Source organism: Lethenteron reissneri, chromosome 21 (assembly GCF_015708825.2).
Source record: "Lethenteron reissneri isolate LAM-NWPU_2019-01 chromosome 21, ASM1570882v1, whole genome shotgun sequence".
In the NCBI taxonomy this organism is placed as follows: Eukaryota; Metazoa; Chordata; class Hyperoartia; order Petromyzontiformes; family Petromyzontidae; genus Lethenteron; species Lethenteron reissneri.
Genome location: NC_083799.1, coordinates 5,802,485 through 5,869,653, shown reverse-complemented (window position 1 = coordinate 5,869,653; position 67,169 = coordinate 5,802,485). Strand labels below are relative to the sequence as shown.

Here is a 67,169-nt window from a genome sequence, read left to right as displayed (position 1 = left end):
ATTAACCTGAGTGAGCATACTGCCAGTCTTTAATGTAGACTTATTCTGGTTCTTTCAGTCATAAAATAAAATAAAAACAAAAACCACGACGGTTCGTGACGTCCTCCAAATGGAAACCCCCCTCCATTTGTAAAGACAGTACAGAGCAATAGTGGGACAGTATGGTTCCCCAGGACCACGGTTACTAATGGACGTGCTAATGATGATTTATGAGACGAACGTTGACAGGGTCACGTAAGGGGGAGCACGGGATCCAATTGCGGGGGAAGTGTAATTAGGGCGGTGAGTGACTGAGCAAGTGCGGCGAGGAGAATTCGAGAATAGGGGCATGGCCAGACCGGGCGAGGCTTAAGAGCCGGCACGAGCCGGAGCTGGTGGCTGTTGGTGTGGGGAATCACCGCCATCATCGTCGCCTTGGAATGGGTGGTCTCCATCGTCTGCGAGTTGTCTTGGGACTAGAAGCTATGTTGTCTCTGAATAGAGTTGTCTAACTACCCCAGTGTATAGAGTCACTCGTTATCAGTACTCGTTGAGTTGTCAGTGGACTTTATTCATAATAAATATACGGAAGACAAGACGGTGTCCCTGAGAGCTACATTACACATTCATAATAATTAGAAGCTGACGTAGCAAGATATAGTAATACGTTTTTACCCTTTTATCTGGCACCAAAACTGACACCTTTATAAAAGGGATTGTCTTGCCTCACGGCAGATATGGAGCGTACGTTCACAGGGAGTTCCTGTTTTTTTATGCTAATTTTGGTCATGTGACCAGGAAGTCACGATGTTAGATTTCAGTGAACCACGCGGGCATGGGCCATCTTACTCATAATTCAAGATGGCGGCATGCATCGCATCTCAGTGAGACCACAGCCGCACTTGTCCATTGTGGGAGCTTAAGTCTTTTTACCTTGTTACAATCAATAAATGACGATTGGAGTTGGACGTTCATCCTGGCTCCGAGGGTTTATTAAACGCAAGGTTATCTACTCGACTAGTGGTGCAACGCAGCGCACAGCGAGGCCGAGATAGTAAAAAGACATTCTGCTTGGAGCTCTCAAGCAGTCAGCCTGCAACAAGCAAGGAGCTCTCAAGCAGTCAGCCTGCAGCAAGCAAAGGCGCTCTCAAGCAGTCAGCCTGCAGCAAGCAACCAGCTCGGCAAAGAGTCTACATTAAAATCGTGCTGCAAGCATCGCAGCATGGAAAGCCACAGTTCAGCAGGGAGAGATGCTGAAGAAAGTGAACCAAGCAATCCAGGACCTCCCATCCTGCCTCAAGAGGACCAAGGGTGTTCAAGGCCCCAAAGAGAGGTCAGGTGGACACAACGGGCCTTGGAAAGCTATGATGCTGAGAAACAGGACCTTGATGCCAGGATACAACGGGCATGGGACCGGGTTGAAGCAGATTTATCTGAAGCTTAAAACGCCTCAGACACAGTGGCCTCAATTCAGCGGGCCATCCAGCGAGTGAAGGTGAGCAGCTCAAGCTACAAGCTCCTGGCAAATAAATACATCTCCCTCCTGATGAAGGTGAAAACAGATGAGGGCATTGAGGGAGTGCGTATGCAAGAGCACTTCCTTGAACTGCTGGATGATAATGTGCAGGCAGTGATACAAGAGGCAATGGACCGTGTGGAGGGCTTAAGAGAGACACGATCTCAGCACTCTGTCTCACTTAGGTCCACCTCAAGATCTAAAGGCTCAGCGCACTCAAAGACATCATCTACTAGTATGGCAGCTGCTCAGGCACGCGCAGCAACAGAAGCAGCAAACGCCCGTATTGCTTACATGGTTGAAGAGGAAGCCATGTTAATTGAAAAGGCGTGCATACAAGAAGAAGCAAGTACAAGGTGTGGCTACTGCCACACGGAAGAAAATTGAGCTGGATGCTAAGTTAAGCACCCTACAACTCAAAAAGGAAGCAGCTGCTGCAATGGCCCAGGCAGAGGTGCTCGAGGCAGCAGCCAACCTGGATAAGGAAGAGAATTGGAGTGAGTTTGGCACTCAGATACCTGTCAAGGACCGTGATCAACTCACCATAAAAAATATTTTGGACTGGTCTGAACAATGCATCAATGCTCCTCCACCAAACGATACTGAACAAAGGGTGGACGTTCAGGCATCGCCATCTCCACACCGAATGAACATGAATGCTGTCTACAGGAATGGTGGAAATGCATATCCTGCCCTGAGAGTTAGTCGCCGACTCAGCGTCGCGCACGTGGGGTCAGACGTGGATGCACCAAGTCAGACCCACATTCCAGATAGTCACATAAGGGGATCCAACCAACGTGATCGAAACCCTTTGGGCTCACAGTCCAACGCCATCGCGAATGACGGCATGCAAGGTAATACAGCCAATAATGCCACCTCACAAGCGCCAGTATGGACACACCCTGGATCAGCAGGACTAGGGGACTTTGCTAGGTACCTGGCTCACCACGAACTAATCAACACAGGACTAGTTAAGTTTGATGACCACTCTGAGAACTATCGAGCCTGGAGATCTACCTTCAGGAATGCAATCCGAAATGCAGATATCTCTGGAAGTGAAGAACTGGACTTGTTGGTGAAATGGTTAGGAAATGAATCTGCAGAGTACGCAAAGAGGATCCGGTCAGCAAACATTGACGACCCCACCCCAAGCCTGCATGCGGTGTGGGAGAGGCTCGATGAGTGCTATGGTAGTCCAGAAACCATTGAGAAGGCTCTCTTCAAGAAGTTGCAGAACTTTCCAAAAATCTCTGGTCGAGACAATAAAAGGTTACGGGAGCTTGGAGATCTTTTGATGGAGCTTGAATCAGCCCAGGCTGAGCCCTACTTACCAGGTCTCATTTTCTTGAATACCTACCATGGCGTGAACCCCATCGTAGAGAAATTGCCATTTGACGTGCAGGAAAAATGGAGAACAGCGGGTTCAAGATAAAAGTCAGAGCATCAGGTTGCATTCCCCCCATTCACTTTTTTTCTCAATGTTTATCCGCAACCTGGCTAAGACTAGAAATGACCCGAGTTTCATGTTTGGCACCACGGGGATTTCCAGTCCAGATCTCCCAAAAATGGAAAGAACGATGGCGAAACGAGGAACAGCGAGAGTGCCAATTTCCGTACACAAGACTGAGGTCTTTCCTGCGACATTCACAAACTCCGTCCAGGCAACCACCACAAAGAAAAAGAAAGAGGATCCAGAGAAGCAATGCCCATTGCATGATGAACCTCGCTCCCTCCAGAAATGCCGTGAGTTCACAAACACGCAACTGCTCTGCACACATTTTACTCGAAACCCAGTGGCACTAAGGCTTCCGATCCCGAAGCAGAGCACGGCGGGGAACAAGGCGAGACCGCCGCACTCACTTCGTCAATCACAACCAAATGCACAGAAGTCTGTGGAGATGGCTTCAAAGGAAGATCTTGCTCAAAGATATGCCTCGTCCGAGTCTATCCCAAAGGACATCCTGAAAGAGCAGTAAGGATGTACGCAATAATGGAAGACCAGAGCAACAGGTCTTTGGCAAGGTCAGAGTTCTTTGATCAGCTAAGTGTAAGTGGGAATTCCTTTCCATACACGCTCAGAACATGCTCAGGACTGATGGAGACAGCGGGAAGAAGAGCGAGTGGCCTCATGGTGGAAGCCATAGATAGCACCATGATGCTAGCCCTTCCTACGGTGACAGAGTGCAACGAGATACCGGATGACAGGAGTGAGATTCCCACGCCCGAAGTTGCACGTCACCACCCACAGCTGAAACCCATAGCAGAGTTCATCCCGCCATTGGATCACACGGCACAGATTTTACTTCTGCTCGGCAGGGACATGCTGAGAGTCCGCAAGGTTCGCGACCAACGCAATGGACCTCACGACGCTCCCTATGCCCAGAGACTCGACCTAGGATGGGTCATCGTAGGTGACGTTTGTCTCGATGGAACACACAAACCAGACCGCATTAGCACATTCAGAACAAGTGTGCTCACGAATGGACGCACGTCGCTCTTCAAACCGTGCCCCAACCACTTCACGCTGAAAGAGAAACTCGGCGAGAGAAGTCAAGGCTGTACCGTGCAGACTTACGAAGAAACCACCACAACTTTGCTTGTACATCCACCGTCTTTGCTGGAGTTTGTTCCTACACGTTTCTCCAAGCCAGTCCTGACTGATGGGAAGAAGACTAAGATGAAGCCGCTGCTCGTCGCTTTGCTGGTGGTCGTGGCGGTGGTCGCTGCGACCGTGGCCTCTCCGTTCCTCGACTCGGAGCTGTCGTCCGAGTGGGAATCCTGGAAGGAGTTCCACGGCAAGGCCCCACAATCAGAACATACCATCCCAAGGCTCGAGCTGTGTGGAACTGTTCTTGCTACAGAGGTGGTGGAACTGATCTTAGACGAATTTGACGTCAAACTGGACGCGGTCAAGTTCTACACGGACAGTAAGGTCGTACTAGGCTACATAAACAACCAAACCAGAAGGTTCTACACCTACATCAGCAACCGGGTGGAGCGCATCAGGAGATCGACGCAGCCGGAGCAATGGAATTACGTTCCAACTGACCAGAATCCAGCAGATCTCGCAACTAGGTCCGTCCCTGCATCTCTACTGAATCAAACCATCTGGCTGACGTGTCCAGCGTTCCTGTTACGACTGTGACGGTGGCCCATGTACTACCAAAGAGACCTTTGGACTCATAGAGCCCGAGTCCAACAAGGAGATTCGTCCTCAAGTGACAACTTTCGTAACAAATGTGCGACCAAGAAGTCCACTGAGTCGACACTATTTTGAACATTTCTCGAAATGGACGACGCTCGTGCGAGCGATAGCACATTTAACGCATATCACAGACTGCTTCCATCGCCCGATGAGAGGCACCACTGGTAGCTGCAATGGATGGCATCACTGCACAGTGCCACGCACTGAAGACGAGCTTTCCAGAGCAAGGAAATCAATCTTCCGCTGTGTGCAACAGGCAGCTTATGCAAGTGAGATCAAGGCCATCAACAAGGGAGAAGACCTTCCTAGGGTCAGCACCCTCAGGAAGCTAAACCCCAGGATGGACAAAGACGACTTGCTCAGGATCGGTGGTCGGCTAGGGAATGCAAAATTAGATGAGAATGAACGAAACCCCCTCATAATCCCAAGCCAGAGCCACATCGCAATCTTACTTGTGCGCCACTACCACGAGAAGGTCAAGCACCAAGGTCGGCACTTCACAGAAGGAGCAATCCGATCTGCAGGGCTGTGGATCGTTGGAGCAAAGAGGTGCATCGCCAGCACAATCCACTAGTGTATCCGGTGTCGTAAGCTACGTGGAAAACAGGAAGAACAGAAAATGGCAGACCTCCCAGCCGATCGACTCAGTGTGGAACCTCCCTTCATCTCTGTAGGGATCGACGTGTTCGGACCATGGACAGTCATCTCCCTCCGCACCAGAGGAGGGCTCGCGAACAGCAAACGTTGGGCAGTGCTGTTCACCTGTATGAGTACACGAGCAGTGCACATCGAAGTCATCGAGTCCATGGACTCTTCGAGCTTTTTAAATGCACTCCGGAGATTCTTCGCCATCAGAGGGCCAGCCAATCAACTCCGTTCTGATTGTGGAACCAATTTCACTGGAGCATGTAAAGAGCTTAAGATCAATACGGAGAATGTCGAAGATGATTCAATCCTCCCCACTCTTCGCATATGGGTGGAGCCTGGGAACGCATGATCGGTATTGCTCGACGCATTCTCGACTCCATGCTATGTGATGTCGGGTCCACACGGCTCTCTCACGAGGTATTGACCACTCTCATGGCCAAGGTCTCAGCCATAATTAACTCAAGACCCCTTATCCCCGTCTCAACCGACCCGGAGTCACCATTCATCTTGACTCCTGCTACACTTCTTACCCAGAAAACAGATGTGCTCACAGCACCTACCGAGGAGGCCAGCACTGCAGACCTCTACAGACGTCATTGGAGACAAGTGCAGAGCTTCGCAAACACGTTCTGGCGTCGCTGGAAAAACGAGTACCTTACGACACTTCAAGTGCGCAACAAGTGGCAGTCTAACAGACCAGACATCCAAGAAGGCGACCACGTCCTACTGAAGGACAACCAAGCCAAACGGAATGAGTGGCCAATGGGCCGCATCCTCAAGTCGATTCCAAGTGCCGATGGAAAAGTTCGAAAGGTCGAGGTTATGATTACGAAGCAAGGTGTCGCAAGAACCTTCATCAGGCCCATAGTCGAGATAGTACTACTTCTCTCTCGCAAAGATATGGACAAATAAGTCGACCCGTTGAAGTTGTTATACACTTGTTTATGAGATAGGAAATAAATGGTGGTATCTCCTAGATACCAGACAGGGAGTGTCTTGCCTCACGGCAGATGTGGAGCGTACGTTCACAGGAAGTTCCTGTTTTTTTATGCTAATTTTGGTCACGTGACCAGGAAGTCACGATGTTAGATTTCAGTGAACCACGCAGGCATGGGCCATCTTACTCATAATTCAAGATGGCGGCACGCATCGCATCTCAGTGAGACCACAGCCACACTTGTCCATTGTGGGAGCTTAAGAAGCATTGTCTTTTTACCTTGTTACAATCAATAAATGACGATTGGAGTTGGACGTTCATCCTGGCTCCGAGGGTTTATTGAACGCAAGGTTATCTACTCGACTAGCGGTGCAACGCAGCGCACAGCGAGGCCGAGATAGGGATTATGTTTGCAATAACCACAACACAAGCACTCAAAATGCAAACAAAAGGAGACAACTCTGATAATGTCAGATAAAAGGGTAAAAACCTATTACTATATCTTGCTACTGGCAAAGGAGGTCTCATAATGTAAATGCTTACCCCGAGCTCTCAATACTCTGATAGTGCGCTGCTTTTGAGTTGTACGCCTTTTGGCGTCATCTGGTCCAACACCAGTGGAGACTAGGTTCTAAGAAAAGCCATCTCGGGTGTGGACCAATCAATTTCAAGGACAGTGCATATCATTATCAGAGTTGTCTCTTTTTGTTTGCATTTTGACTGCTTGTGTTGTGGTTATTGCAAACATGATCCCTTGTATAAAAGTGGCAGTTTTGGTGCCAGATAAAAGGGTAAAAACCTATAACAATAGGTAACGTGTTGGGCAATGACCCTTTTTCATAGAGCATATGCCAATGAGGCTACGGCTGTGACTCATACTATACAGAAGAAGTGGCCACGCATGACCGGCAGCTATTCCGAGAGCTAAGAGTTCAATGATTATTATTTGAGACGTGAGCCAAGCTTATCATCCCGTTCAGTTGTTTTCGTTCCAACATACGAACACGCAATGCAATGTGGATTTATATAGCGGCGTCCAAATGCACCCGCATCTCAAGACGCTGCAAAGAAACAGTGTGCATATTGATTTTATTGAGCAAAGGCAGTGAGTCATTGGCAGAGGAAAAACAAGGGTATATTTGCCTGAACTTAACAGCGGCAATGAGTAGCACGCATGGCAGGTGGTGAAGAGCGTTTCAGACTATATGGCCAGTGGAGCAAAATACGTGACCTCGCACTGAGCGAGGGAAGGTTGACTGGTGATTTCGGAGGTGGGGTACAAAGCAAGCTCCGCCACGAAAGGGATCCCAAGGTCGAGTCGGTGTCCTTGTGGCACACAATGCTTGTAATAAAGCAGCAACACAAAGTTACAGAAACATTTATTTGTTGTGTGCTGATGCAGCCCACTCTTTAGGTTATACAAGACACCGAACGTTTTCTTGTACATGTGAGGAGTTGCTGTGGGGGTTTTTTTCTGGAGCATCCTTGAAAAGAGCTCCAGGTTTATAAATGTCCAAAAATTACAGCCTTATCGCGAGATCTTCTGACGTGGCCAGTGGCGTAACTGTTGACAGGGTGGTAGGGGGGTGGCAATTGTTTCCTTTGCACCAGGGCACATGCCCACACCACGGTTAAGACACTGGGAGGTAGCCTCAACCATAGCAGGCGTAGAGTGACGTTAACGCTGCATGTGCGTTCCGTCGGCGTGGGTGCAGTGAAGTGGTCTCTCTGGCGAATATGAATCTTTTAAACAAAGACTCATACCGGCGATTCTTTGTTTAAATCGAAAGCATGCGCGACACATCATTGTCACCTCCATGCGTGTTGAATAAAGCTTATTTGCACGGATTGATGAGTTGTAGAATTGCGACGCACTCTCATACATCTGTCGCTCGCGAAACACATACTTCGTGCACTTCAAATAACGTGTTCACGTGACGCACACTACTTGTTACGCCGTACGCGATCGGTGTTTAAACCCAATCTGTATCCATCCTCATATTGCGGTAAAAAATATATTATGCAGCGCTTACAGTGCGTTACAACATACATGTACTAACCGGGACATTCAAAATCGGCAAGCCTCGTCGACTAATGATTTGCAAATACACATACTTTGAAGTGTAAATTGTATACGTTTGGCACAGTGTAATAATGTAAGTGCTTTACACATGTCACCGTTATACCTTGACCATGGAGCGGTACACAAAATGACATTGCTGCAACAATCATCGATACACGAAGCGCTACGTGTCGTGGGCGCTATCGCGTCCGTGGGTGGTTGCGCAACAACGGTGGAGCGCCTGGCGGATCCAACTCGGAGCAAGGGTGGCAATAGTCGGGGTGGTGCATCTTGCCAGCCACCTCGGGCTGTTAACTCTCAAACACGTGGGGCTTTGCCCCGTGTCCTCGTGCCAGCGAGGCTTCGACTCTTGGCCTCAAATTGCCCCTCGCCTGTCACAAGCGCTGCGGTGACGCAACAGTCAACCAACAACCTATGTTTGAGCTGAGCTGGTGCACTGTCAGATCGGGCAAAAGCACAAATTATAATGAGCACCTAGAACATGGGAGCCAGAACAGCTGAGACTCCAGGGTTAGAATCCGGGTTTTAGCCACTGCCACATTGCAGCGTTAGTCATATGGAATATATAAAAAATGCGGATTATTGTTTTTGATATTTTAAGGACTGAGTAACGAGAAACGTTAGAGTAACCAATTTCAATTAAGATTTTTGGCTGAGCACTCACAATCCCGGCTGAGTGCACGTGTCGTGAGTCCGTAAATGCACAACGGTTACGGGTACTGTACATACTGCACATAAACCAGACAACGAAAACCCTAGTTACCCTACCCCCTCTACTTCGACTATCACAAATGTGGGCCATGATCGAGTCAATAATCGATTTTTTTTCTTTCAATATCGGTTGTAGCGTCTGCCTGAGAGATTACATCACGTTCGTTGCATTAATTATAATTTGAAAGTGAGTTGCACATATCAAGGCCGTATCTATGGAGTCAACATTGGGGGGGGACCAAATTTTTCAGGGGGTCTAGGGGTCCCCCCCCAGAAAAAAATCGAAATTTTAAAACTCATTTCCTGCCTAAAATATTAAAAAATTCACTAACACAAAGGATGGACTTTTTTTTTACAATAATGTCAAATAGTGTATTGTATTACATTGCTCGGTTTTTTCATTTTTACCTTTTCTTGTTTCATTGTATGTAATGGCAGAGAATATAGATTAATAAAGTACAACCTTAACCACAATCATATAAACAGAAATCTATTTTATAGCAACATATTGGGGGGGGGGGACATTTTGAGCATCTTTGAATATTGGGGGGGATATGTGCCCCCCAATATATATTATAATTACGGCCTTGGCACATATCTAAAATAATCGAATGTTAACACGCTCGAAATATATGCACGTACCGTGCGAGTATCAACCGATTTTCATCGACTAATCGTTACCTCCCTCTCATGTTCTGCGTAAAGCGACTCAAATAGATGATAGATCGATAAGTCGACGGAGACGCTGATCTGTCAAGAAAGCGGTTCTCAAAAGCCATTCCCCAGCCGCACACATACACAGACAAACCCGCCACAAGTCGTCTCAGACCCTCGTATGTTGCGCTCCGGGCGCATTCCCTTCTCATCCCTTCATCTTCCTCACCCTCTCCAACTCGGACGACAGCCAGCCCAGCGCTTGCCCTCTCTAAGAGCAGCCACAGCGCTCCACCACCATGTCCGGTATCTTGCCGAAGATGATCTGCTGCTGGTCGTTAAAGTAGAGCATGGAGATGGGCGACATCTTCGTGGGTGCGCAGCACGGCCCCGCAGAGCCGCTGGGGTTGGCCTGCTGCACGAGATGCGTGTGCGGGTACTTCTGCAGGAATATGTGCTCGCACTGGCCCGAGCAGTAGTTGGCCTTATAGCGCTTCGGCGCAATGATCCAGTCCCAGCCGAACGCCTCGAAGTCGACGACGAGGGAGTATCGACAGCAGCGCGACTCGCTGCCCGGGTCGTTGCAGTCGAGTCCGACGGCACGGCGCGAGCGCTTCTGCAGGTCCACCAGTTGCACCTCGAGAAAGGGCTTCTGTGGTGCGGACGCAGCGGTAGGAGCAGAGGGGAGGGGACAGACCCAACCAGACGATCAGATGGACAAGGCAAGGGAAGATCCCTCTGTTCTCCATTTTACGAGAGGTTAATTTCTCACGGGATATTTTCGGGAGCGCTGTTAGGCTGCACGGCACTGCCACTTGAGTGCAAGTTGCCTCCCGTCCATGATGATACTGTGTTCAGGAGATGAGCAACGAGGCGGTGCTCATCTCCTGTTCACAGCCCTGTACCAATGGTGGGAATTCGAATTCCCTATGAAAGGGGACGAGCCTATCCATGGGACGGTCAACGTGAACTTCCCCACAAAGTGGTATCTTCTCTACCCCCGGACAAATGATGGGCTGAATTAACCCCGAGCCATTATTTAAACTAGCAACGTTCCTATTTGCCCTGCTGCTGAACCTAATCCTCGACGGTACGATGCTGTGACTGTGAGGTGGCCAAGGAGATGGCAATAAAACAGTGGAGTTAATCCAACTGCCCGGATGACACCCTCGTTATGCGCAGTGGTTTTTCTCCACTTTCTCAGGTTTCTTGCTAAAATAGTCTTGCGACAAAGTATGAATTATCATTATATATTCATGAGTCTAGTTCCACGTTAAATATAATACGGTAACAAAACATAAAGTACTGCGTGGGCAGTGGTTCAAACATACAGTATACAAACTCAGCACTTCCATCATAATTACTGCACTATAACAGGAATTTTATATTACGCAATGACCCTTTTCAGAATCGCTCTCTAAATTGACTTTATGGCAGTAACCCGGGGTGCCATCGTGCCCCGGCTCTCGCACAATGTCCGTGATGCGGTCATGTTTAGTCTGTTGATGGTCGGCGACGCGGCAATTGACTCATCTCGACGAGCTGTACACGATGCACCGCTACGGTGCGGACGTGCGTTCAAGGTTTCAGCGCAATCGTCCTCGCGGCGTTAGAACATCGCGGAATAGCACTTATTTCGGATTGATTAATACCCCAGTCGCAGAGTTAAGTAACGCCCCTGGAAAAAATAGTGTCCCAGAAGTAAAGTATTTCATTGCCTCGGCCGTATTGTATTATTTGGTACCCCGGGGTACCGCCGTAAGGATCAAATGGCCCTTGAAAAGTAATTTTCAAGTTCCATTGGCCAATTTTAAATTTATAACACCGATAACTGAGGTCGTACATTTTTCAGTTTCGTGCATGCGAGGGAATACAACTCAAAGATCCGCACCGATGGGTTCGCGAATCCACTTGATGTACTTTCAATTCAGTTGGTTGCTACTCCGCCGAGCATGTTGCACGAGGGCTTAGCTCATCATTGATAAATATAAACTATGCACATGTACCGACATGTTTGCAATCCACTGCTGGATGAGGACCTCTCCACGCCGTGCAGGACGCGATGGTTATTGAATCATACTTTTCCACGATAGTGGGTGAAGTTGAGGGAACAGGCATTGGAACGGTAAGGACTTCAAGTTGTTTATTAATACATCTTCGATACAGCTTCGGATCTCCCTTTCCGCAGATGTCAACCCGCTCGGGTGGCTGCGCTGCCCCACGCCACGTGGCGCTCACCCGCTCCCCAACACGCCGCAGGCTGGCGGCGCGTTGGGGAGCGGCTGAGCGGCTGGAGGTCGAGCCGCCACGTGACAGGTGGAGGTGGCGAGGCAGCAGCAACGCGGAGCTCATCTTCAGTCTTCGAACACAGACCCCGCACCTTGCTGTGCCCCCGGCTGATATTCTCTCCCCGGCGGCTAAGCCCCGCCTCTGGCCACGCCCCTCATGAAACCTTCGGGAACGTTCCAGAGGCTTCCCTGGTGGATCCGCCCCATCACCTTTACCCCAGATGGGATGCCTACTGTAGAACACATTCCTGCGGAGGGAGCTGGTAGGAATGTTGGGTTGCTCGGTCAATTGCCAGGGTCAACAGCAGCGTGGTGTATTCCGCAAATATGCCCGACTGTGAGGGCGGGCACAAGCAGGCGTGAGTAGGTTAAACGTTGAGTTTTATAAGGGCATCATGGGGTGACCAGCCCCTCCCCACCCAGCCCCACCCCTCCCACCTCCCACCCAGCCCCACCCTCCCCACCCAGCCCCTCCCCACCCTCCCCACCCAGCCCCTCCCCAGCCTCCCCTCCCCACCCAGCCCCTCCCTCCCCACCCAGCCCCTCCCTCCCCACCCAACTCCTCCCTGCACGACGGACAAAATAATCCCCTGTGGGCTGGTGTAATCAGTAGGTTCCTACCAGTATAAACCTTAGACTGTACAAGGTAATGTACCACCCACAATAATACAGGAGATGGCGCTCTTATTACAATAGGACAGTTTAACAATGTGGTTTGCTGCACTTCCCTCTGCTGACACCAGAAACGCCGATGACACCGGTGTTTTATGGTTGTTCACCCATCCAAACAATGTCCAGGCTCAACTCTGCTTAGCTTTCAAGATTTGAGGATATCTGGCTCTATGACTTCATAGCGAATTTTCAAGAGCGTGAAGGGACGGAAACTTGACACGGAGAATGTTCACGTAAACTTACGAGTACAAAAGTCAAGGAGATCGTGGTTGAACGTTCCACATGTCTATGATGGGAACCAGTCTTTCCACAGAATTAACAAATGTTGACTTCAGCAAAGTGCTTCTCATTTTATCGACCACGGAAGATGGATGGACTGATGAGTTCATCTTCAACTATGATTTTAACTTAAACTCACAGCCTTCCCGTAATGAGTCAAGTGCGGTAACCATATTGCCATTCAGCTCGATACGCCTCTATTCCAGGTATCCTATTCAATCTATAAATGATATCTTCATGCTATCATTAGTAACAGCGTGTTGAATCTGCACTGACCAGCGAGCTGAAACATCGTTAAATAGACTCCCACGATCTGCACGGGGTATAAGGGAGTCTTTCATCCAGCAGTGGATTAACATAATGACCTTTTGCATGCACTGTACATAAATACGAGGTTTAAAAAAGCTACGTTGTGTAAATCCACCGCTGGATGAAGCTTTCCGAATGCCGTGTGGGTCGCGGGGATTTTATTTTGACAATGTTTTTGGTCCATTGAGTTGCTGAAGGCAGGGAGCAAAGACACGCGAGCACAGATATAGAGCACAACACTCGATTTTGCTGCACCGCCGTCTGATGCCCCACCTCCGATGAGCACGGTTGGATTCGTAGGGTGCGAAAGAAGTTCTAAATAGTACATGCCCACAATTGACGCAGCCTGGCGTCTACAGGATCGGAATGTTACGATTATTTTACTGGTAGGAACCTCCTGGTTACACCAGCCCCCAGGGGAGTATTGTGTCCGTCCGTCTGTCGTGCAGAGAGGGGCTGGGTGGGGAGGGAGGGAGGGGCTTGGTGGGGAGGGTGGGGCTGGGTGGGGAGGGGAGGGTGGGGAGGGTGGGGAGGGGCTGGGTGGGGAGGGTGGGGCTGGGTGGGGGGTGGGAGGAGTGGGGCTGGGTGGGAAGGGGCTGGTCACCCCGTGGTGCCTTTATAAAACTCAACATTTAACCTGCTCACGCCGGCTTGTGCCCGCCCTCACAGTCGAGCATATTTGCGGAATACACCACGCCGCCGTTGACCCTGGCCATTTACCGAGCAACCCAACGTTCCTACCAGCTCCCTCCGCAGGAATGCGTTTAATGCGACTGCTGTCCACGATAACTCTTTTTAGAGGCCACGGGCACAATTCACGCGCCGGTGAATAATTTAATTTGAGAAAGCGTGTAGTGTAGTGTGTATCGTAGTGTATCTTAGCTATCACCACCAGCAGTAGTGCCGAGGCGGTGCACTGCCCAGTCGAACACTCCACGCAATGATTCGAGAGATTTGCTCGGGACAGAAAGGCGCGTCCACGCTGGAAGCGAGCAAAGAGTAATTCTACAACGCACATTCTTTTAGGCACCACTAGAGCAATATAGATTGTCTGATATATATTGTCCTGTTGTATATTACCCTACTGCTGGCTAGAATAATAATAATAGGCCTATAATTTTTAATCTAAGCGCTGTATAAATAATTACTGTGTGCACTACACCGCGAAGTATGCCATGGTTATTGAATGAACATGCAATGCATGAAGTGAGGACCGAACTTATGGTTACAGAAGCGCTTTTTGACGTCTACAACCCCCATTTTGCGTATACAGTTTATTCTGTTTTAGGGCAGTGGTATTGGTCGCAAAGTTGCTTGTTGTAACTGTTATGTTTGTGCTTGTGCACCACTGCCCGAAGCAGCGGTAACGCCTTTAGTTGTTTGCTTTAAAATGAATGTCGTGCGCATCGTAACCCCGTGTCAATGCCTCCTTAATCACCACGCGCGGCAGTAGCAGCAGCAAGCGACATTGACGCCACGGCATCGCGCACGAGAGATAAAAACGATCGAACGCGAGCCCACGTACCAGACCATCATCCTGCGGGCCGGGCTCAGTGACGGCCAATTCGTTTCCCTCTGCGTCCACGGCGTGAATCTCCAGTCCCCAATTCCTCTCGGGGTACTTGAAGCTGTTCTGCAGCAACTTCTTGGAGTCGATGCGCTGCCAGTGTCCTTTGGGCGACGTGAGCCGCGTCTTCCAGCTCCTGATGTGGATGCGACCCACGGTGCCGCTGGCCGCCGGTTGCAGGCGGATCAGCTGCACGGTCACGTCCGTGTCCTTTTGCACGGGGCGCAAGTAGAGCCACAGGTTGGCCCTGTGGACCGTGTGCATCGTGGTGCTGGGGTTGAACTTGAAGAAGCAGCACTTTGGCCTGCCGCTCACTTGCACTTTGGGGTCGACTGTAGCGGGAGATATGGGGTGGGGGCATATGGGATGGTGGGAACGCGGAGCGGGGGGGGATGAGCAGTGGGGGGTTGGCACACGTGTGTCACATCGTGGAAAGTTAACGAAGAACGCGAGCGAGTGAGCTCAAAGTCTGGGGGTTTTTACGCGGAGCATTTTCCGTAATCGCTGAATGGTGTGGAATTTTGTTCTGCCTGTACCGGGTTTTTCTCCTTGACTAAACAAGTTGTTAATGAGCTAATAAGTATAACCCGTAAAAACAAAGCTTTTCACTATAAATCCTTTATATGCGTGGCGGCTAGAGTCCTCTCGTCCTCTGGCTTGAGATGGCTGCCACCTATGGGTCAGATGATTGTGTGCCAGTATTAAGCAATTGGTAATTAAATATTTAATTTGTTTTCCCTAAACAGTGTAAAATTTTGGGAAAAAAATTTCACGAACATTAATTGTCTCGCACAACGAGTCTGTGTGCAAAATGTCAGCTCGATTGGATCACGGGAAGTGGGTTAAAAAACGACCGAAAGATTTGCACGGTCGTAAGCAAGCAAGCACGCAAGCATGCGAACTTAATATAAAGGATTTAAAAAGAAACAGAACTTGACCAAAACTCTAAATGCAAGACCCCTCTGGAATAATGACTCGGTGAAGCTGATCTAATACTGCGTGACGCATGCCGTTAACCTGTACGCCTTGTCGTGTGACTCGAATGGTTTTTACGCTCGCAGTTCGCAGTCGCAAGTTTGCGAGATCAAATCCCCACTCGGAAGTCTAACTCTTCATTTAATATCTCATGTGGTCGATCAAATGCTTACCAAGTCGTGGCAAAGTCAACCAGTGGTTTGTCCTATGGATACCTTCACCCCCGCCATGAGAACTTGGATCCGTCTCAGAGCCGCTCAATCGAGCGGGGGGGGGGGGGCATTTGAATGTGTTGGTTAATGTGTATGGAAGCACGTACGCTCTTTGGCCATGACGATGACCGTCTCCGTGGTGGCATGTTCCTCCTCGTCCCTCTGCATCATCGTCGACGTGAAGACGGGTGCGTCGGCCGCGCCGCCGGGGAATCCGGACTGCTCCTCGAATCCGTAGCGCTGCAGCAGAAACTGCAGCGGCGGAGCGTGCACAGGCAGCAGGCGGTGCACCGTCTCGCGGCTGATGTTGGGCGCCTGCTGCAGGCGGAGCTCGCTGAGCACGTGCGCGCGGATCGACTCGAGACGCCACATTCTGTTCTGCTCGCGCCGGGCGCACGCCCAGCACAGCCCGGCCTCTTCGGCGGGCATCGCCTCCCCCAGCGGCACCGGCGGGACCGGCTGTGTGCGGTTGGGCAACAGCAGCGGCTCGCGGGCGAGCAGCGGAGGGCAGAGAGCCACTGCGCACAGCAGAACGTATGCGCAGCCGCGCGCAACGCCCGCACGCTCCATGAGGTCGGTAGCGATTTTGGATGTTCGGTCAAAGCGAAGGGAACGAAGAAGAGACGAGGAAGTAAGGGAGGGGGGGGGTCAGGGGATTATGGAGGGTCAGTCGAATGGGACACAGCGGCCGTGCGAAGTCGCTTAAGGTACGGTGACGTCCACGATGGAGGTGGTGGAAGGACGCGAGAGCGAGGCGTGCACGTGCGCGGCGCACGTAGAGGAGAGACGTCTCTCTTTGTTGACGCGGAAACCGTGTTGCGTGCAAGCGCACAAGCCAGTGGACCTGCTGCTCTATCGGGTGCTTGTGTTTATATACACAGAGGGAGCGGTGAGAGCGTGGGCCGCCAGCTTGCGAGGCTGCAGCTATTGGCTCGCAGAGAGGGGCTCGTCAGAGTGCGCCTTTCTGGCGTAAAATCCGCATGCGTTGCTCGTGACAAGCGAGTCCCCGGTGAGACATGACACTCGCGAAGCACTCCTCCTCCTCCATCCTCCACCACCTCCCTCTTCATCCAGCCCGCAACTACCCCATATCACCTCTACGTTAATCCTACTCCTCTCCCTAGAAACATCGACACCCAAAGAATATCGACATTGAGACGTGATCTTGGAACGCGCTCCGAGCGCAGTTGATAAGTGGACACGAGGAGCGAATAGCAGTCATCTTTAATCGCACGTGCCTCCGTAATGGGTCAGATGTACATCTTGGCAACGCAGCTGAATTTTTCTTGTTGTTGAAATTTTTGTTCGTTCCATTGCTGGTAATGGAGACATCGGAGTTTTGTCGACACAACTTGCACGAATATAACCCGTGGCTAATACAGTACGTGAATCGGGCCCGATTTGACATGCGCCGTAGGCCTACACATATAATAGGTGCGCGTGTTAGCAAATGTCACTTGTTTGGGAGGCCTTCATCCAGCCATAAATTGACTAAGGGAAGCCTCGTCTATTTACAAGAGTCTGCATTGAGCTGTTTGGCCATTTTCATTAACGAGTGATTGCCTTCGCGTGGCAGGAACCAGGAAAACCCGAAGTGAACCCAGAACGCATACGAAGAGGGGTTGACGCTCAGCATTGCCATCTTCTGGCCACCACCAAGTCCCACCCACGTCTACAATACCCGGCGAGGCTTCTTGGTCACCCATCCAAGTATTATAAGCAGAACTCTGCTTAGCCAATGGAGATCATGCACAGTTAACGTGTTGTAATCAATGAACTGTAGTCAATGTCTTTATCACCGCCAACAATGGGGCATGTCGCTAAATGGATGTTGGCGCGTGTTGACCGTTACGTCAAGATGTGAATCGAGCTCAAATTGTCAATCATCGGCCATGATCTATCCACTCTTGAATGAAGCCGCTGCCACTTCTCACAGTCCTGGGATACAACAATCCATCCGGCTCCCAAACACGATTTTATTTTATTGCTCCGTCACCCGCGACGGATATTCTCTCGGGCGTCTTCTCTCCTTTGGCTCCCAACACGTCCTTAGTCTCGACCATTGACCATCATCACTTTTAGCTACGTGTCCCGCGAAGCCCACTTTTCTTAACTCAATATGATGTCTCTAACGTGTTTTTTGTATACCCTCTAACCCAGGGGTCGGCAACCAAAATAACAAGAAGAGCCATTTCTTTCCAATTCGGTACAAAATTCAGTATTTCAAGAGCCGCAATGCATCTGTGTGCATACGTACTCATCGTCAAGAAGCAGCCCGTAAAGAGCCGCATGCGGCTCTGGAGCCGTAGGTTGCCGACCCCTGCTCTAACCCATCTGTTATTCCTGTGTCTTGTATCGTATGGCGTTGTAGCTTGAAAGTATAAAGTCACGCAACACGAGTGCGTTGGCTCAACGCGTTTCTTGACACCCCTCTCCTGCGCTCTGCTCCCACGCCGCCTCCGCTGTCGTGCGTGACGTCTCTGTAATTCCAAGCGTGGAACTTTCCATTACACTGGGCACGTTTCTGTTCCGTGTGTCATAGCGAATCATTTACACTGATTTAAGATGGCATTTGGCAATGAATCGCATATGTTTCATGAAGTCATAATTAGACTAAATTGTATATCTCGTAATTTAATTGCGTTGCCACGGCGATTATAACACGTTACGTCAAATCCTACGTCTGTGCGCGCATATTTTTTTATTCACAATATTCATCACTCCAAACTGAAAACTTCTCCCGTCTCAACTAATCAACTGAGGACCGTGCTTACCCATTTTGGAGGTGATGGGCCAGTGTTGGAAATTCCACATTCTCATGGCAGTAGAACGGGTCATTCATCAGCCGTTAATTGTTGACTCCCCGCAAAGTTATAGCTGTCGTATCGATCCCCACAGAGACGCTATGAAGATAAGTATGCTTCATTCTTAACCCTTGTGATTTTTTAGTGTCCCATTAAGATCTGAATAGAAAGCAATTGGCAGGCTTTTGACCCTTGTGCTTGGAAGCATAACTGCAATGAATACATCACTCCAAACAGAGAGCATTACTACTGGCCAGAGCCACTAAGGACAGTGGTGATATCTACCTAGTCCTGCAGCACTATCCTCACCAACTATCGTTTCATCAGACAACCTCTATAATTCACACAGCGCAGGGAGGCCTTCATCCAGCAGTGGATTAAGAAATGGCAATAGGTTTGTTTTTGGGGTTTCTAGCTCGGCAAGAAATTCCTCAGTTGGATTTTGTTACAATGATAGTTGTATTACTCCATCATCTTGATTCGGCCCACATGGCTTCAAAAAACCAACAGCATTCTGTCCCCTTTTGTCACCAGCTAGATGGTGCTTGCATACAGGTGGGATTTATATAGCATCTCAAGGCAACTGTACAGAAACGTTGGACAAATGTACGTTATAAAAAGAGGCAGTCGGTCATATGCAGAGGGGGTTCGCGTTCATTTATTTAATTATAACTCAAAGAGACCAGGATGAGTCTCATTTGCAAGCGTCATCTGGAAACATGGATGGTCTTGCGCCTGGACTTGAACATGTGACGGGGGTCAACAGCACAGATGGCTGGGTGGAAGAATGTTCTAGTTCTAGACGAATAAATCACAAGCACGATTTATCTCATTAAAAATAACTTGTCACAAGCAGCCGAGTGGATGGGAGTGGGAGGGAGCAGCGTGATTGGTGTTGGGTTTGGGGCCGCGGGCAGTGGCGGCTCCTGCAAAATCTCTCAGGGGGGGCAAATGTCTGGATGATTGATAAGGATAAGGTCCACCCATGCAATGGATAAATTAACAGCTTAAGCATGTAAAGGCAACTTCACTTCTTTAATATTAATGCAAAATAAAGTGACTCTTACAATACATCTTGTTTGTTTCTATACTCACTATTATTACAATCCACTCAGTTTCTTTTATTAAAGATTCCACTAGGTGGCGACAAATAATATTGTTGACTGAAACGTGCTTACGTATGATGACGTAAGCACGTCAGTGCGAGCCCTCCCGGAAGTCATAGAGAATGCATTGCAGCGCCCGCCGTTCGAAAAAAAACATCTTTGAATGTAAGTCTATGGGAACACTCTGGGCGATTCTCAGCCAGAGTGAAATCGCCCAAAAAGAGGCGGTACTCCACAGAACGTGAAATGACGCTGATTGGACTATATCCAGAGGCACAGTAACGGCTCGCGTAACTCTGTGGTTGAATGAGATTGGTGGTGCGTCACCCAATCGCCCTAATGAAGAAACCGCCCCTGGCCGCGGGGTTGTTGCGGAAACGCAGGACCCCTCCCCCCGCTCGTGCCCTCATCATGGTCGATGGCTATATCTGGATCGCTTTGACGTGCACCACGTTGCATAACAGAAAGTCCACTATTAGCGAGCTCGCGTTATCATGCTGTGCCAGTGCCGATAATTATGTTGCAATCCTCAAGATATTCGCGAAGCTCTTTTACATCGTGCTCACGAATGGTACAATGTGCATTATTATCATCATACTAGCCTTTTGCCCGTCCAAGGACGGGTGTATTGCAGTAAATCTGAAACTTGCAAGCGAAAAGCAGACCGCGACGTGATATTCATTGCATTAATTCGTGTGCATTTTGTAAGGCCCGCGGTGACACCGGCCGATTTCATTTGAAGGTTTTAATCGCTTGTTCATCATGACGTCCTTTTTACTTTGATATCTCAACAGCGTTACGGAGATCGCGTGACGTGAGGGTTGTGCCTTTGTAGTGAGGGTTGTGAGTTGACGCCGAGGAGAGGGGAGGAGGCGCCTCGCCCCCCCCCCCCCATGTGGAGTGACGTCACCCGCTAATTAATATAAATGGGGGGGGCGGGGTTTCCATTTGGAAGACGTCACCCCGTCATAATTATTAATGAGGGGGGCTGTTCGATGTGAAGTGACGTCACCCGCTCATGATTATTGAGGGACGGATCCATGTGAAGGACGTAACCTGTTCATGATTATTGAGGGGGGCTGGTCGACGTGGAGTGACGTCACGCACGTTACACACTGACATTCTTGGGTAAATATATTAGTAAATAAAGCCGTTTGGATATCCACAGCTAGATTAAGGCCTCCCTCCCCGTGCCCTCATTGTCATAGGGATTGCATGACTATACTTCGCCACGCTGGTTAGTGAAGGGGGTGGGAAGGGGCCAGACAGCATTGGATGTCACTCGTCACTGATCAGTTTTTGCTGGGAATCAAACTCAGGGCGCCAGGTTCAGAACACCACTGTGCCTCGACTCACCCTCAAATAAAATTTGTGCTCACCAAGTACGTACTTTGGTTACTTGATGAACAAATAAAAAAACGAAAGAATAAATTCGTGGGAAATGATATGGAATAAATAATAATTAAGCATAGAAACCAAGCATAATCGAGATTTAACAAATCAGTAACTTTATTTACACACACACATTGCCAAAGTGTTATTAAAAGTTTAGGAAAACAAATTCAACAGTAACTTACACGATTTCTGCCACATTGGTACACCTCTCTCATCTACATTTGTCACAACAGTATAGTCCTGATGTGGCACATTAGAAAGTCCTTATATGTTGTGCAGTACATCAATGCACGTGTGTACACCAGCATGTGATGACTGAGTTGGGCCTGTGGGGGGGCTGGCAGGGTTATTGACTAACCGGACGTGTACACCAATCACGTGGTTAATGGCAACTCGGTGGAAGATTGCTGTGTGACACACGTGCTGCTGCATTTTACAGATTGACCACAATAAATGTGTTTGCCCTCGATTTGGAGCACCTGCCCACGTCCTTCATTTCGAGTGTGCACCACTGAGATCTCATTCCATTCAGGTGTTTATTATAAAACCAAGAAATGCTGAGTCCGACAACTGACAAAGCACATCTGCTGCACATTCGTCAAAATACACAATAAAAATCGTCTCCGGCTTATTGCATTCGGTCGCGAAAACATTTCTGTAATCGAGAGCATTTCAGTAGTCCCCAAACACGAGGGTGAGAAAGTCTGCCGATTGCTTTCTATTCAGCACTTGCGAGGCACCCAATAACCACCAGGACTGATAATGAGACTCCACTCAAAAATGTGTTGTTTGGGGTGTATAGTGCGTTGTGTGGGGTGTACAGTGTGTTGTTTGGGGTGTATAGTGCGTTGTGTGGGGTGTATAGTGTGTTGTTTGGAGTGTATAGTGTGTTGTTTGGGGTGTATAGTGTGTTGTTTGGGGTGTATAGTGTGTTGTTTGGGGTGTATAGTGTGTTGTTTGGGGTGTATAGTGTGTTGTTTGTGGTGTATAATGTGTTGTGTGGAGTGTATAGTGTGTTGTTTGGGGTGTATAGTGTGTTGTGTGGGGTGTACAGTGTGTTGTTTGGGGTGTATAGTGTGTTGTTTGGGGTGTATAGTGTGTTGTTTGGGGTGTATAGTGTGTTGTTTGGGGTGTATAGTGTGTTGTTTGGCAAGATGTCTGAAATTTCACACCCAATGTTGAGCAAAACTTCAGACATTGTGTCGATCAACACACATTACAACCTCAAAACACAACAGAGAGCTCAAGGGTGCAATGTTGCCTGGCCATGAAACGTGAATATGGCGATTACTAAATGAAAGAGCAATACGATTTAATAGCCTGATGTCCATGTGCATGAGCCACGGGCTCAGCTGATCTCAGAGCTCAGCTGTCGGCACTCTTCCTCCATCACGCCGCGGAAGACCTCGAAGCGGTGGTTGAGGTTGTCGTTGGCATGCAGTTTGTAGGCGCTGCCCAAGGCGCCGTCCGGCAATGGCGTGCCGTAGAAAACCCGCTGTACGCGTGAGTGCACCAGCGCCATGGCGCACATGACGCACGGCTCATGCGTCACAAACACGTCCAGGTTCGTGCACAAGTACGGCTCCTCTTCTGACGGAATCTCATGACCTCCGCCCCCCGCGACCTCAGTCGTGCCGCGATCGTCCTCCGTGCCGGCCGATCCCCCTCGACCAGCACCGACGCACACACAATCCGGGAACTCGTCGTACGAGTAGGCGCCGCCGCCTTGGCCGCGAGCCACCAAGTCCACGGCGACCATGACCGCGTGGTGCAACGGCCGCTCAGGCGAGCAGCAATCGTGGGCCACGGCCACCACCTCGCCCGTGCGGGAGTCCGCCACGGCGGCCCCGACGGGCCGCGTGCCACGCGCCAGCCCGGCCCTGGCAGCCTGCAGCGCGCGGCCCATGTGCGCTTCCATCCGCCGCTTGTCGGCGTCGTTGAATGGTTCGCCGCTCAGCAGCAGCGACAGCCGCTTGTGCTCGTGGAACGAGCACGGCCAGCAGCGAGAGGCGAACTCGAACTGCGGCCGCGTCAGTGGGGGGCTTTGAGGCACCAGCACACCGAACGGCAGGCCCAGCGCTGCGTACTCGGCGAAGCTGCCGTCGTCGGGGATTACGTCGGCCAGGCGGACCGGCTGCTTGTGGTTGGCCGGCAGGTCGCGCGTCAGGCACAGCAGGATCTCCAGGGCGTGCGCCTTGGATGCGTCGAGTGTGCCGCGCACCCTCTTCAGGTGCTGCAGACCCTCGAGCGGGTAGAGGCGGCACATGGCGGCGATGAGCCGCGCGGTGGCGCGCTTGTCCAGGATGGGGGCGGCGTACGCGGGCTGTGTAGGCACCTCGTTCCTGACGAGGTGGTCGACGAGCACGGGGACGGCGTGCCACTTCGCTGCACCCTCCTCATCCGTCCTCTGCTTCTTCGGTTCTGGCTCCATTTACATCTGCGGATGAGCGTCGTAGCCGGTCGCTAGAAGCTGCTCTACCTCACTTTTCTGAGAACGAGACCATGCGTGTGCGTGACAACAATGTGTAATTATATTGGGGCAAGCTGGAACCAACTCCGCATCCTGTAGATTAGGGGGGGTTGGGGGCCGTCCATAAATGACGTCACACACCTGGGGGGAGGGGTCAGACATTTGTGACAATGTGTGACGAGGGGGGGGGGGGGTCAAAAATCGTCCAAAATTGCGTGACGTCATTTATGAAAGGCCCCTTTCCTAAACTATTCATAATAAAGGTTTGTGTTGAGTTAGACTGCGTAAATATAAATGTCGTTAACCCACCACCCACCCGACAGGAAATTAGTAAGGTTTGTCACGTGAGTAAACCGTGCCAATTAGCTACTACTTCAAGCACACCGGTGCGATGGACAGTAACCCCACAACATTTTCAATTTGAGTTCGACGTTTCGCTGGTGATTACAACCAACTATAAATATTAATATAACCTCCTAGCAATAACCCCCCCCCCCCCCCCCCAGCCATTGCCACAAGCACGGTGACACAAATCTTGGTCACAGGATGTTTTCTTCTGTTACCCAAAATAAAAGGGTAAAACATTCCTGCGGAGGGAGCTGGTAGGAACGTTGGGTTGCTCGGTCAATGGCCAGGGTCAACGGCGGCGTGGTGTATTCCGCAAATATGCCTGACTGTGAGGGCGGGCACAAGCCGGCGTGAGTAGGTTAAACGTTGAGTTTTATAAGGGCACCACGGGGTGACCAGCCCCTCCCCACCCAGCCCCACCCCTCCTACCCCCCACCCAGCCCCTCCCCTCCCAGCCCCTCCCCACTCTCTCCACCCAGCCCCACCCCTTCCATTTTTGGATGCACGACGGACGGACACAATAATCCCCTGTGGGCTGGTGGAACCAGGTGGTTCCTACCAGTATAATGGTCGCACACAACTCATCAAGACCAAAGGTCCGTCGTTCCTTCCGGTCAAAAACGAGGTTCTAACATGGCCCTGAACAATGAAAGTGATTTAAACACAAGTGCGGTGACGGACGATCTGACTCGAAACGAATGCAGTAAAAAATTGATTCTATTATATTTTGGATACAAGGATGCGCGTTTGTTATACACAAAGTACGTGTTTAATACATGGGCTGCAGGTCGTAAGCGTTTTCGTATAGATACTTCTCAAAACACGGTGAGCACCGCAACAATATATAACACACGCACGAGCCTAAACAGCGACGTTAGAGATCCACAGATATGAAGCAGTGAGTGGGCAGGAGTGTTGCCCAGCATAGGACCGTGAGATATGAAGGCGTTCGGGGCGGGGGGGGGGCTTCATCCAGCAGTAGATACAACACAACTAATCATTATTCAGAAAGAGAAGGGGGGCGATTAACCTTAATTGGGCTCCGATCGTGTGCTAGCGACCACTGCTCACCACCGTACAGCACGAAAAGTAACCGCGCGTTACTTACTCTAAAACCATTGCCCCCTAGTACTTGCAGCCGCCGTCTTCTCGGACGGCGAGATGCCTTGTTGACATTGCGGCGTCTCAGTGCTCCACAATCACTGCCGATCTGTTCAGTGCTGCGGGGAATTGGTGCACGCCGCGCTCGCCTCGTCTCCCTTCCACGCGGTCTCGACCCCCTCTCGCCTCGTCTCGAGCGGCGGCTCCGCTGCAGCGCACGTGGCGGCTGGGAAGGGGGAAGGCGTTTGCTTCCGGGGTCGACGAGGACGCTGCTGCTGGTGGTGGTAGTGGTGCTGGCCCATTCATCAGCACGTGGGAGGGCTTTGGGTCATTCATTGATTGCGCGACACGCGGGGAACGATTCGCTGAGTGAATGCGGCATGTTGGCAGTGCGGGGTCTGTAGCATATGTTGTAAAGTGGCCCTAAATAAATAAATTAAAACACTATTTTTTTTTACTTTGGGGTCGTCCATAAATGACGTCACGCACCTAGGGGGGGAGGGGGGTCAGACGTGCGACCAGGGGGGGTTTGAGAAATGTGACGTCCACATAAAAATGCGCAATTTTAAATAAATATAAACACGTTCTACTTAATTAAATAGAATTGTTATAACACTAATTTTGATACTATTTTCATTATTAATTTGATTCTTATTTAAATTTATTAAGGTCACCTTTTATTTTTTGTAGAGATTATATTATGTTAAACTTAAGAGCCGGAAGCCAAACTACGTCACACTTTTTTAGAGAATAATATTTCGTCAGGAAGAGGAAGTGAAAAATAAAATGTTAATGCAGTCATTATATTAAAAACGCTTGATAGTTTCGAATAAGAATTTTAAAAACTTAAGTACTATTATTCCTGTCATATCAATCGACAGAATGTTAAATCACACATTTGTTTATTAAATATTTTTTTTGTTATATCAGTATTACATTTTTATACTATTATAATGTTACGATAACATTTATGATAATATAGAGAGAAAAGTTTTTGGGTACAAAGATATCAAACAGCCATTTTTGAGCATGAAGGGATACTTAATCAGGGAGTACTTAATAAATCGACGTCATTCGGCAAGCACACAATAGCCAAGGCGTCCTCTGATTAATTATTCCTCCATTAAATTTTAGTTCTTTGTTCCCAGAAAATGGCGTCATGCTTATTTTCGCCATTGTCCTACTATGAACCATGAATGATTGAATTTAACCATTTAGGATCTTTAATTTAACAACGGAATTCCCTTGTGGAAATGAAAAAAACTAAACCGCTCACGATTCAGTATATCGTGTGCACTATTTATTATTGTAACCGCAAAAAATACATTGTTTTTTTATTCCATGAAGGAGCATTTTGCTTCTCCATGGGAGAATGGAGAAGCATACATTTGTAAAATTAAAATAATGATTGTTATTAAACATTTGATTCTAATGATACTACCAGAGCTTTGTATTCTATGGAATGAACATGTGATTGTTATAATTGTACTCTCCATTTTTGCTTCGTTATACTACAAAGTTTCAAGTATTTTTTATAGTTATAATTACTTCTAATATTTGATCATTATGAGAGAATTCCAATATAATATTCTGAACATCTGCAGTTTTAGTTAGACGATGAATATTTGCAAGTGAATTTCATGCTAAATTTCAGCTTTCCAACGCCTCCTTTTTAATGCATGTTTTCTCCTACAACATCAGAGTGCAGCGCCACATTAAATACGCACTACAATGACAATAGTTTAAAGTGATTTGAAGCATGTTTTATTTTTAAAATGGAAATACGGTTTTAGGGGGGGGGCGGCAGAGTTTTGTGACGTCATATTTGAGGGGGGTCTGACTTTTTGTGACGCCGTGTGACGAGGAGAGGAGGGGAGGTCAAAAATCGGCCAAATAATACGACAAATCGCTAACCTTAAACACCCAGTCGTTTATGAAAGTGTAAGGCAGTTAAGTACTATAGTCCTAGAGCAAGTGCAGAATCACTGAACCGGAATTGACAGCTTGAAAGCATTTAGCGCGGGGCCCTTGAAAGTGCGGGGCCCGGAACATATGTAGCTACTTTTGCTACTAGGATAATCCGGCACTGCATGTTGGGTTTTTGGAATATATGAATGTTGATTTATTTACACCGAGGTATGGACGATTCATTCATTTAGACCTGGGTATGGTAAGTTCAAGAACAGACACGTGGGTTAGGGTCATTTATTCAAGGACGCGTGATTTATGGACGCGTGTGTATGCCTCTTTCACCAACACGTCGGTATGGATTATTCACTGTGAACGCGTGTTCATGGGTCATTAATTTTCTGACACATGTGCATGGGGCTTTATACACCCCCCACCTGCGTGCGTACGCTTGACGCCCCCCCCCTCCCCGAATCCTATAGAACGGCCGATATTTAATCCACGCAGAAACGATCGAGGATTAATCATATAAACGTGTTTAGCAACCAGATAGTCCACCGCTGGACTAACTAATTTGATGGCCAATGGAGACAAATTATCGATGTTTCACCCCCCCCCCATACACAAGCAAACGCATATGGGTTAACCCCCCTCCATGAGTACGTACTAAATGGATGGCCCCTTACTAGTGGGTGTGGATAATTCGCTGATAAGGGTGCCATTCACAAAAACAAAACGCCGGCACTGGAGTGTCCTCGAAATGACGCGTGCGTTCACTGACACGTGGGTAAAACAGCGGTACGCGTCCCTTGAGTCGATCAATGGAAATCAGTAACACATGAGCGGATGGCGCAGTAATCATGGCAACATGAATCCCGACCGTCTTCAGAGTTCGATACCTGGTCACGGATTTGATTGACGAGAAGTCCCGTGCAGTCGCAGACCGACTTCTACATTTGGGCGGGGGCTGAAGTTCGCTTTGTCCCGCACATTAGGAACCGCGGGTGCATGTAATAAATTTTTTTCACACGAATTGTAAACTACTGAACATAAATTAATAAAGGTGTCCACTTGGGGGGGGAGGGAGGCGTTGCCCTCCCCGTGCCCCCCCCCCCCAAACTCCGCCCCGTGCACAGAGTATATCCGAACCTTACCTATCATCCACACACCCTCTTCACAAACCCACACTCTGGATACAGCAGTCGACTTATATTTTTAACATCGCTGGAGAGTAAACACCAGCCCTGGTTCGCGCTATTTTGCCACCATCTGTATGTCTGTTGAGTGACCGTATTCACTATTTGCACTTAAAGATATCCCTATACTGTATACTCTTTACCTGAACTTGAACCGCTTTTGACTTCCCGCGCACAACTCGTGTCTCACCGCACAAGCACGCAAACCAACATCGTGTCGCCATCTGCTGATCAAAATCTGGTACTGCCCTTTTAATTGCAATCCAAGTAGTTCACACAGCACCCAAGTAACAAAGTCAAGTCAAAAGGATTTTCCTGCATCATCTAGCAAATGAACACTGCTCACGCCCATCTACAACCGCGAGACACTGTTCCTTTGATGGTGGTTATTTGTGAATAACGTTTGAATTCCCACAAAGTGGTACTTGATTTACTCTCACTGCACCTCGACTGGATTTTGAATTTGTAACCTCATAGCACCACCTGACCAGACCCATCCTATTATTATTATCACAACTGTATAAAACAATGCAATTTTGATTCATATGGCATCTGAATTGCAACCGCATATCAAGGTGCTGTACAGAAACAGTGGGCCCATAATTAGAGACACTTATAGAGGGGGAAAAACGAAGGACTTGAGTATCGGCAGGGAGTCAACAGCACGGACGGCTGGGGGAGTTATAGACTGTGGGTGCTGTAGGGGAGAATGAGAAACCTCCCATTAAGTGAAGGTTGACTGGAGGCTTAAACAGAAGGCCTTGATTGCTGAAGTGGACAGGACATCAGGAGGAGTGGCGGCCACATTTTGGAGCAACCATGACATGTATCGTGTCTCAGTGTGGACATGGATAACCGTGTGTCAAAAACAATTCTGCCACTCCTGCACCTCTCGGGCGGCCTCAAATTTGGCTCAGCCGAGACAGGGGTCGCATGCTCCTGCCGCCGAGCGCTGCGGACGCTGGGTGGGCCCGAGGCGCCGCTGACTTGGCGCGGAGAGAAGTGCTCCTCGAGGGCTGCAGGGCCAGCTTGGCCGGCGCTGAGATTGCGCGAGGAGTTCTCCGTTCCGGTGAACCATCGGCCTTGTATCGCGGGCCCACGGCAGTTTTGGCTCGGCCTGGAAATGTCCGTTCATTCATGAAACACAGCTGGATAGCTCAGCATTTACAATATTTAAACTGGGCATGGGGAACCAAGGGTCTTTAGGCTGCACATGGCCCTTCAATTCATATGGTCGACGGACACATAAGGCCTACCACTTCGAAACTTATATTTATCCATCACTTCAAGCATCTCAACCACACCAAATGAGCATTAGAGAGGGAAATATTATAGTTTTAACACACTCGGCCATTTCTGTCACTGCAAAGGGCCTCTGTATACTCAGCTGACATTTTAGTTTTCCGGGTATTATTGGAAAATGCTGAGGTGCGTGTTAACGTGCGGCTAAGCCCAAGGTATTTCAAAGTCCTCTTCAGCAGTAAGGAAAGGTTTCCCACCGCTGGTTTAGTCCATGAATGAATGTTAACTAAAGAAAACCAAGAACTTAATACAATCACAACATTTCAGAATCAATTGAAGGAGAGACAAAGCAGCATAATACCTTTATGATTGTCGGGGATGACTTTGGGGCCACCGTATATCTCCAAGCTGTTAAAACACACCGAGGCATGATCTGTGTGTGGTAGTCACAGCTCAACAGCACACATGGAATCATCGCCATACTAAACATAACTCGTAATTCGTCATTTTTACAAGGGACCTCGGGTTTCGTGATGTAAGCGCTATCTAAGCGTCGTCCTTTTGTAGCACACAACGTTGGTGGGTTTCTGAAGCATTGTGTACAAAATATTACACGTGATTTTAAAAAAAGCAAAATTATTTACGGCCTTTTCTCAATACAACGCTGGAGAAATTGTTCTCCATGCCTGCCTTGATGATGGTCATGGGGGTTGTTTGACCATACTTCACCATGCTGGTCAGTGCTGGATGAAGGCCGGATATCCAGAAAGGGTTCAATTATCACTCGCACATTTAACACTCACATTTACTTTTGGTGGAGTGGTAAGTGCAGTTGTTAGCGCATTGTGCTAACCACTCCGAACGATATCTAAATTGGTCAGGGACCCCCCCCCCCCATGTAAACCCACAACGACCAACATGGTGAAGTATAGTCAACAATCCCCATGACTAACACAGCATAGGGAGGCCTTCATCCAGCAGTGGAATGAGAGAGGGCTCTACACAAAAGACAGACCCCCCGTGTAGCCTTCAAAGACTGTTGGGGCAAGTGCTATTAGCGAGCACCTAAGAAGGCCGGCACGGCACACGAGGGGGTAAGTGGCCAGCAGCACGCCCGGCCACCTTTGTCTTCCCCATTGACGATGTTTACACATCGCACCAGATACTCATTTGAGGGTGAGTCGACTTAGGGGAGGCCCAGGACTGGTTCAGATTATCGTCACTGATGTTGGCCGTGAGCGGGAATCGAATTCAGGTCGCCGGGTTTGTATAACAGCACGCTAACCGCGACACTACCACACACACACATGCACGCGTACATTGACTTGCAACATTTGGCACTCGCAGCTGGCAGTGAGATGAACAACCAGGAGGGAGGAGAAGGAGGAGGGCTGCTCACCTGAGCGCCGGCAGGCCGATGAGCTGTTGCCGCTCGAAGTCAGCCATGAAGTCTGGGCTGATGCGTGCATCGGGGCCCAGGCTGGACATGAGCTGCTTGTAGAGGCCGGGCTGGCAGCGGCAGGAGACCAGTAGCATGCGGTGAGCCTCGCGGTTGAAGCTCAGGTAGCCCAATGCCACCGCCGCTGCCTCACGAACCTGGGCAAGGACAAGTTGGGGTGTGCGGGCTCGCCTCAGATGTGGCTTAGGTGTGGCTCAGGTGTGACCTTCTAACATCTGTAGGCAACGCTGGGTATGCACCACTGAATAATGTTTAGACTTTGTTATTAATTCGTTGGTGACCTTCATAACAGGCTGTAACGATTTTCCCTCCTTGTGAATATTTTGCTTATATTTGCTGCATTGATAATCCTTGAACTACTTTAGGTCTCTAAATTATAAGCAGAATGACAAACATCTCATTATATATGGTACCCTTTATGAACTCGCCCAAGACCCAATTTATTCCCCTCTCCACTCGGCGCACCGAGCTCATCGCTCCCCTTTCTTCTTCCCCTTCCCCTGTCCTCTTTGCTGTCTCCCCCCCCCCCCGTCCACCTCCCTTCTTCTCCCCCTCCCCTTGCTTGGCCTCTTCCCTTATGTCTATAAATCACGACCGGGGATTGCAGAGAAACATGCGGTTCGCAAATCCTTTGACTCACCATAATCCGCCTTTTTGTTTGCTTCTTTGGTATTTGTCACTGCAAAGCCTAATTTATATACGCTATATATACATCAATAATCGTCGTATGCAGTTGTTTGCAGCTTGATTGTGGAGCTTTAAGTTAAAGGTTAAAGTGGTTTTCTGCTGAAACAAGCATTTAGGCAGTGCCCATCTCCCTTCTCCTGTTCATAGCCCTCAGCCAGTGGTGCAAATTCCACATTCATATGGCAGGGACGAGGGTATCTATTAATACAACCACCACAAAGTGGTACTTGTTTTATCAACCTCAGAGGGATGATGGGCTGAGTCAACCATCCAACCAGGATTTCATCGTGCAACCATCGCTTGACCGCTGAGCCATGTGCCCGGCTCGAAATGGCCACTTGCGTGCCGTGTGCTGATGCGCACCGTGTCGGTGGAGGAGAAGAGGTGTTCGGTGAGCATCTCCATGGCCCCCAGAGTCACCATGGCAATGGGAAGGCCGGCCCTCGTGTGTGCCAGACTGGCAAGGAGCTCACCTGCACACACGCACGCACGCATGCATGCCGCATCATTACACAATGACCTCATAAATCAGGTGGCCACACCGCTACGAGCACTCATGCACCAGATACTATTACTATTGTAACGGGTTCCGGAGACACTTGTAGATGTAACTTCTTTATTACAATACAACACTCCAACAGTCCTGATACTCTGTTACAGCCTAGGTACACAGCCTAGATACACAGCCTAGATACTCTAGATACTCTACTCTGGCTACGCTCGCCCTCACAAGGTCGTAGAGTCGGGAGTTCCAGAGTCCCAGCGCTGGCTCTCACAGCATCCCAGGGTCTTCAGATGGCTGGTCGTGGGTCTTGGGTCTTGAGTTACAACTGGGCCCCGATCGTCCAGGGAGCTCTCCTTTTATGCCTGGTCCGACGAGGGGTGGGGCCGTGTGCGCCACCAGACATCCCACAGAGCACACACAGCCCCCCCCCCCCCGTTGGCGGCGCCAAAAAGGCTTAAGCGCCTGGGAACCCAACGCCTGGCGCCCAAAGGCTTAAAAGCGTCTGGACCCCCTGGAAACCCAGTGCCTGGCGCCCAGAGGCTTACGCGTCTGGACCCACCTGGGAACCCAGAGCCTACAGCAGCCCCTCCCTTCTTATGTCACTACACTATTACCTCTTTTCATCTGAATAAGCGCCACGTAGCAACATTGCCCCCGTCTGTAAAACTTATGTGGAGTACATTGCACTGCAAGATTGCCGTAAATGTTAAATGCACTAATGTATTATTGACTGAAGAGAGCATCGAGCGCCACGTGTAGATTTATGGGCGTGGGGTGGTGCGCGTATCTCACTGGCCAAGACGATGGAATCCAGGTTGTTGGAGCTGAGGAGTCCCACCAGCACGGAGAGGCCCTGCGCCGTGAGCGAGACTTGTTCACCATCCCGGAATACTCCGGACAGCACCACCATCTGCTTGCGCGCAGACAGCAGCCGCCGTGAACGCCACGCCGAGCGACTGCCACGGTCGCGTTTCTCCAACAGCGCAGCCTGGCCCCCGCTCATAGACGGTGCACCGGTTATCACACCATGCCACGGTCATCGCTAAGTCGTCCATGCAGGAACGATAATCAGTGGTGATGGTGGTTTGTGGCTCAACATTCAGTAAGTCAACTGGGTTGTACAATTTTAGATGTGTGCAGATTATTTAATGTATTTTTTTGCAAGCAAAGGTGGTGATGTTAGTGGTGATGAAACTGATGATGCACTTGTAATGGGCTTCACCAGACTGCTGCTCCTAGCAAACTGCATGGGCTGCTTGCGCCCGTCTAGTGGAGAAAGTCCTGATGATGAAGCCACCTTCACAGGTGACCAGGGCACACTTGCTGACGGCTACACGCACAACTCCTGAACCACATCATTCTTTATCACAATTCACGTTAAGTCTTAGAGCAGTGAGAAAAAGTATACGGATGAATGTTGCAGTTCTTTCGCACCGTACGTAGCCAACCGTGCTAATCACCGCATCTGAAAGCGCGCGATGCAGTGATTGTTTTTGATAGATAACCAAAAGGTGCTGAGAGGATGACCAGAGTTTCACGTGATGGTTTATGCTCCTTGACGAGATCAGCAAGGTATTGTGGTTAATTTGTGGCAAGCCAAATTGCGGAGTGAAGAGTGCATGGGCATCGAGCCGCCCGTCGTCGCGTCGGGCACGCGACCACGGGCCGGGCTCGGCGCCGGGGCAGGACGACGTACCTGGAAGGCGGCTTGCGCCTGCTCGTACTCGTTCTCCGACTCTAGGAAGGGCAGGAGGTCGCTGACGGCTATGCGCCCCGCTTGCGCCAAGGTTGCCTGCTGCTCCCGATTGTTGTAGGCGAAGACGGCGAGGGCGTAGCCCGCACGCAGCCGGACCGCCTGGGTGAGCGGAATGATCGGGGACTGTCGTCAACAACCCCTCCTCAACCCACCACATTGCCCCCCCCCCCCACTACTGGGTGTGCGGGACAATACAGGTAAAGGTGCAGCCCTGCAATGTTTTGCTCACGCCACTGCTGGCAGAAGGGCCACCACTGGAGAAAGCTCTAGCGAGCCTCTCTAGAGTATTTGAATTCCTCTTGCACACTGGCCAGGTCGTACTGCACATCGCTTTTTCACTTTTAATTTGGAATTCATTATTTCAAACACCATATGTAAAACAATTAAGTTGATTCATTACTGTATTTAGCAAAGGTCCGTTGCTTTTATACCAACACCTTTTCAGCAAATCAGCATGTGAAACAGTCTCAAATTAAAACATTTAGTGAAAACTCTCTTTGCTTAAAACGGACAAAGGAAAACCACCACAAGCATTGATTTAGCGATTCCCGCGCATGTTCTGTGACTTGGCGGTTCAGCTAACAACACGTGTGTGTATCTCATGAATTCTGTACAGTACACGCAGATAACCCACCCAGTGTGCGGCCCGAGAACCTCATTAATGCACTCAGTATTGCGAGTGCACACTCATTGGATTATTCAGCCGGCCCTGACATCAAAACACTGAATTCATCACATGATCAATAAATATAGGAATTTACTCTTTCCTTTGCCTAACACTGCCTCTATCTACACATTAAATGTGCACACTGTGTATATCCTTATGAGATGTCTACGCACTTGGATGCTATATAAATCCCAACTGTAATACAATTGTGTAAATCAACTGTATCTGTTGGAGCGCTTATGTTCTTTTGAGTTTGTGTAGTTAATTTTTTTAAGCTTTGGCCGCCCATCGAGCACGACCCCTGCTCACCCTGTCCGGATGCTCCAGGAGCTCCAGGACCACGTCGTAGTTGAAGCCATCCTTCTCCATCATCTTCTCCTGGACCTCGTGGTTCTTCAGCAGGACATAGGCCAGCGTGCACGCCGCCTCCACCTGCACGCCACCACCAGCGGCACGCACGCACGCGCATCCAGCACATCCAGCCACCGAGTGCAACTACCCAACACAATTGTGGCTCAGACAGCTACCCAGCCATCCAGAACAACCGCCCATCCCAGCCACACCACTCAGCCAGCCATTCAGCCACTCAATTACCAAACCACCCAGCCACCCAATTATCAAATTACCCAACCAGCCACCGCTCAATCAGCCACTCAAATGACCCAGCCACCCAGTGTAACCTCTCACCCAGCCACTTCACTCGCTATTCAGCTACTTAGCCACCAAATGCAACCAGCTGCCTCAGTCTGCAAATAAGAAACCCAGTCATCCACCTAACAACCCAGCCACCTAGCCACCCTTATATTCTACTATGATGAAAAAGTGTAATGTACTATTTGGGTAGTTGCATTTGAAGTGCCTGAATAGTGCAGAGGTAGGAACAGTGGACGTGCAGGGGGGTTTTGTGGTGTGCTGAATGATGGTGGTGGTTTGTCGAGTGTGGTGAGTGAGTGAGACTGGTGTGCGCGAGGCATCAATGTGATGGTGCGAGTAAGGTGGGGCTCTGGTGATGCGGCGCTTGCCTTGATGTTGGGGTTGGCGTGAGTTGACAGGAGCCGCAGCAGCTCGGGAATGGCCTGCTCCTCCTCCACCTTGTTCTGGCTGAGACGTGTGTTCACATGGGCCACACCTGCCGGCACCGCGCGACCACTCCGTGAGTACCCACCGTGCCCTCACCACTCCGGGTCGATTCGCTAAATTAATTACTGGGCCACGTTTTACCCAAAAAATATATATCTATAATCTTCCTCAGTGCTATTCCAAATTGTCATGAGGTGGTGCCCCTACATCACCGCGGTGCTTCCTCGTGGCCACACTTGCTCACCCACGCAGAGCGCCCCGAGCGCGGAGACGGTAGCTAGCAGCGTCCGCTCGGTGGTGCGCGGGGTTCGCAGCAGCCGCACCAGCGGGGCGACGCCGTCCTCACGGCAGATCTGCTCCTGGTGGGCGCGCCCCTCCCGAGCCATCGCTGCCATCGCGTGGCAACCTGCGTGCGACAGTGGAGATGCGTAGATGTGTGTACCACAGCGTAGGTTGCGTGCTTGTGCGTGCGCGACCAATGAGATGTGCGATTGGGAGGATGTCCAGGGAGCCGTTGGTGCCGTGGTGTCGGCACGTGCGACGTGTGGGGCTGTGTGCGGTGTCGTGAGCTGCGGTGACCAAGTCGACGCGCACCGACAAACTGCAGCTTGTCGGAGGATGCGAGCAGCATGTCGATGATGAGACGCAGGCCAACCTGCAGCACCACGGTCGCTTGCTGGTGCTGGGTTCCGCCCGCCAGCGCCCACAGCGCCAACGCCCCATGCTCCCGCACCTCCAGCTGGAACACCTGGGCGAGCCACATGCAACAAGCGCCGTTAAACAACGCCAGCGCTGCCTCCTTGTCTGCGGGCAACGTGTGGGCATCGCCACCAGCGAAGCCGCACGAGGGCTGCCCGATGTTTGATTGTTCGACCCTTTGCTATTTTATCAATCATTATCGCCCAGGTCTCCATTGAAAATGAGACTCCTCGACCCGAGTTATTATCCACCCTAAATAAAGACTACCAATCAATCAATAGATCAAAATATTTTTTGACACTCAATCCAGCAGTGGATTGATCACAGCTGATGATGATGACACTGGTGGAGCCAGTGGCGGGGGGTGGGGTGGCACGTGCCCCCCAATGATCCGATCGAAATCCCTAATTTCATTCAGATAATTGGGGTTTATTAATAATAAATCGGCATTTTGCGACCCCCACTGCCACTGTGTAGCATATTATTACGTGCCAAGGACTGTATGAGATGATAGGACAATAGTCTGAGTCCATAATTGGCAATAAGTAATGGCAAAGCAGTTATAAGTGACTCGCAGTTGCGTATACAGTACACTACTTCCCTGAAGGCAAACACCTTCAGCGAGCGCGATGCCGATCACACACGGTTCGAATTCGACCCTCGATCGATGGCTGCGCCATAGCCGCACACGCGTCGAATAAAAAACAAGAGACAAGTCCTTACTTACTAACAACTCCTATCATTTTTCATTGTTGGAGGGGTTGCCCCCCCTACCTGAAAATCCTGGCTCCGCCATTGGATAATAATGTTCAATCAGTCAACCGGTCACAAATTTAGACAAAAGTTAAACATTTGTAAGTGCAGTGCTCGATGTATATGTTTTTTTATTTTTTTCCGAGAATTAAAAATCGGAATTCACCTTGAGAAGACGCAGCAGGGGTTGGGTGACGGACAGTGCCAAGAAGTCACGCTGGATGCCGGGGTTGCCATCGCACAGCGCCTGGACCGCCACCGCCGCTCTCACCTGCTCCTCCGTGCGCCGGCTACACACGAGCTGCGCCAGCGCCGCCAGCGCGCCCCCGGCCGCCGCCGCTGCCTGGTTCCCTTCATGGGCCCTCGTGACGGTCGCCAGGGCCAGCGCTGCAGCGGCCTGCAGGCTGTCTACGGACGGCAGCAGAGCAGCGGCCACGGGAGAGTTAAGGTGGTGCAGGGGTATCCTGGGGCAGAAGCGTCGGTATAGAATAGCTGACTAGAAGACAACTGCGCAGGTGTTTTTCCGGGTTGCGCTGCGTGCTGTTTGGCGTGATGTCCGACGTTTTGTTCCACATGTCAAGAGCTTCTTCAGAAATTGGTTTGAGAACTGAATTGAGTTCCTGACGGAGTTCCCAGCACATGGAGCAAAATGTTAGACACAAATCTGAACAACACTTTGCCTTGTCTGTATTTTGACTCTTCACACAACCTAATTATTTTTTTTCCTTTGATATACATGAACCTACTTGAGTATTAATTATGTTTTAAATTGTGAATTACTTGAATTATGTGTTCAATTTCATATTAAAACAGAAAGTGCCTTCATGATGAAAACATGCTTCCTGGTGTGAGGTCGTATCTACTGTTTCTTGCAATGCTTTAATCCACCATCGGTTACTCTTCAACTACAAAAGCACCATGACAAATTGTTCTTGGCCTGCTCTTGGGCACAATGTGGTGCACTGCTCGCTGGAGATTCCCAAACAGAACGTCCTTCGCCTCGCTACGTGACGCTGACTGCGCAATCCCACGGGTGTGGGGGGTGGAGGCCCACACCTGAGTTGAGTCCGAGGAACTCGACGAGAGGACCAATGCCACCCTCGTGCACCACGGCCACCTGGCATGACGGGTCGCCATCGCACATGACGCGCACGGTGTCCACGACGTTCACGAGCACGCCCTCGAGGCTGCATCGCTGGGTCAGCCGCACCAGTGCCGCGATCCCTTTCTGCCCAGGCACACACAAAGACAAAGATTCCCCGTATAGCCTTAACAGACTGTTGAGGCAAGTGCTGTTAGCGAGAAGCTATGAAGGCCGGCATGGCACACAAGGGGGTGGGTGGCCGACACCACACCCCACCGCCTTTGTCTTCTTAGTGGCGATGTTTATATTTTGTGGCTGAGTCGACCTAGGGCAGGCGGAGGACCGATTTAGATAATCGTCACTGGTGTTGGCCGTGAGTGGGAATCAAACTCAGGTCGCCAGGTTCGTAGCGCAAAGCGCTAACCACACACACGCGTACGCACTTGAAAAGCACGAACATTGTAAAAGCAATGTTGTGCGATGCAAGTTTTAAAGAAAATTTGTATTACAAAAGGCCAAATCAGACTTTCAAATACAACACACCTTGATGTTATCCAATAACCCCGTGGTAGCGAGATGTTATCTCACCTGTATATTTGAATTTGCCATCATGTGGATTTTTCTCCGGTTTTGCACATTTTGTAACGTGCATTTAGATTATTTGGCGCTGCTATAAATCCCGCATATGTTAAGCCACTTTGATGAGCTATCATGTGTGGCCAGATCACCTCTGAAAAAGAGCTAATAGCTCAGTGAGCTTTACCTCATCAATGCACCTCCGATGAGCACGTTTGGCTACGTACGGTGAAAAAGGAGTTCAACATACATGCAATTGTGGCACATTCCTGGCACCACCTCTGCCACCACCCGGCTGCCATCCTCACCTCCCGGGCGATGGCGTCGCGGTGGCCCAGGGCGGCCGCGTCGCCCAGCACGACGGCGCAGCGCGACTGCAGCTCCCCACGCGCCGTCGAGCCCAGCAGCCGCACCAGCACGGGGATGGCGCCGGCCGTCACGGCCGCATTGCATGCCTCCTCGTGGTCGGACACGTTGCAGATGACCGACGCCGCCAGGCACGACACCGTCTCGCTCTCACTGTCCAGCAGCCGCACCAGCTCCGGCATACCACCTGGCGCGACGAGCCGCCGGAGAGAAATGCACCCACCAGGCAATGCGTTGTTTCGTCAATTTTTTGTTCGTTGACATGTCGAATGCTACGCTGGCCAAGGTAATTATTATGTTATTGTTATTACGCTCGTTTACCCAGGAAAGCCTCACTGAGTCTCATTGAAAGACAGCCTCTTAGCTCAATGGACCTTGCTCGATTCTATTTTTCACAAACTGACCTTAGATTCGATCTCTTGGCGCAACAATGTGCAAGTTTAATCGTTTTCTGTTATGATGGGTTATTATTGTAATTTCTAGATATGAATGGGGAAGTTTATTACATCCCCCCACCTATGTCCAACCAGCAGTATAAGTTGGTATCTCACAGTTTGCAAATCTGCACCTCACGTGGGATAAAGTATGGGTACCCCCACCTATTGCAAGATGTCTGACCAGTATGGACGAGGTCGACCAAATACCGTCTACAGCAGCTCTCTGGCACTCCACCTAGTGGAGGAAATTCCACCAGCAGTGGCGCTAGCGAGCAATAGCACGACACACCTGCTGCCAGCAGGTGTCTCCAGTTGTCCGTCCTATGCTCGTATCTGTCCCGCGAGACACACAGCACCTCCAGGCACCGTGCAGTCATCTCAACCTTCTCGATATTTTCATCGCCCAACATCCCTTGGGGCACAGAAGCAGGGTCATACTCTTACATACGATGGCGGTTTCATGCGTCAAGAGGCTCTTAATAATAATACAGTAATTCACAGCCAGTGCTATTTTAGTGGGGTGACACTGCTGCTATTCACGAGTAATATATTTTTGTCTCCAAACTTTAAGTTGTTTGTCCTCTAACGGGTGTCAAGAGAAAGTGAGATTTGCCAAAGAATGAAACTGCAATATGATGACAACTGTCTGATTCATCACCACGTTCACAAATGGTTGGCATGGCAGCGTCTGTGTTCTCGTGCATGCATGTCCGTGTGTGCCGACCTCTCTGCTCCTGTGTATCCGGCGTCTGCGTGCGTGTACTCTGGCGTCTGCGTGCCGCGTGCGTTCTGGCGTCTGCGTGCGTGTACTCTGGCGTCTGCGTGCGTGTGTTCTGGCGTCTGCGTGCGTGTACTCTGGCGTCTGCGTGCGTGTACTCTGGCGTCTGCGTGCCGCGTGCGTTCTGGCGTATGCGTGCGTGTACTCTGGCATCTGCGTGCGTGTGTTCTGGCGTCTGCGTGCGTGTACTCTGGCGTCTGCGTGCGTGCGTTTTGGCGTCTGCGTGCCGCGTGCACTGTTACCGACGAGCAGGGCCCACACCGGCAGCTCGGGCAGCTCAAGTCGAGCCAGGTGCTGCAGCACGTCCGTGTGCAGGCCGGCGACGGCCACGTGTGCCGCCGTTTTCCCGCAGTCATCGACACCCGTGGCCTCCGCGCCCAGCGCGAGGAGGCAGCGCAGGGTGTCCAGTGAGCCATGCGCCGCTGCCACCAGCACCGGCGTCGATCGGGGTCTGTTGGCCGCAGTGATGCCGTGAAAGAAAGAGTGGCACCCTCTCAACACTGATGTTAACCATGACCAGGTCGACGGGTTCATATTGCAGTTTGCCAACTACTATACCATGCTCCACTCTGTTCGAATGTTAAACTTGATCTACTAACCCTTTACTCATCACAAATGAAACACGATCAAAACCCAATGAAGGACACTTCTGCTAGGCCGATGCAGTGGCACATTTACAGAGTTTAAACGGAGGCCAAACTTGCAAGTGCACAAGCAGACTCACGGGGTGGTGGCACGCGCCGTGAGCAGCGCGGGGTCGCGGTGGTGGAGCGCGCGGATCACCGGCTCGTGGTCATGTGCTGCCGCAAAGTGTGCCGCGGTCCAGCCGTGCCCCTCCGCCAGCGTCGGGTCGACACGCAGCGCAAGCAGGCAGCCCAATGCCTCCAGCGAGCCGTGCTGTGCCGCCAGATGGATGGGAGCGGGACCTGATGGGTAGAGGTATCGAAGGACATGACAGGACGGAACAAGGTAAACGTTTTGATTTATTACGCGGCCTCTCGACCAGGGAAGCCCACAGTGCCACAGCGGTCACCAATCTCAATCCAGGCAGAGTTCGTGGGAGAGTGCTGCCCACCCCCCCTAATATGCGGACCAGAGGTAGCTCTGAGGTATCCGCTTCTGGGGCCGTTCTCTAAGCTTTAGCACTTCTCTTTGAGGGATTTTAATGGATGCCGATATCCCAATCAAGATAAATTCAGAACAAAAAGACAAAACTAAAAACTCTGAACCTATAAACTAAACCCAACTTTGCCACAAACAACCATACTGTACTTCCCCCTTTTTCGTTCGCGGCAATCAAAGCGGGGCATCGCGTCCCCATGGGTAGACCCTCGGCCAGGCGTTAAACGCTCGTGCTGTCCTCCGGCCGTGGCGGTGTGCGTTGTGCCAACCGTTGAGGCGTGGGTCGGGCCCCTCGGAGCGGCTCGGTGCTTGCAGGTCGGCGCCGGCGTTGGCGAGCAGGCTGAGCATCGGCGGGCGGTTGTGCGTGGCGGCGTGGTGCACCAGCGCGAGGCCCCGCTCGTCCAGCGTGCCCAGCCGGGACGCGACCTCCCGGCGGCTCAGAGACAGGAAGGCCGCCACCAGGCCACCTTGGGTTGCCGCCCGGAGGCCCACCGGCACGCTCTGTACATATGCAAGGCAACACGCAGGGCAGCGCATCGGTGAGACGAACAGAAAGTGGCGGCCGAACCGTTGCGGTGCCCGAGATTGGTGGGTTGATGAAATTACTGGTTTTGCCATGGATATACTTGAAAATTGCAGTGCAGAAATGAAAAAAAGTTAAAGGACAATGCACATAAGTGTGGATTGATTCAAATGTAATAGTAATTGCTCTTACTTATGTGCAATTTTTGTTTTACAAGGAATTTTTCTTTCGAAAATTTGATCACGCTCTATATACAGTGGTGCAGATTCTGGTCGTCATACGCCCTGGTGCTAGGAATCAAATGGGGGACCCCTGGTCCAATTACCAGAGGTGTGGACTCGAGTCATGTGACTTGGACTCGAGTCAGACTCGAGTCATGAATTTGATGACTTCAGACTCGACTTGGACTTGCATAACAATGACTTTGTCCCACCTCTGCCAATTACCCCCTATCTTCATAGCCCGTCTCATGGATACGTCCGGCAGTGGGCCCTGGTGCAGTTGCACCACCTGCACATTCAATGAACATGCCACTGCCTTACGTGCATGTATGTTGAACTTATTTCTCGCACCGTACGTAGCCACTTGTGCAATGTCTATTTCCTGGGTCCTAGTTTAAGTGCTACACCAATGCAATTCTATTTTCGTTGTATCTCCATGTAATGGATATCGCAACACCATTCAATAAAACGTAATCTCCTGCACTTCACCAATCTGCGCATCAGGTTACATATGGCTAAATGAACAATTGTAAAAGCGATTACCCCTAAAAGCAAATGAAACACTATACCCAAAATTCCGAACTTTATACGAGGGATTGTAGTGCATGTGTGTTTGTTCCAGAGGTGGGACAAAGTCATTGTTATGCAAGTCCAAGTCGAGTCTGAAGTCATCAAATTCATGACTCGAGTCTGACTCGAGTCCAAGTCACATGACTCGAGTCCACACCTCAGAGGTGGGACAAAGTCATTGTTATGCAAGTCCAAGTCGAGTCTGAAGTCATCAAATTCATGACTCGAGTCTGACTCGAGTCCAAGTCACATGACTCGAGTCCACACCTCTGGTTTGTTCGTTTGTGGGGAGCAGTTGTGTACATTAGTGTACCGGTCCTGGGCATCACCTAGGTCGACTCAGCCTTAAATTAGTTTCTAGTCTGTTGTTTCTCACCAAGGGGATGAATGTAGCCACGTGTCATACTGGCTACACTGCTCCCTAGTGTGTCATACCGGCCTTAATATTTGGTCGCTAACATAACTTGCCCCAACAGTCTATGCAGGCTATTGGAGGAAAAATCTTTGTCAAGGTGAATGCTGCCACTGGGCTTGTAATGCAGAGGTTGTCAGTTTGATCTCCCGGCATGGCAGTTGAAATAACGTGCAAGTGTTCAAACCGCTTGCCTGTGTTCATAAAGCAATATAAACACGACTATTAAGTCGATCGGCAGGTCGTGTACGGTGGGGTAAAATGTGAGTACATCCGCCTATTCTAAGATGTCTGACCAGCGTGGGAGAGGAGGTCAAATTCAATCTAGAGAGACTCTCAAGAGCCCTCTCTAGTGGAGGCCCTTCCTCCACCAGGGGTGTGAGCAAGCAATTACAGGTCTGCACCTTTATCTTTATATCTGTGCATGTGTGTATGTGTTTGTGTGCGTGCATGCGTGCCTTGTAGCGGATGGCTCTGCGGTATCCAAACCGCTGCTTGAACTGCTCATGAATGATGACGTCGCTGAGCGGGAGGCGGCGCAGGCGGAGCGAGTCGATCAGCTGGCGCAACGCCCCGCACCACCACGGCCGCCCCATGTGTGGAGAGAACGGCTCCAGTGGCACCGAGATCACCTGGTACCTGGGCGCGGCGCGCGAGCACCGCAGGGTCCATCATGCCATGTGGAATTGTTTTGTTGTCTTTTTTCAGGCGACAAGAGCCGAATCGAGTTGAGTTTGTTTAACCAGTGGATAACTCGAGCGGTCAGGATAGGGCACACTGTGGCACCACAAGGGACACTATCCCAAGACAGTTCGTAGCTCATTTCATGACAATTACTGTTACAATAATGAATTAGTGACTTCACAGAGGATTGTCCTATTGAGAAACACGTATTTTCAAGAGAAATGTGAAATTTCCACCACTGGCTTGTGACATCCAAAACAGATGATCACCGCCCACCCCATGCCTATTTTTAAGTATAAACACATTGACTTTGCAAATCCACTGCTTGGTGAAGGCTTCCCCATGACATGTCAGTCATAGATATTGTTTAGCGAGGCCTTCATTCCTGCATTGGATTGAAGATGATGATGAGTATGGTGAGGGTTCAAGGAGAGTATAGATACCACCCACGACTCATGCTAGCCATGGCCAGAATTTCAGTGTGCTAACTACAGTGCCACCACTCCACTGCCCACTCTGACTTTTCGCGAATCAATTGCTGAAGAGATTTTGCCGCTGGGAGCGTGAAGGTGGGGAATGCACAACGGCTCGTGAGCAACAATTCACTTGAGGTGGGAGTGACGACACCATGAAAAAACGATCACTTACGTTTCATCCCCCACGACGATGGTGGGAAAGGGGTGGCTCTCCCTGTAGGGAGCGTCTGGGTCCAGCATCTGGAGGAGATGAGAACTCCCCAAGCGCTGGATCTCCGCATATCGGCCCTGCAGCACCAATCACCACCCGATCACCACCCGACCACTGCTGGATAAAGACCTCCCTAAGCCATCACCAACTCTCTCGTGTTATTGGATTATTGCATCAAAAAATCCGACGAGAATTATCATTTCCAGTTTTTTGTCAACTCACGTTTGTTATTGTTAGGTAATATGGATTAACAGGCACTTATAACCACAACAGGGTGCAAAGGCCATATTAATTTCCTTGGGGTGCGTGATCGTGTAAATATTTTTTATTCATAAATTGGACTAAGTATGACATTGAATGCCGCTCCTCGGGGAGTGTCGTGACATTTGGAATGGTCGATACACTGAGGAATAAGGCATCTTTCCATGCTTTAAATAGCTGCATCATCGCTACAAACCTTTCCCACAGCCTGACATCCTGCCTCTGCCTCTTTTTATACATTTTCCCATGTCAATTTGGATTTAGATAGTGTCTACATGCAGCCGTTTCTCAAGGTGCTGCACAAACACAGTGGGCATTTTTGTTTTGCAAAGAAAGGCAGTTGGTTATAGGCTCAGGAAAAAAGGAAGGCCGAGAGCCTGGACTTGATCACAGACAGGGGATCGACAGCACAGATGGCTGCAGAAGAGAGTTCCAGACTGTGGGGGCAGCAGAAGAGAAAGAGTGACTGACCCCTTCAAGACCTACCTCTTGACTGACCAATTTCATGCTTTCCATGTAACAGTCACAACTGAAAAATATATAGGCTAGCTAATTTGGCTGCCAAGTCTCACACATAGAGGCCGTAGCTACTAGTCACGTGCCATCTACTCCAGTCTGACAGCAGCCCGGAAAATATTCGGTGAGAAACGAAGGCCTGCTCGTACCGCGATATCTGGGTCGACGTTGCCGAGGGGCGGCGTGCTGAGATCGAGCTGCACAGAACCGTGCAGGTGAAAGTAGCTCTGCTTCTCGTACAAGAAGTGGCGGCACGCAAAGTCGGGGCCCAGGACCAGCGGTGGGAACTCCGACTCCGTCTTGAGTTTCTCCTCTGAAGGACAGAGCGCACATCACACAGGATTCCTCATCTCGGCGAAGCTATTTCTGATGATAGTTACGATTCAGACCGGGTGTGTATGCATCTTCATCACTGTTATCGTTTTATCAGGGTTAAAAGAGCGGTAGAATAGGGCGGGGACTGGAGTACAGATGAGTGGGGGAGAGGTAGGAGAGCACGTGGATAGGAGGGTGATATGAGAGCAGAGAGGTAGGAGAGTGCATCGATGGGAGGAGAGTGAGATGAGAGGGGAGGGGTAGGCAGTGGCGAATCCATGGACGATGTTGAAGACGGTGAGAGCGCGATCGTAAAAAAATTATCTGGGATTGACACAGTCCCTAAGTTTCAACTCATGCAGCTGAGCAGCCTGGCAGCGGCACACGACTCCTCTTACCGGTGAGCGGCGGCAGCAATCGACTCAGGTTGGGCACCTTCATCCGCCGCTTGAGCGCCAGCAGGATGGGCGTTAGGCACGCCACGAGGCCTAGCTGATCGAGCAGCTTCCGCGACTCGGCTTTGCGCGGCAAGTGTGCACGCATCAGGCGCCGGTGCGTGGCCAGCCGCCGCTGCAGCCGGCGCCGGATCTGGGGAGGCGGCTCCGCCTGCCCGTCGCTGGGACGGAGGCCGCCGTCCACGTCCCAGCGGGGCTCGCACACAAAAAGGCCATGGTGCTGAGCGACTGAGGCCACCGCCACAACCAGGCCCAGCCATGCACCCTCCGAGTGCTCCGTGAAGAGGAGGCGCTCCTCGGCGCTGTTGATCTCGTACGAGGGGTCAGCCACTCCGTCGTCCTCATAGATCCCGGCCCAGTCCGGGTCTTTGGCCACGTCGATCATCCCTGTGCCGTGCAGGCAAGAAACGAGGTTAAGTGGCCTCTTCTTCGTTACGTGGTGCGCTCACATCGCGTGTTCACCTTCGTAAATGAAAGGGATGGTGTGGAAGTATGAAGTGCCGGTATACATTGACCGAACCCGGAGTTGATGTGGATGGATGAGTCACCTGTTTGAGTCCGTTTCATTGTAATGCAGTTATAATATGAATCCATAATTTTAAATGTTTACGAATGTGAAATTGCTATTTTGTTGAATACAGGTAGTTTTAATATTGGGCAAAAGAGTGATAGTTTCATCATGGAGAAAATGTTGACAGATTGCATTAACGGCAAGCGTAACGTGTTCACCAATCTGCACTGACCAGCGTGGTTAAACATTGTCAACAAGCCCACATTACCGAACCAGCGTAGGAAGGCTTTAACAAAGGGCTGTAAAACTATTGTAGTATTACCATGAGTGTGTAAAGAGAGGACAAGATCGCTTCACAACGTATGTTCTTGTCCTCTCTCCCTGTCTCTATTTTCTCCCCTATCGCCTCCTCAATCCTCGCTGTCAACTGTAAAATTCAAGATCAAGACTTGATCATAGGCAAAGCTGCTGATGCCACCACACCTCACCAGCACCTTCTGGCAAATCCTCAGCTGCTGAACAGTAGACACGCAACCTTCAAGATCTCCCCTAACAGTATCCCACCATGTGGTCATAGATCTTCCACTTGGTCATCGGATTTGTGGAGACCATTCCAATGCCTGTTTCAATAACTGGCCCTTCTTCATCCTGCACCCATATGTTCCCCAGCATAACCTTTGTTCCTAATCATATCTACAACACTTCCCTGCCACATTATCCTTTGGACTCCACATTGTTTATTCTACCTGGCCACAAAATTCCTTGCATCTACAGTATCTCACACCCTAACCCTAACCCAGCCAAATAGAGCCAGTAAAAATGAGTCCTTGTTTCCCTTTTTGGTATTTCGACTCTATCCTAACAGGTGTGGTAGTTACGCACCGGCCGAGGTGAAGTCTTGCAGGATATCCTTATCCTCCTGCGTGCGCCGCATGCTGTCCAGCTCCAGGCCCGCGCGCCAGTACTCCCCAAACCGCACCCGCTTCTCGTGGCCCATGTGCGCCCCGTGCCACAGCGCCTTGAGCGTGTAGTCCACCTCGGCGAGCACCTGACCCACCCTCGTGTGGACGTATGCGGGCGGCAACTGGCACACCGTGCTCCTGTCGTTCGCGGGCTCCATGCTCACGCTGGGTGCCTGGTTGAGGCCGTACAAGCCAAGCGTGAGCTCTCGTACCATCTGGTGGACCTCGCGCGCGTCTAGCGGGGGCGGCCCGTCCTTCCGCAGAGGCCACAGCAGCTGCAGAATCTCGGTGGAGGCACCAATTCCGGTCATCTGGCTGATGATCCCCGCGGGAGCCTCCCTGTTGGGCCTTGTGTCGTCTCCGGCAGGCAGCCACCCGCACGCGACGCCAGCCAGGAGCTCCTGCTGCTCACCGCGACTCAGCCGCTCCACGAAGCTGCTAGCGTCCTGCTGCGCCGCTACCTTGGCCAAATAAGCCGTCTTCTCGTCCTCCTTGTTTGCGATCCGTGAAGCGCTGGCGGTGGCGGCCAAAGTCAGGGGGCGGTTGCCCCCGCCGCGGGTCACGCGGGACGAGGGCCGGCGACGCGGAGCTGGGGCCTCCACCTCCATGGCGACGAGTCGGTCTCACAGGCACGGAGCGCGAAGTATGACGTGGCGGGAGGGACGGACAATGCCACACCATGCGCCGACCAAAACTGCAAAGCAATAATACAAGGTGATCGATTAAGTATCTAAACATGGATCACACTGCATTCATAACTCTAGTTTATAAAGTATCTAAATTGAGGAGTATCTGGGGACATGGAAAATGACAATTACACAAAAAGTACATTAAAAGGTTTATATTTATGCGCAGATCCTTCTAAGTTAACCTACAGTTTTCATTGTAGATAAGCGTAAGAAAATTACAGATCCCTCCAAGTTTGTGGAGCAGCAGTGACAATATCAATCAAGTCCCGTATGAAGTGAACACACAGATGTGCATAGCAGTGTGGGTATTTCCAATATGGTGTTGAACGTTGTGTAATGTGCTGTGAAACATAAATGCCGAATGTAGTTTGTGGCAAAGGAGAATCCCGAACCGGCTGACATTTACAAGTGGGTCCTGCACTGGGATGTTGGGCCAATTTCATGAATTAGTGTTTGGTCAGTTGAAAGAAACCAGAATACCCGGAGAAAACCCTACGCAAATACATATCGGATTCATATTCTTGGTTCTTTAGGTAAAGTTACGTAGAAGGGAAATAATAAAAATAAACAATAAAATAGCTGAATTTTTTTATTTATCTTCACGTCGATGGGAAATAATACAATAAAAAAATAAAACAATTACATTGCTTTATTTATTTTATTTTATTATTTCCTTTCTACGTGACTTTACCGAAAGAACCAAGAATAGGATTCCCTGCAGTCACGAAAGCTTTAAATCGAAACATATCGGATTGATTAAAAAAACTCAAAGATGCACTACCAATCTCGCCGCTGAAGCCAAACAACACTTTGGCATTATCAGTCAACATACTGAATTACTACTATGCGATGTTTTAAACCACGGTATACCCACGGTGTTCATGTCGGTTAAATCAAACGTCTTAACGAGTTGTCAGTTGCACAACAACTGCATGAAGAGCCAAGGCCACTGCCGCTCCACGTTAAATTGCTCAACTTAGTAAATTCACAGCAGCACAGAACTGTCCCTTACTTGCTGCCAGTTTAATGGGATCCACAACAACCCCATTGGGTAATGTCGATGTGCTATATACATTTACACAGTATAATGAACACACACGTCCTATCTGGGTTGGGTATTATCGTGTTAACTGTTTAGAGTACTATTGCCGAATATCCATGCTTAAGCTCTCATGATGAGCGCTTGTAAGAATCCGTTATTCAAATCGTATATTAGTAGTCCACTAGTGGCCGCTACATTTACCAGAGTTGAAAAAATAATCGATTATTGGATGGATTTGCGCGGCCCTGTTTGCAATGTATATGCTATGAATATAATTTTAAAATTAGGCGAATGCAGGACGATGCACTCCAGTGCGAGTTCGAGTCCAGACCACGGTTAGCCTCAGTGTCGTCAAATGATACCTGGCAGGCCCTCTTCCTCCCCTACCTTCACACAGCCGCAGTGACCAGCGTGGTGAAGTATGGTCAAGCAACACCAACCAATGGAGACAGACTCCACGCGTGGACAGTGACACAGACCACCCCCACCCCCCTCTACTATAGCCTTATCAGGCAGGCTCTTTGGAGCAAGTGCTGTGAGCGAGTAGCAATTACAATTATAAAGCTTGGCACGGCACACGCAAGCAAGGGGTGAGTGGCCAGCATCACGCCCGGTCGCCTTTGTCTCCCCAGTGTCGATGTTTACAGAACGCACCGGGTTCTCATTAGAGGCTGAGTCGCCCTTGGAGAAGCCCTGGTTCGGTGCAGATATAATCGTCACTGGTGTTGTCCGCACCGAGTTCAGTAGCGCGCTAACCTCTGCGCCACCGCTCCCCACGATACCCACCAAACCCACGTGCGATAAAACTCAAACCTTTGTAGCGATAAAACTCAAACCTTTGCAGCGATAAAACTCAAACCTTTGTAGCGATAAAACTCAAACCTTTGTACCGTTCCTCCTGTGCCGCCCGTTTGTCGTTGATCGTTACAATTGTCACGAGACAATTGCAAATAGCCGACAAGCAGCCAGGGTACAGAGAGACAAAGAGCGGTGGCACAGTGGTGAGCACACCGGTACGATAGACATCCAAGCCAAATCCTGACACTCCGCTGCCCAAACCATCCACAAAACCTAGGCAGCACTGACCAGCGTGGTGAAGTATGGTCAACCAAACGCTCTGGACCGAGACCTTCATCTAGCAGTGGGTTGACAAAACGACCGCTGCTGTTGCTGGCAATCCAATAGAGGCAACCGCGGTGTCCCTTTAAAGCCAGTGGCTTTGTCATTGCCGGTGCGTTGAGTTGTCCTTACCTCGAATGCCCGGCTCTCTTCTCTGTCCACGCACACACAGAGGGCGGCGTCTCTGTCCACATGGCAACGGCTTTGGCTCGTGCTGTTCCTCCTCCTCCGCCGCCTCCTCCAACCTCGACTTTGACGTCGGCAGGGGGTCAGGGGCAGAGACGTGGAGAGGGAGGCAGCTGGGGGGTGTTGGCAGGTCTGTGTGTGTGTGTCGAGTTGTTTATACCAGGGCGACAGTCGCCCCCACGGGTGTAACACCGCTTATTTATATTTATACCTCCTGGTTGCACCAGCCCACAGGGGATTATTGTGTCCGTCCGTCCGTCGTGCATCCAAAAATGGGAGGGGTGGGGCTTGGTGGAGAGGGGAGAGTGGGGAGGGGCTGGGTGGGGAGGGGCTGGGTGGGGAGGGAAGGGTGGGGAGGGGCTGGGTGGGGAGGGAAGGGTGGGGAGGGGCTGGGTGGGGCTGGGTGGGGAGGGGAGGGTGGGGAGGGGCTGGGTGGGGAGGGTGGGGCTGGGTGGAGAGGGGAGAGTGGGGAGGGGCTGGGTGTGGAGGGGAAGGTGGGGAGGGAGGGGCTGGGTGGGGAGGGGAGGGTGGGGAGGGGCTGGGTGGGGAGGGTGGGGCTGGGTGGAGAGGGAAGAGTGGGAAGGGACTGGATGGGGAGGGAGGGGCTGGGTGGAGAGGGGAAGGTGGGAAGGGGCTGGGTGGGGAGGGTGGGGAGGGGCTGGGTGGGGAGGGTTGGGCTGGGTGGAGAGGGGAGGGTGGGGAGGGTGGGGCTGGGTGGGGAGGGGAGGGTGGGGAGGGGCTGGGTGGGGAGGGTGGGGCTGGGTGGAGAGGGGAGAGTGGGGAGGGACTGGGTGGGGAGGGAGGGGCTGGGTGTGGAAGGGAGGGTGGGGAGGGGCTGGGTGGGGAGGGGAGGGCTGGGTGGGGAGGGGAGGGTGGGGAGGGTCTGGGTGGGGCTGGGTGGGGAGGGGAGGGTGGGGAGGGGCTGGGTGGGGAGGGTGGGGAGGGGCTGGGTGGGGAGGGTGGGGCTGGGTGGAGAGGGGAGAGTGGGGAGGGGCTGGGTGGGAGGGAGGGGCTGGGTGGAGAGGGGCTGGGTGGGGAGGGTGGGGCTGGGTGGGTGGGGAGGGGCTGGGTGGCGAAAGGTGGGGAAGGGCTGGGTGGGGAGGGTGGGGCTGGGTGGGGGAGGGGCGGGGCTGGGAGGGTAGGGAGGGGCTGGGTGGGGAAGGTGGGGAGGGGCTGGGTGGCGAGGGTGGGGCTGGGTGGGGGGTGGGAGGGGTGGGGCTGGGTGGGGAGGGGCTGGTCACCCCGTGGTGCCCTTATAAAACTCAACGTTTAACCTACTCACGCCGGCTTGTGCCCATCCTCACAGTCGGACATATTTGCGGAATACACCACGCCGCCGTTGACCCTGGCCATTGACCGAGCAACCCAACGTTCCTACCAGCTCCCTCCACAGGAATGTGTTTATTCCGCCGCTTCTTTACCCGGGAAGACCTTCCTCAAAACTCTTTTTCAGAAGGTTCCGTGCCAAGTCTTTTTTTTTCCCCCACACAGTAATGAGTGATGATGTTTTTTGTCGAATCCCCTTGGCAGGCATGGTTTTTTTCCAACACTGGAATGTTTGGCAAATACAGTACATTATATATGTTTTTTACCCCAACACCATCGAGATTACCGAAATCGCACTTTTCACAACGCCACAGTAGAAACGACCCGCGGGACACGAGCAGCCACCACCGGGTACACTCGGCACGCCAATAGCGCATCGTGACGTCGAGATGTGAAAAAAATATAGCATTGGTTTAGCCTCCCAAGACGGCAATTTAACCGACGGAAATTCACGAAGGAATGGAATTGTGTCAACGCGCTTGGAATTTGACATCTGTTGTGAATAAATTGTGTATATTCTTGGTTCTTTCGGTAAAGTCACGTAGATGGGAAATAATAAAAATTAAACTATTAAATTCTCACGACGTTTCGATTGCAACACAAGCAATCGTCATCAGGTGTGTGATTGCTTGTGTTGCAATCGAAACGTCGTGATAATTTTATTGCTTTATTTTTATTATTTTATTATTTCCCTTCTACGTGAATTTACCGATAGAACCAAGAATATGAATCTCTGCAGTCACGAAAGCTTTAAATCGAAATTTAAATTGTGTATGTCATAAATGACACTACGGTAGTTATGGGAGCACAGGAGGTTGGATGGCTAAGGGGCTCAATGTCATCAGGGCAATGAGCTGACATCGCCTGCAAATAAACTGGGTGACCAATGACTGTGGAAAACAACTAATCATCTAAAAAAAATCGGTTTTCACTAAATTCAGTATGTTTTTCCAAGCAATGTGGTGTTATTATCGTGCAATGAGCACGTCTCTCGCAGGGCATGCGATAATGTGCGCCACCGCGTTAACGTGACTTTCAGAAATGTCACATTCCACAGGCCTTTCTCAAACAATTGGCGAAGTACTTCTCTATCAGTGTTCCAAACAGACATTTCCTTGTCTCAAGGCATAACTTTAACCTGACGACCTGAGCTTGATTCCAGGCCAGGGCTAACATCAGTAGAGAGTATGATCTGAGCTGGTCCTTGAGCCCCTCCCTGCCTTCACCAATCCACACTGGCCAAGACGCCGGGAAGACCATCGTGCAGTGATTTGAATGTGGGTTGAACTTCATTCGCACCGTACGTAGCCAACCGTACTAATCGGAGGTGCAGGGGGACAACAAACAACACTAAATCAGTTCTAAAGAAAGTATTTTTAGATTTAAAAGTGCATATCTCCAGTGGCTTCCTAATATCGGAAGAGCCTTTCAGACGGCCGCAGAAGTGCATCTGAAAGCGTGCGATGCGGTGACCGTCTTTGTTCGATACCTAAGTGTTTTCGGGTGGTGCAAAAGATTTGAAAATGGATGTGCACTGGTAAAAGGTGACGAGGACGTGAGTTTATTTGATTTGTTACATGTTTAGTGGCATACTCACACGGACACTGTGTCACTTTATGCAACTCCCCGACTTCCCCCGACTCATCCCCGCACATCTCGTGCGCGCTAACCACTCTGTCTCCCCGCTATCTCTCTCACTCAATACTCCGCTTACCTGTCCTGCTGCCCTCACACCTCCACCCTCGTCCAAGCCCCCAGCAGGGGATCAGCCAACACTGCTGGAGAGGGCGAGGTCCCAGGCGTCTTCTCCCCGACTCCTGTGTTCTTCATCCCTTGAGCACCAACCAACTCCCCGTACTGCTCCGCACACTCCTTTATATATCCCTCCTCATTTGGGGTCCTCACTTACCCCCCCCCCCCCCCATTAAGCTGGCGCCTCCGGCACGAGCTCTCTCGCTCTCTTATCGCCTCCATCTCCCGCTTCCCCGGCGCCTACCCCGTGTTCCAACGCTCGCACCTGTTCGTCCCCAAATGCACCCGCTCAGTTAATGCTTCTTTCCCTAATTGCTGCTACCTCTCCGGCGCCTAACCCATGTCTCCCCGCTTACCTCTGCACGAACTCAGGTGCACCCTCTCTCTTTGATAATCCCACGCATTACATCACTCCACGTGGATGATCTCAGAGCCACGTGCCCGACTATTTTGCAAGGGAGATCCGTGGCGAGTGAGCACAGCAACTGCAGGTGTCCTGAAATCTATATATATAAAATCGCAAATCTGTCTGTCTGTCTGTGTGTCGCCGGACCATACGCAGTTTCATTGTACGAAATGTGAGGGATTTGCGAGACGCGATTGGTCCGGCGGTTGCCCCTGGCAACGGGTAGCGACGCATTCGCTGCGGGATGGACGCCATTTTTAATTCCCGTTAAAAATATGCGCACGCATTAACACGCGACTCTGAGGTAAATTCATCAAAGTTTCACGTCCTCTTCACTCCCCCCCACCCCAATGTGTGCTAATATTATGTAGCGCGGGGGGGGGGGGTAACGGCCCCGGTACCCAGCCTCAGCCGGGTGGGCAATTTAGACGAGGCCGGAGGCTCTGCACGGTACTAGGCCTCGACACCCCACCACACTATAGGCCGTACATATTACTGCACAGCGGCCGAGGAGATCGTGGCTGGGGGGGGCAGGGGTAGCAGCCCATCTGTGTATATATGTAAGGTTATTGAGAAATATATTTTTCACCCGCGCAACGCCGGGTACTTATGCTAGTTAACTAAATAAATGCTTTCTGACATGAAGGTGTTACAACACCGATGGGACAGACACGTATGTGTAGCGTATACAGGAGGTGTGGAGGGAAGGACAACTAACCAAACACAAAAACCAGGTCTAAATAAATGAGTTTTAAATCTATATATTTTTTTATGATGAAAGGATGTTAAATGAAGACATGTTTTTACTGAGCACCCTTATAAAGAGTTCAGTTGCCATGGAGATAGCGCGATGGGATCAGCTGATGTGCAAGAGTGAGAAAAATCGTGGCATCTCAGAACTACAAGGGATGGCAACGGTGTGGGGAGGCTTTCAATCAGCAGTGGATAGACCATGGCTCATGGTGATAATACCTTTACCTATTCACGTGAACGCCGACACATAGATATTCATCTATTTTGTGCGTGTCTGCGTGCATATGTGTATAGCCTGTACTGTGTATACACTGCTGTGTTCACAAGGCTATGCTTTTGTCAAATGACCTTTGAAGGTAGGTTTAGACAATAGTGCATGCAGTGATTTTATCTTACATCATTCCCCCTGTTGACCAGCATTCCTCAGCAGGTCACCACTTAGCTGATTGCCATTGTCTTTTGTGTCAGAAATCAGGAGATATGCTCGCTGTGAGGGCCAGGTGGCCGGCTCTTTCTGTCCATCTGACCTTCACTGCTGGGGGCTAATGGCTTAAAGGGCTGCAATGTTGGTGTCGTCATCGGAGGTTGATCCTGTCACGTCTGTGTCCTTCCCGCCGGCATTCGTTATCTACAAAGAAGGAACATATAATATAAAGGCAAAGATCCAACCCCCTGCCGCCTCCGTGTAGCCAACATAAACGTTTGAGGCAAGTGCTGTTAGCGAGCACCTATTATGGATGGCACGACGCACGAGGGGGTGATGCATTTGTACTGTACTGGACGATTTCAGACCACATGTATTACGTAAGTCACAGTGGGTAAACTATCCCGCCTTGAATTAAAAAAAATCAGTGTTGAGCTGAATTGTGGTCCATACCATTTTAAAAGTATTCAGATGTTCCGCCCTTTGTTGATCCAATGTTGGATCAAGGCCTCCCCGTTCCGTGTCAGCTATGGGGTTTGTTTAACCATACTTAATCACGCTGGTGAGTGCGGGTTGTGGAAGGATGGCCCAGGACCGATTGAGATATCACTTGCCACTGATATTGGCCATGGCCATGAATCAAACCCATTTGGCCGAGTTCATAGCGCAATGTGCTAACCACTCCACCTTCCATCTTGAGAGTAGAATGGCTTATATCCTCAATGCAGCACCCGCTTTCCTAACAGCCAGACGCCTCCTTGTGCCTGGCCCTGTTGATGGTTTTTCATTTGGTTCCCGCAGGATGGCATTGGCGATGGAGCCATCTCAAGGTAGACTGAAAAGCACTTGCAGTTGAGGGCGTGCCGTTGTTTTTCACCACTGCAGTCTGCAAGAGGCCATTAGCACATTACTCATGTAATGCTCATATAATGTGCTATATATGGCCAAGGTAACAGACTGCCCGAATAAATAATTCAAGCACTCTGTCATCGGATCCGAGGCCATTATGGCACACGCAAAAAAAATTAACAGTACAGTATTAGATTTTTGAAATTGAATGTCTGAAGGACAGCTTTCGCGATTGTGTTTTACCCGACGGTGAGGAGGGACGTAAAATATAAGCCCCCAATGAAAGCACGTAATCATTGATTATAACACGTGCGTTTAAAAATGTGTTAATTATTGTTAATTGCTCAGTTTACATTCACGGTAGTATTTCCTGCAAATGAAGGGCCTCTATTTATTGTGCTGTGACATGTACATTTTTCAGTGGGACAAGATTTTCTTTACTCCGCAGCAAAACAAAATCCCTCAAGAGATTCACATATTCTTTCTCTAGATGGCAAGTAAGAGTCATGGAATTGTAATCCGTGCAATTTCCAATGAGATTTCTCAAAGTGATTGGGAATGAGGCTACAGGAATGTCAGAGGAGAATGGATTCCTCACGTTTCAAGGGCGCCTGGCGGAGTGGAATCAAGACAATTTATTTTAAGGATATAACGACGGCAGCGGTTTGGGGAAGCCTTTATCTAACAGTGGATTGACCAAGGCTGATGGTGATTATAATGATGATATGTATATCGATCCATTCATCGATAAAAATACATTCTTAAGGCTCAAGATACATGCATATAATCGTGCATTGAAGAATACATTATTTAGAATTCATGTAAATACTGTAATATACAAATAATATGGCAAGGTTGTGCAACGCAGATAGAACAATCTCAAAATAATACATATTTGATTTTTAAAAATCCAAATTTTGATTTAAAGCTTTCGTGACTGCAGGGATTCATATTTTTGGTTCTTTCGGTAAAGTCACGTAGAAGGAAAACAATAAAATAATAAAAATATAAAACAATAAAAATTATTGCTGTGGATTTCACACCTGATGATGATTGCTTGTGTTGCAGTCTAAACGTCGTGAGAATTTTATTGTTTTATATTTGTATTAATTTATTGTTTCCCTTCTCCGTGACTTTACCGAAAGAACCAAAAAAAATCTAACTATAAAATAATAATTTTTTTAATCAAATCGTGATAGTTTTCGTCAGTGCATATCTTAATCTATTGTACATAGACAATGGCCATGTTTACTTTATAGATAGAAGAAAAAAAAGAGACAGTCCCAGAGCTAAGGGGGGGGGGGGGGTGATAGAAGGAAAACAATTTTAGAATACAAGAAAAGAGCAACACGACAAAAATAGTCCAACGACCAGAGAAGTGGACCAGATACAGCAATATCATCACGCAGGTATTTATAGAGGATAGAAAAATCAATGGAGTCGAAGGTGGCAGTAAAGGCCTAAGAGAAGGAAAAGAGCTACAAAACTCACGGTCTGAAGAGAAGTAATTTACTACAAGTAGGAGGGGAACTGTTTCACTTCAATGACCGGGACAGAAAAAAGGATTGAACTGGTTCGTGAATGGTCATGAATACTAACGTGTATACATAACGGATTTTCAGGCGCCAGTTCAATGAAGCGTTTGTATGATTCTGCTTGTTTAAACTGATAAGTTGAGCCTTGAAGAGATTCAGTGCGACATTTAGGCCTCTTTTAAGACGTTTCGTGCTCTTATGCAATTTGCTTTCCATTGACGGAAACTTCAAAGTGCATTCTTCATTTGGATTGCGCTCTCATGCTCACACGCTCTTTGGATTGCACCCGTTGGGTTGCATTAATGCCTTTGGATTGCACCACTCTTCTATCTTACAATTACATGCTAATTTATCACATTAACATCACTAGTCCCTGGCCACTTCTTTATGACCCTTGGGCTACAACAATTTCAAACTTTTTTAAAACAGTCTGCCTCAGCAGCAGACCATGCTTTCCCACCTGATGACGGATGCTTGTGTTGCGCCCGAAACGTCGTGATTTATTTTATTTTTTACACCTACGTGACTTTACCGAAAGAACCAAAGAGTATGTATTCAAAGTGCATGTTTGAACCTGTTCAGATAAATACGTTAGCAAAACTGCTTCAAATGCCGTGATGACAAATGACAAATTGCATATGGGCTATGATCCATACGCTTTTGGCCAAAGTTCCTTTTCATCATTTGTATGGTAAGATCGCGGCCCGATGTCTCCACCATAGCCAGCCAAAGGGCATATCTCCAATGCGATGCGTTTAGGTCGATTCGTCAGTTTGTTACTGGTTCATTGCATTTACAAAGGGAGATGGTAAATGTGGTGCGAAATACGCACAAAAAATATCTACTTTAAGGGGCACGTCAAAATCGCGTACAGATTGGGAATACTATGACACTCGAAGCAGTAGAATTTCAACGGTTGTATTGCTGTTTATATATCAACACAGCATATTTCACTTTACACGGACACATTATGTACAATAACTAGAATTTCAACATATTAATTAATCATCAAACATGATTAATGCCAGCACATCATGTTTTTTTCACCCTTCTGAATGATACGCAGTGAAATAAATATATCACAACCGCCCACGTGCTGCCAATCATCGCTTGATTTCCTTTTGAATGTCCAACAGTGTACATCACCTCTTATATTATGCAGCATACCGTCAAGTGATGGTTGTACCGTCATCTCTTTCCCCCCTTTCACATGTATTTTCCAGGCCCCTTCTGTAATGCAATTATGGAGTGCAGTCTCGTTGACCTGCACTGTTGCTATGCGCTGTGCAAATATGTTGGACAGATACTGGGCTGCTTCTATCACATACACCCTGCGGATACCATATGCACAAATTGAGACTTCAAGGGGGATCCACATTGCGTTTGTGTTGAACAACTAGAAGCGATGGAACAGCGTTGAACACCTGCAGTTAATTTGAATTCATTCCCCAACATGTTTGGAATTCACTCTGCATCAACCAAAGCTTTTGACTGCATATAAAACGTAATGCCACACTGTAAAATGTGTCTACTGCTTCATACGACATCACAAGGCTGGGGTTCCATTTAGAAATATGGGAAATTACTCAGCTTATTTGAAAATAAATATGTATTCATATACATTTGGTAACTTCTTGTTTTGCAAAATGGAATTGTGCCTCCATCGGTTACCACTGGCACTCGAGTGTGCTTTAAACTTTTGTTTCTAAAGTTTCTTACCGATTATCAATGCAATTGCAAGGAAGTTGGTCAAATGTAGCCTATATCGATTTATAACATTCGCTGCATTCTGCATGCATTCATTTGAAAACATAATTAGTGAGCTTACATTGTATCCTCCACGCAAGTGCGGTAGTTTTTATTTGAAAGGGCGTATCCAATTTTCATTTCTCTAATAGCTTTTATGAACAATTCTTATTTTATCAAATTCAAACAAAAACGTGAATTGGAAACTCAGTGTTCCAGACACAATTACACAATACCTTGATGAATAGTTGTTCCGCTGGTGGCTCAGAGCTCATAGCTCACCAGGAGATATAAACCATACAACACATGTATACGTTTTACAGGAAAACTTGAATATTGCCGTCTTATCAGGCTGGTTTTTTTAAGTCACAAAATCAATGACGAGATATAGGATTGAGCGTTGGCACACTAATGCGTGGGATTATTCCACCCCCTAGAAATGCAATATGAATTGTTGCTATTCAGAACCACGATTCAATTCAAGCATCACCTATTTTGTTGTCTCGCTTTACTGCGTTCTTTCTATAGTTTCGGGTTTTCTCTCTGCCTTGTTTGCTACAGTTTGGTTTGCTTCATGAGGCTAAATGTAACATTACGCATTTAATGACCGACATCAAAACATCAATCCCTGCACACGCCATTCACTGCACGTGTATCTCGAGCATTAAGAATCGACATAGCAACAATAAATCAATAATCTACGCTCCGAATACGTAAGGGTAAGGACCACGCACGCATAAACTACATGGAGCAGAAGGGTTTCACCTTTTTAAAACGAAATGCTATTACCTTCGTGGCCAGGTCTGTTAAATAAATATAACTCGTGCACAGCCATTTCCTATGAGGTCTTCATGGCTGTCCGAGACAACAGCACACGCGTCATTGGAATGTGCAATTTAGATATTTAATTCCCATCCACACTGACTCCAACCATCACCTCTACGCTTATAAGGTAATGCCTTATAACAATAATAATCTACAGCCCTTTGGCAATCCACTTCTTGTTGAAGTGTTGTTGGGGTTGTTTGACTGAGCTCTAAAGTGCTGCTGGTCTGTGTATGTTAGTGAAGGGTGTGGGTGGCAAGTGGGGTGATCGGGACTGGTATTATCGTGCTTGTTTACCCCGGAAAGCCTGACTGAGTCTCATGGGTCCTGCCAAGTTATTGTTTAATCCCAACCGAGTTATTTGCAGGTACATTTTCAAATTTGGCAACTTTGAACCATGGAACACAGTGGCCTGCTCTTACGAATGATATTACTCACCACTGACTTTACCCGTGGCTGGGAATCGAACGTAGGTCGCTAGATAATTATTAGCACGGTGTACCTACCACTGTGCCACCGCCGCCCGCTCCGTCCCATTTCATTCCAATGTACTCTGTTTATTTCATAAACAAATACATCTACATGTCTTCATTATAATAATATACCAATAATTGAGTTTATTTGAAACATAGGCTTGCACGACCAATATTATGGTTCATAACCAATATTATGAGCCACGTGAGAGCTGAGCTTCTGTTAACGCCTGATAATTATGTGGATGTAATCTCCAGCGAAATGTCGCATGAAAATTATTTTAAAGAATAAAAAAAATAGCTTTTCCACTTCCAGTTTTGCTAACAACCCTTATCAATTGGCATAATTCCCACGTAACAACTTGATTTGCTTGGCTCTGTCGGGTGGCGGAGGGTATGGGCATTACACCTTCATGATCTAACCCAAAAGAAGCTGATTATGAATTACAAAAAGTGAGTTGTTTTGGGAGGTATAGCAATCACTGATGGCGTCCTGTAAAATCGTTGTTGTATTTCAAGATGAGGCAGAAAAGGGACGTGTAGTGGTTACAGGCCCATACCTAAGTTAAATTCCCAGCCACGACTAACATCAATGGCAAGTGATATCTAAACTGCTCCTTGGCCCCCTCCCACCTAACGTCACCAACCCATATTGACCAGTGTGGTCAAACAACCCCCATAACTTACACAACGCAAGGAGGCTTTCATCCAGCAGTGGATTGACAAAGGGCTGTAAACCATTATTATGCAATACTTTTAGTGTTCACTGTATACTGCACCCTGAAAACACCTAATTGAATAGGGGCCATCCATTTAGTACTGTACGTACGCATGGAGGGGGGGGGGTTAACCCAAATGCCTACGTTTGCATATGGGGGGTCTACTGACAATGTACGTACGCATAGGAGACGGGGGGCGGTGAAGCCTTGATAATAATTTGTCTACATTGGCCTTCAAATGAGTTAAGATAGTGCGGCGGTGGACTATTTGTTTGCTTAAACACGTTAATATTATAATCCTTGATCGTTTATGCATGGATTAAATATCGGCCGTTCTATAGGATTCGGGGGGGGGGGGTGCGTCAAGCGTACGTACGCAGGTGGGGGGGGGGTCAAGTTTTGATAGATTTTATTGCGTAGGTACTAAATGGATGGCCCCATATGATACATCTTTAGTCACTTTTTCATTGAGAACGTCTTTCCGTGATAATTGAACATTGGGAACATGAGTGTTCAATGGTAGAAATATTGTGCCAAGATACTAGAAATGAAATGTGCCCCCTCTGTCCAATTTCCCCTTCTCATCGTAGCCTGGCGCCTTGGCCCCTCTGGCCTGATGGGCTCTGGTGTAGTTGCGCGCCACTTGCTTACTCGATAGCTATGCCACTAAGTCAAATACAAAGCCACACGCGCATACTGCACCCGACATGTGCAGATATAGCGCTAATTTCATGTTGTTTAGGGAAAAACATGTTCTGCTCATTGTCAGTAGAAACTGCATAAACAGAAGCTATCAATAATTGCTTATCTTTTCAAACAAATATTGGCGGAAACTGCCCTTCTTACTAAAACGTGAATTTGGCCGATGGTGTGTTCGGCAATGTCGTGGGGGGAGGGACAAAGTCGCATGAAAAAAATACTGTGTTCTCTAAAATTCCTGATCTAAGTTTGGATTTATTCATTGGGTGGCCGGCCCACAGTTCAGTCAATAATGTCTGGATAAAAAAAAAACACTTTTTGTAAACCTCAAATATTATCATGCTCAAGCTCTTTTCATAACAGTGCCAACTCCGTTAATGCTACACAGCACTGTGCAGCATTCGAGATATTAACTCTTATCGGGTACAATCTGATCTGCAGAGTGATAATATAACACGCGCAACACAACAGCGTATTAGTCAAAACACAGGCACGAGTCAAACGCAAGAGCCTCTACAAGAACATACTGAGCAGTAACACTGAGAGCGGTGGGACCTGACAATACAACACTGGCTTACGGTTGTTCGAGATTAAAACTGGCTGCACGGATACTACAATAAAAGGCGTACTCTCAAGCGATTCAGTATGCCATTTTCACGGGGAACAAATTAAAGGCAGCGCTTGACCTACGTGGACAACGCAATAGTCTCCGTCTACACCTCGGAGCGTCAACCGTTCTCGATGTAGGGAATGTCGTGGTAGCAGCGGTCGATTTGCGCACTCTGCCGCATGGCCCCAGCCATGATCTGCTCGGAGAGCTTCTGGGCGAAGCCGACCACGTGCGGCTCCACGGCTGGGGACGACGGCTTGTGGGCCCTCTCGAGCGCAGCGCCAGAATCTGATGCCTGCTGCTGCTGTTGCTGGTGGTGGTCAGCGTCGGTGGCGTCGGTGGCGATGCGACTGCTCGTGCGGGACTTCTCCATCCCCGGCGAGTTCTGGTGCACCGAGTAGTGGTTTTTGGACTTGAGGCATCCCATTGGAAAATCCGTCTACTGGGGGATTCGCGGAGCCGGCGTGCTCTTCTTCGTGCCTGCGCTCCGGGGTGAAATTCGAACGCTGTGAGTTGTTAACACGCAGTGCACAGGCACGCGGGTCGTCGTTCCTGCGACGTCTCGCACGGGTTAGGCAGGCTACCGAACCATTGCTGTGATTGCGACAACAAGAAAAGAAAAAAAAATCCTCACCCGGCAGAGAAGCTAAACAAGACCCCGCACTCTGAAGGGCAACGCGCCGCATTCTCTCTCAACCATTATAGAAATTAAAGTAGCTCGGGCACGACCCGCGTTATAAAGGCAATGCTCCGCTTCGCACGACACCAGCGCGACATTGGCACGCCTCTGCGATTGTTACCGAGGCAGGGTTTGTTATCATGTGCGGCGTGTCCACGGGGAAGAGAGAGAGGGCTGGTGGGTCACTTAACAACGTAACTGGGGCTCATCTGGGCACGACTCGCAAAAAAATCATTGGCAGCCGACCCAGCCGGGCTGCGTTCAAGGCGGCAGGACGCCCTTGAACGACACAACCGGTCCCTTGCTTCGAATAACGCTGGTGGCGGTGCGCTGTTAATATTCGCAAGGACAACAACAGCTGCGACGCTTACCCCCAAGATGTTTAGCGATCGTCCGTGCGACGCGTCCTGCGATTGTCGTCCTCCACGTCATCATCGACACTCGGGGCCACGCGGTGGTGGCCAGAACGATGGGTGGCCACGGCGTCAGGCAGCCGTGGTCACCGCTCTCCCGTCGTCACCTCGTCCCATCGGCTCCTCCGCCACGCAAGGGTGTGCGCTGTGCACAATCACTTATCTGCGTATTTACCTCCTGCCAGCCCACTAAACATGAGCTGGAGAAACTGGGGGGCGGGTGATGTAACGGTGATGGGTGGGTGGGTGGCTTGAAGAGGGGTGAGTGTGATCGGATGTGGGTTGGGGTGGAGGCTGCTTCCAGTGAGAGAGAGAGGAGTGGAGCAGTGCAGGGAGGGTGAGGAGGCGGGTGATGATGAGATAGTGAACGGGAGAGCGGTTTTGGAGACGGAACGGCGCGCAGAAGCAGCAACATCAGCGGAGATGATGTTGCGTCGGGCGTGAAGCAGAAGCTGTAGCGTTGTATACATGTCACAAATCACACTTCCCCTCTCTCATGTTGGAATTCCATTACTATATAAGCTCTGCTTGCAACCCTTGGGGAATCGCGTTCATAATTAACACTTTGTCATATTTATGGCGGGTGTGAGAATTGTAGGGGAAAAACAATGAATGGCGTTTCACGCAGAGCACGGACGTCCTGTTGACACGGTGATCCGCGTGGGGTCGTCGGGGTCGCGTGCTGACAGAGCGAGGGCCAAGCCATTGCGGGTTAATACAGAGCGCGTGGGGTTAAAGGAATTTGGGAGGGTGTGGGTGAGTGACTTTTACTCTTTGGTTTTTTCGGTAAAGTCACGTAGGTAAAAAATAAAATAAAATGAACAAAAACATCTAAATTAAACTGTAGTCACTTACTACAGTGATTTTGGCTGTAACGGTTCCACCTGAAGACAGAAGCTTGTGTTGCCTCCGAAACGTCGTGATTTAATTTCATTTATTTTATGTGTTTTTTTATGAATTATATCTTTATATGGCAGAATATAAAGATATAATTCAACCTAGATTTGAAGATTTCGTGACTGCAATGATTCATACTCTTAGGTTTATTCGGTAAAGTCACGTAGGTAAAATAGTAATAATAAAATAAAAATAAATCAAAATAAATCAATTAAATCATGACGTTTCGGAAGCAACACAAGCCTCCGGAAATTTTACTGGAGCAATTACACCTGATGACGGAGGCTTGTGTTGCTTCCGAAACGTCGTGATTTAATTTATTAGAATTTTTTACCTACGTGACTTTACCGAAAAAAACAAAGAGTATGAATCCTAGCAGTCACGAAAACTTCAAATCTAGAATGAGTGACTTTTCTTCGCCATTACGTCTCGCAAGCCACCCTTGACACGACACGTAAACCAGATTCCAGAACACGAAGAAAAATATTTTTAATTATGTGGTTTGAGCGGCATGGTTAACATTGAATTTCACTGGCAGCTTGCGAAAACGCTTAGTCTTCTAATGTTTTTGATGATGGCACGTGACCAAACCACCTGGAATTCGCCCCCTTCCATCAGATCTCGGAAGTTAAGCAGATTTGAGTCTGGTCAGTTCCTGGATTATTTGATCACCGTGCACAAACAGGTCTTCACAGAAAAATCTTGACTTAAAGCTTTCGTGACTGCAGGAATTCATATTTTTTGGGTCTTTCGGTAAAGTCACGTAGATAGGTTCAACGAAAATAACCTATCGACGTGACTTTACCGAAAGACCGAAAGAATATGACTATGTACTCTTTGGTTCTTTCAGATCTAGATAGAATATGAATAGGTCATCACAGGGCTGCGTGGCCACGTGGTGGGCAGTAGAGGGCAGCACAGCAACACCTAGTGTTCTGTACAGTACTTCGATGCCACAATGTCATTAATCCCTGCCTTCACCAACCCGCACTGACTAGCGTGGTGAAGTATGGTCCAATAACCCCCACGACCTGCACGGTATGGAGAGGCCCTTATTCAGTAGTGGACAAACATGCAACTTTTATTTAGAAAGATTTGTCTTTCATACCCACAATCTGAAGAAAGTACTATTCTGTAAAAACATTAACGAGGCCATGAATCTTAACATGGGCAAACTCATCACTCCAAGTGGTTATTACATCATTTAAATATCATCCAGACAATACACAGGTCTGAATGTGTAGTGACAATCTCAACCTGAAAACTATGCACATTAAACACACGACAACCAATAGGCAGGGTTATTTAATGGAGACGAAATTGCACCTAAAAACCCCGAAGGCAGCGTGCTTTATCAAAGTCACATTCAAGAACCGCACATCAATAGGACACTTGAAAACAGCAGCCTAAACAGGTCCATTCATGAGGTTATGGTTATAAGTACTATGTGGAGCTGCCGTGATGTACTGATTAGGTTAGCATAGTGGACTCCAGAGGTAGTCAGTTAAATTCAATGGTGGAAGTTTCTTAAATCCCCATGTCTTTGTCCATCCAGCAGTATAAATGGGTTATGTCAAAGTTGGTCGATCGATAGATCACATGCGGTGGGGTAAAGCGGGCGTTTTTCCCAACTTTTTTCAAGACATCTGACCAGCTGGGAAGAGTAGGCCAAATATCCTCGAGAGCTCCATTTTAAGTCAAGTCAGCTTTATTGATCACACACTTGACTTAAAACTTTCGGGACTTCAGGAATTCATATTCTTTGGGTCTTTCGGTAAAGTCACGTAGATAGGTTCAAATAAAAAAGTTTGTTGTTATTTTGTCATTTTGTTATTTTCTTTGAACCTATCTACGTGACTTTACCGAAAGACCCAAAGAATATGATCACATACGCATGCATACATGAAGTACATGGCAGTGCAATTCTTTGTCCCTGGGTCGCTCTCTCTCAGCTTGTGCAAATTAACAACAATGTAAACAGCAGCAACACTATTTTACAATTAATAAAGAGCTACCCAGCCAACATCCGCTCAATGGCAAGGTCTCTCATTCTCCTCTGCTGCCCGCAATATGAAATATCCCCTCCGTTCCCCTCATCTGCGCCAGCCAACTCCCTACCTCTGGTCAAGTCCAGGCTTTTTTCTCCAGCATATTTATATATACCGCAATACTGTATATATTACCATCTTATAGTGTCACATCGTTTTTGTACAGTCTTAATAATAATAACTCCGTAACATGGCAAAACAATTGCAAGGGCGTTTTGTATTTAAACGCTATAGAGAGTGCTTTTAAATAAATAAATAAAATTGTTTATTGTGTGGCAGTATGGGTCA

General features: G+C 49.3%; 3 protein-coding genes and 1 long non-coding RNA gene across 6 annotated transcripts; all 4 read right to left on the bottom strand.

Moving 5' to 3' along the window:
- Positions 1–7,149: 7,149 nt before the first annotated feature.
- On the bottom strand, positions 7,150–16,903 carry MSTN (myostatin). 2 transcript variants are annotated; one of them, XM_061555615.1, is made up of 4 exons: positions 16,143–16,903; positions 14,807–15,180; positions 9,963–10,385; positions 7,150–7,346 (listed from the first exon to the last, which is right to left on the bottom strand). In XM_061555615.1, exons 1-3 carry the CDS (start codon positions 16,603–16,605, stop codon positions 10,005–10,007), a joined length of 1,218 nt encoding a protein of 405 aa, XP_061411599.1. In that variant the 5' UTR covers positions 16,606–16,903; the 3' UTR covers positions 7,150–7,346; positions 9,963–10,004. The 2 variants fall into 2 exon arrangements, with proteins under 2 accessions (XP_061411599.1, XP_061411598.1); XM_061555614.1 differs by lacking the exon at positions 7,150–7,346 and having other exon boundaries at positions 9,600–10,385; positions 16,143–16,902.
- A 5,441-nt stretch (positions 16,904–22,344) lies between these two features.
- On the bottom strand, positions 22,345–25,482 carry ADAT3 (adenosine deaminase tRNA specific 3). Of its 2 annotated transcripts, none has more exons than XM_061555305.1 (2): positions 25,267–25,482; positions 22,345–23,828 (listed from the first exon to the last, which is right to left on the bottom strand). In XM_061555305.1, exon 2 carries the CDS (start codon positions 23,769–23,771, stop codon positions 22,689–22,691), a length of 1,083 nt encoding a protein of 360 aa, XP_061411289.1. In that variant the 5' UTR covers positions 23,772–23,828; positions 25,267–25,482; the 3' UTR covers positions 22,345–22,688. The 2 variants fall into 2 exon arrangements, with proteins under 2 accessions (XP_061411289.1, XP_061411290.1); XM_061555306.1 differs by having other exon boundaries at positions 22,345–23,777.
- A 3,628-nt stretch (positions 25,483–29,110) lies between these two features.
- Positions 29,111–48,299, bottom strand: ANKAR (ankyrin and armadillo repeat containing). The gene is made up of 22 exons (XM_061555611.1): positions 47,612–48,299; positions 46,162–46,605; positions 45,598–45,761; positions 44,633–44,748; positions 43,759–43,939; positions 41,844–42,075; positions 41,177–41,378; positions 40,695–40,903; positions 39,964–40,086; positions 39,180–39,424; positions 38,268–38,439; positions 37,378–37,619; positions 36,354–36,507; positions 36,004–36,165; positions 35,702–35,808; positions 34,989–35,111; positions 33,953–34,111; positions 33,049–33,166; positions 32,115–32,224; positions 31,005–31,201; positions 29,967–30,013; positions 29,111–29,480 (listed from the first exon to the last, which is right to left on the bottom strand). Exons 1-22 carry the CDS (start codon positions 48,297–48,299, stop codon positions 29,266–29,268), a joined length of 4,410 nt encoding a protein of 1,469 aa, XP_061411595.1. The 3' UTR covers positions 29,111–29,265.
- Positions 48,300–58,676: 10,377 nt separating this feature from the next.
- On the bottom strand, positions 58,677–64,228 carry LOC133345120 (uncharacterized). The gene is made up of 2 exons (XR_009755411.1): positions 63,895–64,228; positions 58,677–63,324 (listed from the first exon to the last, which is right to left on the bottom strand). It is a non-coding gene; the product is annotated as an uncharacterized LOC133345120 (long non-coding RNA).
- Between the last annotated feature and the right edge of the window lie 2,941 nt (positions 64,229–67,169).

Excerpts from the sequence above, each read along its gene's own strand:
- MSTN (XM_061555615.1), bottom strand. The coding sequence starts at position 16,605 with ATGGAGCGTGCGGGCGTTGCGCGCGGCTGCGCATACGTTCTGCTGTGC. Across the intron at positions 15,181-16,142 it reads CATCGTCATGGCCAAAGAGC|TCGACCCCAAAGTGCAAGTG; the intron begins GTACGTGCTTCC and ends CTCCCGCTACAG. Across the intron at positions 10,386-14,806 it reads GCCCGCAGGATGATGGTCTG|AAGCCCTTTCTCGAGGTGCA; the intron begins GTACGTGGGCTC and ends TCCGCACCACAG.
- ADAT3 (XM_061555305.1), bottom strand. The coding sequence starts at position 23,771 with ATGGAGCCAGAACCGAAGAAGCAGAGGACGGATGAGGAGGGTGCAGCG.
- ANKAR (XM_061555611.1), bottom strand. The coding sequence starts at position 48,299 with ATGGAGGTGGAGGCCCCAGCTCCGCGTCGCCGGCCCTCGTCCCGCGTG. Across the intron at positions 38,440-39,179 it reads GCGACGCCATCGCCCGGGAG|AAAGGGATCGCGGCACTGGT; the intron begins GTGAGGATGGCA and ends GTGCCTGGGCAG. Across the intron at positions 32,225-33,048 it reads GGATTCCATCGTCTTGGCCA|GTGAGCTCCTTGCCAGTCTG; the intron begins GTGAGATACGCG and ends GCGTGTGTGCAG.